Source organism: Bufo gargarizans, chromosome 1 (genome assembly GCF_014858855.1).
Source record: "Bufo gargarizans isolate SCDJY-AF-19 chromosome 1, ASM1485885v1, whole genome shotgun sequence".
Lineage (NCBI taxonomy): Eukaryota > Metazoa > Chordata > Amphibia > Anura > Bufonidae > Bufo > Bufo gargarizans.
In genome coordinates this window covers 756,920,587-756,981,807 of record NC_058080.1, presented here as the reverse complement: position 1 = coordinate 756,981,807, position 61,221 = coordinate 756,920,587, and the positions used below count along the sequence as shown (strand labels likewise).

The 61,221-nt window shown below is 48.7% G+C and overlaps 2 protein-coding genes across 2 annotated transcripts; both read right to left on the bottom strand.

Annotated features, from left to right (window-relative positions):
- Positions 1 to 19,186: 19,186 nt before the first annotated feature.
- On the bottom strand, positions 19,187 to 36,954 carry LOC122925191 (ribonuclease P protein subunit p25-like protein). The gene is made up of 2 exons (XM_044276707.1): positions 36,892 to 36,954; positions 19,187 to 20,529 (listed from the first exon to the last, which is right to left on the bottom strand). Exon 2 carries the CDS (start codon positions 20,510 to 20,512, stop codon positions 19,955 to 19,957), a length of 558 nt encoding a protein of 185 aa, XP_044132642.1. The 5' UTR covers positions 20,513 to 20,529; positions 36,892 to 36,954; the 3' UTR covers positions 19,187 to 19,954.
- A 1,494-nt stretch (positions 36,955 to 38,448) lies between these two features.
- On the bottom strand, positions 38,449 to 46,096 carry LOC122938247 (dynactin subunit 3-like). Its single transcript, XM_044293632.1, has 7 exons — positions 45,977 to 46,096; positions 45,209 to 45,293; positions 44,211 to 44,297; positions 43,983 to 44,066; positions 42,456 to 42,514; positions 40,445 to 40,504; positions 38,449 to 39,925 (listed from the first exon to the last, which is right to left on the bottom strand). The coding sequence occupies exons 1-7, from the start codon at positions 46,058 to 46,060 to the stop codon at positions 39,836 to 39,838; spliced, it is 549 nt and encodes a 182-aa protein (XP_044149567.1). The 5' UTR covers positions 46,061 to 46,096; the 3' UTR covers positions 38,449 to 39,835.
- Positions 46,097 to 61,221: the final 15,125 nt, after the last annotated feature.

Sequence of the window (61,221 nt, the reverse complement as noted above, 5' to 3'; positions counted from 1 at the left end):
TATCCCGTCATTCACCGACCCACCCACCGGAAAAGACAAGTGGTGAATGAGCCTGAACTTATTGGGCTCCTTCTTAGGGACCAAACCCAAAGGGGAAACCCACAAATCAGGCAAAGGAGACTCCGCAAAGGGGCCGACAACCCTACCAGCCGCAACCTCCTTCACAATCTTTTCCCTTACCACCTCAGGAAAACGCAAAGCCGAAGACAAATTCCGGGACGCAACCTGAGCCCCGACCAAACCACAAGGAATAACAAACCCCCTGGTAAACCCCTCCAACAACAACCGAGCCGCCTCCCTATTTGGGTACGTCCTTAAATACGGCTCCATCTCTCCCACTCTCACCGGCGTCACCCCTTTTCTGCATAGCCTCGGGTCCCTTACCCTTCCCACGCCGGAAGCATCGAGACAGGCTATGGGCCCCGCCGCAACCGGAGCACTCATGCTTATACCTGCAGTCGGACAAAAACCGGCAATGTCCCTCATTGTACTGCCAACAACAACCCCGTCTGACCCCCCCTTGAGGCTCCGCAGCCGAGGCACCCCCGGCCGCTCCACGAAAGGGCTGAGACCCCCCCCGGGGCGCAGCCATCAACCGCATCCAGAGACCAATATCCTTGAGGCCCCAACGAATGCTAGGCCTGACCGCCTTCCGCTGCCGGAACTGCTCGTCGTACCTGAGCCACGACACACTCCCATACGTCCGATGAGCCTCCCCTATAGCATCCATATAGCAAAAAAGAGCCGAGCAGTGCTCAGGCGCCTTTTCCCCCACCACGCTGGCCAAAATCGCAAAGGCCTGCAGCCAATTCTGAAAAGTCCGCGGAATCAACCTATACCGCCTCCGTTCCTCCTTCTCCTTCTTACTCTCATCCGGCTTACCCCTATCCAAATTACATTTTTCCAACAGAAGCAAAGAAAAAATCTCAACGCATTCATCTTTCCATATCTTCTCCCTGACCTCCTGCTTCAAATGAGCCCCCAACGGCCCCTCGAAACACACGTAAATCTCACCTTTAGCAGCATCCGCCAACCGAACACCGTCACCCACATCACCCCTAGGCCCAGCCGCCACTCCGGAACCCGAGGCCACCACACCAGCCCCCGCGCCCTCGTCACCCGCCCCTAACACACCCCGCGCCGCCCCTGGAACCAGCGCCACCTCCGGAGCAGGAGACCATACCGCCGCCAGGGACCCAGCAGAACCCGGACCCAACCGAGACAACAACGCGAGCATACCAGACAACACATCCCGCACCAACACCTCAGAACCCCAGCATGTACTACATCACCAGGGGCATAGCTAACGGTTCATGGGCCCTGGTGCAAGAGTTCAGCTTGGGCCCCCCTTCCCTCAGTGCATTGTGTGTCTTCTTATGTGGCACAAGGGTCTTTGGGCCCCCTCAGGCTCCTGGGCCCGGTAGCAACTGCTACCTCTGCACCCCCTATAGCTACGCCCATGTACATCACCCACAACCCCCCCAACAGGAACCTGACACGAAGATCTCTCACCTGGCCGTCCCCGGGCAGTTCCACCGGCAGCCGCAAGCCTTCCTTCAGGTATCACCGATGGGACGTCACTCCTGGATGGCTCAGCGTCGCCCCCAAAGGAGCAGGCCAGACCGCCAGCCGCAGATCCCTCTCCTGGGTCCACTTCACCGTCCTCCAGCTGCGACGACTCCTCTTCGGACTCAACTTGCTGAAACCGGACATCCCCAACACCCGTCGCAGCAGAGGCCACCACACCTGGCCGCGAACTCCTCTCCAATGCCATATCCGGAAATCCAGGCTCCACAGCAGGGACACTGTGAGCCGCAGTACCCCGGTCACCACCAGAGGGCGCAACCCCCTCAACAGTCCTGACGCCGGACCACCACTAGAGGTCGCGCCGCACTCCTCACACCAGCAGAAGGACTCCGATCCAAACTCTCGCCACGATGAAGCCGTCGGTCAGAGGACACCGACCGCGGCGCCTGCAACACATCCCCGCCGGCACCCACAAGGCCCAGGCCAGCACTCGACCCAGCCGCCCTGCCACCGCTCTCCGCAGGTAAGCCGCGACCCCGCGCCGCCCGCAACTCCTCTAGCGGCGAGGCAGCCGCACTCCTACTCTCTCTCCCCCTCGGAGACCGGGAGACGGGACCCGAACCGGACTGTCCCTCTCCCGCCAGCCGACCACATCTCGCCGCAGTCCTCCCGCTGCGCCTGGGGACCACCTCAGCCCTTGCAGACCGCAGCGGAGGGTGCCTGGAGGGACTCCTCACTCGCCGGCGCACACGCGGCGTAGCCTCAGGGCTCAGGCGTTCCGGCGGGACCGACCGCCTAGCCCGGCAAGGACGTGCAGACTCAGCAGACGCAGGAGGGGGGTTCAGGACCGCAAACATAGACTCCTGCAAACGTGCAGCACCGTGCACTTGCACCGCCACCCTAACCGCAGCCATTAAGAGACGACATCCTAAACGCACTTGTTCTATCCTATCACTGCCTTAAGCCCCTCCTATACATACATCTATATACTGCCCGCAAATCTGCTGACCCTCCTCTTCCTCCCTTAAACCAACCCCTAGCCATGCTTAACCTTAACCCTTCCCATCCTGCGGTCTTCCCCCTAAGTCAAGCCGCACTCCATTATGGCTGCGCCTCATTCCGTCGCTTTCATTTTGCCCAAAAACACAGCCATGAATAAAGAATGGAACCAAAACACCCTCCAACAGCAACTTCTTCCAACAATCCAACAACAGTTTGGTGAAGAACAATGCATTTTCCAGCACGATGGAGCACCGTGCCATAAGGCAAAAGTGATAACTAAGTGGCTCGGGGACCAAAACGTCGACATTTTGGGTCCATGGCCTGGAAACTCCCCAGATCTTAATCCCGTTGAGAACTTGTGGTCAATCCTCAAGAGGCGGGTGGACAAACAAAAACCCACTAATTCTGACAAACTCCAAGAAGTGATTATGAAAGAATGGGTTCCTATCCGTCAGGAATTGGCCCAGAAGTTGATTGAGAGCATGCCCAGTCGGATTGCAGAGGTCCTGAAAAAGAAGGGCCAACACTGCAAATACTGACTCTTTGCATAAATGTCAAGTAATTGTCGATAAAAGCCTTTGAAACGTATGAAGTGCGTGTAATTATATTTCACTACATCACAGAAACAACGGAAACAAAGATCTAAAAGCAGTTTAGCAGCAAACTTTGTGAAAACGAATATTTGTGTCATTCTCAAAACTTTTGGCCACGACTGTACATTCTCTTCCTGTGAGTACGAGCCGCAGTCAGTGGTCAAGATGGTCGGTCAGATGGTAACCCTATCCTCAATGCTTCCAGTCCCCTGGTGTATCCTCCCTGTGACTATAGTACCTCCAGCAGGGCCGTCTTTACCAAGGGGCAAAAGGGGCAGCTGCCCTGGGCCCAGTTGCTCCTGGGGGGCCCAAGGCAGCTGCCTCTTGAGCCCTGCTAGCTACTGCCCCGGGTGTCAGGCTGTCGGCTACACAGGCATCATGATCGTACTGTGTTAATGATCTTAATTCTAGGACCTTAATGAGTTTTGCTCTAGGACCTTAATGACATCATTACCATGTGACCAGTAACCTAGCAATTACTGGTCACATGGCTATGAGGTCATCACAGGTCCTACTGAGTGTTGCAAAAGTTAACTGTGGAGCTTTTTTGTGTAAAGATTACATCAGAAAAAGGTGACAGGGGCTGTTATGTTAATATACTGTATAGTGGGGTGCTGTATACTGTGTGGTGGGCTGTATATTGTGTAATGGGCTGTATATTGTGTGGTGGGCTGTATATTGTGTGGTGGGCTATATATTGTGTAATGGGCTGTATATTGTGTGGTGGGCTGTATACTGTGGGAGGCCTGTATAGTGTGGGGGGGGGGGGGGGGGCTGTATATTGGGGGGGAGTGCTATACTGCTGTACTGTATAGTGTGGGGGGCTGTATACTGTGGGTGCGGTATAGTGTGGAGTGCTATACTGCTGTGCTGTATAGTGTGGGGGGCTGTATATTGTGGAGTGCTATACTGCTGTATCGTGTATAGTTTGGGATGCTGTATACAGTGAGGTGTTGTATACCGTGAGGTGCTGTATACTGTGGGCTGCTATACTGCTCTACTATATACTGTGGGGTACTGTATAGTGTGGGGTGCTATTCTGCATACTGTGTGGTGCTGTATACTATAGGGTGCTATACTGCATACTGTGGGGTGCTGGGGTGCACTGTAACACTAGGGTGAGCCGAGCCCTGGTCTCCTTCCTGCAGAGCGGTGCCCACTTCCAGCCCAGAGCACTGATCCTGAGCCGCTGGAGTCTTCAGAACTGGAAGTATTTACATTCACTGGACTCTACCAGATGTGTGGATTTTGTGTGTGTGTGTTGTGGTGGAGGGCGTGATTGCCTGCTAAGGTGTGGGAAGGCGGGATCCAGGGGGCCCAAGTAAATTTTTGCCCAGGGTCCAATCAATATTAAAGACGGCCCTGACCTCCAGGCCCGGTGTATCCTCCCTGTGACTATAGTACCTCCAGGCCCGGTGTATCCTCCCTGTAACTATAGTACCTCCAGGCCCGGTGTATCCTCCCTGTGACTATAGTACCTCCAGGCCCGGTGTATCCATCCTGTGACTATAGTACCTCCAGGCCCGGTGTATCCTCCCTGTAACTATAGTACCTCCAGGCCCGGTGTATCCTCCCTGTGACTATAGTACCTCCGGGCCCGGTGTATCCTCCCTGTGACTATAGTACCTCCAGGCCCGGTGTATCCTCCCTGTGACTATAGTAGTGGCGTCGCTAGAGGGGGGCGAGGGGGGGGCAATTGCCCCCCCCTATGTTGTCCCTTGCCCCCCCGGGTGCCCCCCCGCTGATTCCCCAGAGTGAATACTAATGAGCGCTTCCATTATGGAAGCGCTTATTAGTACCGAAGGACCAGGAAGTGGTGAACGCTATGTACTCACCACTTCCTGGTCCTCGGCTGTCGGCTGTGCAGGGCTGCGCACAGCGTGAGGACGCTCTGTGACCTCACGCTGTGCGCGCCAGTTTAGAGCACAGTCGACTGAGGAGAAAATGGCAGGCGGCATCCGTCCAGGAGCAGGAGAGGTAAGTGTTTTTATTTTTTATTTTATAAAAAATGTGGCTGCTGGGGGCATTATGGGGGCTAATAGGAGGCATATGAGGGCTAATTGGAGCCATATGGGGCATTTGAAGGCATATTTGGGGGCTAATTGCAGGCATATTTGGGGCTAATAGGAGGCATATGGGGCTAATAGGAGGCATATGGGGGCTAATAGGAGGCATATGGGGGCTAATTGGAGGCATATGGGGGCTAATAGGAGGCATATGGGGCTAATAAGAGGCATAATGGGGCTAATAAGAGGCATAATGAGGGCTAATGAGAGGCATAATGTGTCAACCACAGATGCCCCCATAACAGTGTGTCTTCCACAGATCCACCATAACAGTGCGCCTGCGCACTGACGAGAGACAGAAAGAAGGGGAAAGAATCCGTGGAAGCAAGCAGAGGACGGCACAGCAGAGGACTGAGTAGCTTCTTTTGTAAGTAAATTGCTTTATTATAACTGTATCCCTGCATATCGCAATACTCTCGTATTTTGTAATCTTATTGATATATACTTATTTTGTTTGTGCCCCCCCATTTTTGACTGTGGTATCTTTGTGCCCCCCCTATATATTGTTCCTAGAGTCGCCACTGGACTATAGTACCTCCAGGCCCGGTGTATCCTCCGTGTGACTATAGTACCTCCAGGCCCGGTGTATCCTCCGTGTGACTATAGTACCTCCAGGCCCGGTGTATCCTCCGTGTGACTATAGTACCTCCAGGCCCGGTGTATCCTCCTGTAACTATAGTACCTCCAGGCCCGGTGTATCCATCCTGTAACTATAGTACCTCCAGGCCCGGTGTATCCTCCCTGTAACTATAGTACCTCCAGGCCCGGTGTATCCATCCTGTGACTATAGTACCTCCAGGCCCGGTGTATCCTCCCTGTGACTATAGTACCTCCAGGCCCGGTGTATCCTCGTGTGACTATAGTACCTCCAGGCCCGGTGTATCCATCCTGTAACTATAGTACCTCCAGGCCCGGTGTATCCTCCCTGTGACTATAGTACCTCCAGGCCCGGTGTATCCTCCCTGTGACTATAGTACCTCCAGGCCCGGTGTATCCTCGTGTGACTATAGTACCTCCAGGCCCGGTGTATCCATCCTGTAACTATAGTACCTCCAGGCCCGGTGTATCCTCCATGTAACTATAGTACCTCCAGGCCCGGTGTATCCTCTATGTAACTATAGTACCTCCAGGCCCGGTGTATCCTCCATGTAACTATAGTACCTCCAGGCCCGGTGTATCCTCCCTGTGACTATAGTACCTCCAGGCCCGGTGTATCCATCCTGTAACTATAGTACCTCCAGGCCGATGTATCCTTCCTGTAACTATAGTACCTCCAGGCCCGGTGTATCCTCCCTGTGACTATAGTACCTCCAGGCCCGGTGTATCCTCCCTGTGACTATAGTACCTCCAGGCCCGGTGTATCCTTCCTGTAACTATAGTACTTCCAGACCCCCGGTGTATCCTCCCTGTGACTATAGTACCTCCAGGCCCGGTGTATCCTCCCTGTGACTATAGTACCTCCAGGCCCGGTGTATCCTCCCTGTGACTATACTACCTCCAGGCCCGGTGTATCCTCCCTGTGACTATAGTACCTCCAGGCCCGGTGTATCCTTCCTGTAACTATAGTACTTCCAGACCCCCGGTGTATCCTCCCTGTGACTATAGTACCTCCAGGCCCGGTGTATCCTCCCTGTGACTATAGTACCTCCAGGCCCAGTGTATCCTCCCTGTAACTATAGTACTTCCAGACCCCCGGTGTATCCTCCCTGTGACTATAGTACCTCCAGGCCCGGTGTATCCTCCCTGTGACTATAGTACCTCCAGGCCCGGTGTATCCTCCCTGTAACTATAGTACCTCCAGGCCCGGTGTATCCTCCATGTGACTATAGTACCTCCAGGCCCAGTGTATCCTCCCTGTAACTATAGTACCTCCAGGTCTGGTGTATTCTCCGTGTGACTATAGTACCTCCAGGCCCGGTGTATCCTCCCTGTAACTATAGTACCTCCAGGCCCGGTGTATCCTCCCTGTGACTATAGTACTTCCAGACCCCCGGTGTATCCTCCCTGTGACTATAGTACCTCCAGGCCCGGTGTATCCTCCCAGTGACTATACTACCTCCAGGCCCAGTGTATCCTCCCTGTAACTATAGTACCTCCAGGCCCGGTGTATCCTCCCTGTAACTATAGTACCTCCAGGCCCGGTGTATCCTTCCTGTAACTATAGTACTTCCAGACCCCCGGTGTATCCTCCCTGTGACTATAGTACCTCCAGGCCCAGTGTATCCTCCCTGTAACTATAGTACCTCCAGGCCCGGTGTATCCTCCCTGTGACTATAGTACTTCCAGACCCCCGGTGTATCCTCCCTGTGACTATAGTACCTCCAGGCCCGGTGTATCCTCCCTGTGACTATAGTACCTCCAGGCCCGGTGTATCCTTCCTGTAACTATAGTACCTCCAGGCCCAGTGTATCCTCCCTGTGACTATAGTACCTCCAGGCCCGGTGTATCCTCCCTGTAACTATAGTACCTCCAGGCCCAGTGTATCCTCCCTGTAACTATAGTACCTCCAGGCCCGGTGTATCCTCCCTGTAACTATAGTACCTCCAGGCCCGGTGTATCCTCCCTGTGACTATAGTACCTCCAGGCCCGGTGTATCCTCCCTGTGACTATAGTACCTCCAGGCCCGGTGTATCCTCCCTGTGACTATAGTACCTCCAGGCCCGGTGTATCCTCCGTGTGACTATAGTACCTCCAGGCCCGGTGTATCCTCCCTGTGACTATAGTACTTCCAGACCCCCGGTGTATCCTCCCTGTGACTATAGTACCTCCAGGCCCGGTGTATCCTCCCTGTGACTATAGTACCTCCAGGCCCGGTGTATCCTTCCTGTAACTATAGTACCTCCAGGCCCGGTGTATCCTTCCTGTAACTATATTACCTTCAGGCCCGGTGTATCCTCCCTGTAACTATAGTACCTCCAGGCCCAGTGTATCCTCCCTGTAACTATAGTACCTCCAGGCCCGGTGTATCCATCCTGTAACTATAGTACCTCCAGGCCCAGTGTATCCTCCCTGTAACTATAGTACCTCCAGGTCTGGTGTATTCTCCGTGTGACTATAGTACCTCCAGGCCCGGTGTATCCTCCCTGTGACTATAGTACCTCCAGGCCCGGTGTATCCTCCCTGTGACTATAGTACCTCCAGGCCCGGTGTATCCTTCCTGTGACTATAGTACCTCCAGGCCCGGTGTATCCTCCCTGTGACTAAAGTACCTCCAGGCCCGGTGTATCCTCCCTGTGACTATAGTACCTCCAGGCCCGGTGTATCCTTCCTGTGACTATAGTACCTCCAGGCCCGGTGTATCCTCCCTGTGACTATAGTACCTCCAGGCCCGGTGTATCCTCCCTGTGACTATAGTACCTCCAGGCCCGGTGTATCCATCCTGTAACTATAGTACCTCTGTACTCTGAGATGACTATAGAGGAATGTTCTTTGTGATGTAAATCCCCCCCTCCCTGGGGTTTTGGAGCTGGCGCCGCACACAATGGATCTTTGTCGGTGTCCCAGGATTCTGGGCTCTGGTCCACAGTGGACTGTTAAATGAGCTGCGGGGGGGAAGATATATGGGTTGAGGGGGTCTCCGTCTCACGACCCCTTCATACCGCCCGCAGACCTCACATGATGCACATTGGAGATGTAATGAGGTCGGTGACAACCAGCAGGGGCCCAGTACCAACCATCCGGAGCACCAAAGCTGTAGGGGTATTACTGGGCAGAATGGGACCTACAGTACCCCATGATCTGAGCTTGAAATATTAGGAGGTAGGGGAACCTTTAAGATGTGCATGCTGCTTAACAAGTAGCACTAAAATGTGGTCCTTGAGACCCAACTACGTCTTTTTTTCATGTGCTGTTATGTTTAAAACTTCTCAAAAATAATCAACAAAAACTATAACCGACTACAACTCTCAGTGGCTTCAGGCTGCTCCGGAACAGCTAGAGCAGCACAGTGAGGAAAACTGAAGTAATAGAAGAGAAAATCCAAACTCATAGACAGATCCCATGGACCAGACAAATGGACCTAACTATGAATGTAAAGGGAGATGTGAGACTAAGTTGAAATTCATGCGCGCCAAGTAGATACAAACATCATTTTTGCTTCTAAGTTGGCGCGCATGCGCTGATTTCTCCAGCATACGGAGCTTGAGAAGCAAATATGTTTCTAAGTTGGACCTCTCCATAGCACCGAGCTCGGGAAGAAGATCCGCTTCTAAGTTGGGGCCCATGCGCGGACCTCTCCGGTTACTGAGAGAGAGATTGGGAGATCAACGTCAAGGTGAGCCGGAGACGAAGCAATGACGGGGGAAACTGATACACAATAGGCAACATGATAGGTCATCAGATACCGAACGTTTAAAGGATGGTCTCCGCCCCCCCCAACAGACATACCTGCACGATCCCCTGAAGACGCTGGGTGTATATGTGTGTTTTTAGATTCAGTGGCAGGGAGCTCCGCTATAGGAGTTAAATTATAGCAATATAGCAGGCATGGCCAACCTGTGGCTCTCCAGCTGTTGTAAAACTACAACTCCCACCATGCCCTGCTGTAGACTGATTGCTGTAGACCAGGCATGCTCAACCTGCGGCCCTCCAGCTGTTGTAAAACTACAACTCCCACAACGCCTTGCTGTAGGCTGATAGCTGTAGGCTGATCGGGCATGCTGGGAGTTATAGTTTTGCAACAGCTGGAGGGCCGAAGGTTGAGCATGCCTGCTGTAGACTGTCCGGGCATGATGGGAGCTGTAGTTTTGCAACAGCTGCAGAGCCTCAGGTTAGCCATCCCTGCAATATAGGAAGGTAGTACCAGTTGTCAGCCGGGGCGCTCTGAGGCTGAAGGCGCTGCAGACTATTAGAATTTAGTCTAAACAGCAGATTATGAGAGGGAGCAGCCTGAAGCCACTGAGAGTTGTAGTCGGTTACAGTTTTTGTTGATTATTTTTGAGAAGATTTTAAAGAGAACATATAAATAAAAGTGAAGTTTTAAACCAAACAGCACATGAAAAAAAAGACGTAGTTCGGTCTCAAGGAACACATTTTAGTGGCACTTTTTAAGTAAACGTCGTACATGTGCTGAGAGGTCCTATACATTTGTACAATGCCCCCCCACATACACCCTCTAAGGGCAGTGAAGGGGTTTATGTGTTCTAAGCCACCGGATGTGGGGGACTGGGTCAAAAACCCACAAGGGACAGGGATGCCAAGTCATTTACCCCAAGTCATCAAAACATCAGACCCCGAGATCTGACTAAACCCCATGTGGCAGGAGAAGAGGCACAATGGCGATGCTGAAGAGAGGCACTGTGTGAGGAGCACCTCGCTCTTGGCAGTAATCTGTCTCCTGACCCCTTTATAGATATCATTGCTGCCGTCACGGACCAGACACGAGGACAGTCATTCGGCCAATTTCACATCCTTGGCGCCACAGACACATTTACAGAGTCCGTGTCAGCGCCTGCACTCGGGGAGCAGTCCGTGTCATCGTCTGCACTGGGGGGGGAGCAGCCCGTGTCATCGTCTGCACTGGGGGGGGGGAGCAGCCCGTGTCATCGTCTGCACTGGGGGGGGAGCAGCCCGTGTCATCGTCTGCACTGGGGGGGGAGCAGCCCGTGTCATCGTCTGCACTGGGGGGGGGAGCAGCCCGTGTCATCGTCTGCACTGGGGGGGAGCAGCCCGTGTGAGCGTCTGCACTGGGGGGGAGCAGCCCGTGTGAGCGTCTGCACTGGGGGGGGAGCAGCCCGTGTGAGCGTCTGCACTGGGGGGGAGCAGCCCGTGTGAGCGTCTGCACTGGGGGGGGAGCAGCCCGTGTGAGCGTCTGCACTGGGGGGGAGCAGCCCGTGTGAGCGTCTGCACTCGGGGAGCAGTCCGTGTGAGCGTCTGCACTCGGGGAGCAGTCCGCGTGAGCGTCTGCACTCGGGGAGCAGTCCGCGTGAGCGTCTGCACTCGGGGAGCAGTCCGTGTGAGCGTCTGCACTCGGGGAGCAGTCCGTGTGAGGGTCTGCACTCGGGGAGCAGTCCGTGTGGGCGTCTGCACTCGGGGAGCAGTCCGTGTCGGCGTCTGCACTCGGGGAGCAGTCCGTGTCGGCGTCTGCACTGGGGAAGCAGTCCGTGTGAGCGTCTGCACTGGGGAAGCAGTCCGTGTGAGCGTCTGCACTCGGGGAGCAGTCCGTGACTTGCTGGTCGTGTGATATAAGATCTAAGCCGCTGATGAAATCTTCCACCCCAAACAAAAAGAGTATTGAAGACTGAAAAGTGAGCGCTCCAAGACGGAGTAGTGAGCGCCCCCTAGTGTCAGCCATCAAAACTGCAGGACACTACGAATATGCTGTAAAAACCCATGCGGTTTTAAAAAGCAACGTGTGAACCTGGCCTGACCGTGGGACAGAATGCAGTCCACTGCTTCCACTGCGCTCCTCTCCATCCAGATGTGTGAATGGGGTCAGTGTCTCCTCTTACAACACTTTTTGGGGGTTACTGGCCCTTTAAGCATTAGCAGCTGAACAAAGCTCGTGTTATGACACAGAGAATAGGGGTTCTTATCCCGGGTGCCGTCATAACACATCTTCTAAGTGAGATTTTACTGGAGGAAGACCGATGCCACAGGATGGGAGGTGGTACAGAAGCCAAGTGTGCAGCTTGTCAGCAGAAGGTGAATTTAAAGGGGCACTCCAGATGATTTTGCAAGATAATTAGTCAAGAGTAATGTACCTTTCCTGATTCTACTTTCCATCTGTCCCTCCCAGGGTGGAGCATAGTCGTCACATGACTGTACATGAGGGCGAATATAAAAAAAACACGGGGACCCTCCTGAATATTTCCCACTACTAGACTCCCGAGTGCAATTCCTTTAATCTGGAATCAGATAATCTAGAAATTCTAATAATTCAGCATCTTCACTCAACAGCAAAAAAAAAAAAAGCTGCCACGGCTGTGATCTCTTCTATGTCCAATAGTCCAGCACCGGGACACTGATGCCAGATTACAGAAATTCTGCTGCCCGGATTATCAGACATTACTTCTTCCCTAAACTTCTGAGGGGAAAACCAAAATTTACGCAAAATAGCGATTGGCCAACGACTGTTAAAAACTCATGGTCTATAGTTCAGATGGCGCGGTCTATTCGAGCACCATTTCTGCTATATGTGAATGTATGGTAAGAGACCACACGTTTTTTTTTCTTTTTTATCACCTCTTTCCGGAAGCTACGCCTTTTTATTTTCCTGTTGATGTAGTCATAGGAGTTGTCGTAGTCTCTCCCCCCCCCCCCCCCCCCGGAGATTGCTGTAGTTGTATTTTTCAGGAGTGCTTTTTAAAAATATTTTATAGATTTTTTAGTCTCAGTAGTGGCCTAGACCACGTAATAGTCTGACCACTGATATAATATGCTGCCTTACTTCTGTACTGCCGCATAGCACTGACAGGAGTCCTATTAGGCCTCGCCTGTGTCAGGACCAAATAGGTGCACAAAGATGGCAGAACAGGGGTTGAAAGGGGATACAACCAGGATCAGATTTCGCTCCAATCCCTACTGTTACAGCCGACATCACCTGGTCCCATGCAATCGCTGCAACATACATGTACAACGGTTTGCACAAACTACCTGCCCTTGATGTCACACATGTAAAGCACATTGTGGGAAGGGGGTTAAGGGAGCACTCCAGATAAAACGGATACATCACAGAATGCTTGGGGCAGAGCATGAGACTGGTTAAAAGGCCACCAGAAAGAAGTTTTGCTTCTGCAGAGCATGTGCAAGTCCTTCACCTAGCTGGTGGTGACATAAATCCGCCAGAGATCTACTCTGGCTTTTGTTGACTCCCCCTCTCACTTCTCCCAGTGTTAGTCCCCATTCAGATGGCCTTAACGTGGGCATGTTTTAGCATTTGTATTATTGTCATTCCCGCTCCTACCGCAGGTTTCATGACTCAAACTCACGGCATCATAGGTATTGTGACAGAGTGAGGGGAATTGTCTGGGAAAACAGGCATTTTCCTTCCAGCGTGTGCTGCTAGTCTGATTTGCAGCCAGGTAGGGTCAAATACCAGACCAGATTTTAATTGCCGGTCCGGGTTTTTGGCAGCACCTGGCTGTCCTTAAATAGGCAGCTGGGCTCAACAGCAGGATCTCTGTGTTGGGATATGAGGCTTGGTGCCAGGTTGGAGGGCTGAGACCCATGGGCCAAGGAAACAGGCCCCCTAAAGCCTGCCGTGGACTGCTGGAGACTTGTCTTATATGAACTTTGTAATTTGTGTGCTTTCCATTGTGTGTGTGAAGTAAACACCAAGACTGCAAAGTAACGCATTGCTTTGTGCATTTGCCTCAAGTGTGAATAAACACTGAAGTTTTGTGTTAAGAACGTGTCTTTTGCCTCTGTACTGCGTCCGATTACCCTATCAGAACGAAACCCCACAGTATATAAAACCTGCACTAAGGCCGGACACTAAAATACACCCACATTGTGGCCGTCTGAATGAAGCCTAGGAGACAGCAGCAGGGAGGGGGAGGAGGTTGTACACAGATGTGTGGAGAGGAGGACGGCTGGCACAGGGTGTAGAGCTCACACACAAGGCAGCCTGCAGGGGAAGGCAGCAGCATCCTAGGCACACAGATCCACATTTATTAGAGAGGGATACACACAAGACAAACACCTGAAATTAGGAGCAGCAGCTCAGTAAATGGATGAAGGAATGACGACTGCCGCCTGAAACTTGCGGCAACCTTTTTTTTTTTTTTCCATGTAAAAAAACAAAACCAAAACATTCTCCATGTATAAGGCATCCGTAGCCTTTACTGACAGAATCTCAAAAGGTAAAAATTCACAGAGTGCTGCCACTGAAACGAGACCCGCAGCAGTGGTGACCGCGGTTAACCGGGTAATTATGTTGGAGATCAGTCGCTTAGCGTGGAGCCCGCATTCGCAGAGCCTCCATCAGCTTTGATTTGAAGTGTAATGAAAAGGCGACCGGCTGTAATTGGCGCTTGGGAAACATCTGACAATACCGGAAACAAGATTAATGGGACATGTCCAGGATCTGAAGCGACGGCTAATGAAGCTGCTCAAAGAGAATGCGATATCAAAGGAGAAAGATGCACAAGAGCCGTCCCGTCACGTGAACGTAACGACCAAGCTCATCTGTACGGAGCCGAGGCCGGACACGGGGAATCACAGCATCAAACACGACTCTGCTCCAAGGATCCTGTGAGCAACTGAAAAATAGGAGTCTCTGATCCCTGCTGGAATCTGCATCTAATGCACAACCTGTGCTGATCCTCAGCTGCATCTAAAGATGGGAATCTCCGAGGAAAACCAGGACAGTACTGAGGACCATATTATGGAAATGTCCAAAGAAAACAGGGACAGTACAGAGTACGTTACTAAGGGAATAGGAATGGCTGAGGTAAACACGTACAGTACAGAAGATACAGGCACTGAACTAAGAAGACGGTAATCTCAGAGGAAAACCAGGACCATGCTGAGGACCTTACTACGGAAATGTCCGAAGAAAACGGACAGAAATAGGAATGTCTGAGGTAAGCAGGGACAGTACAGAGGACAGTCCACCCTTTATGCTGTAAATCCTGGAGAAATCTTCTGGCACTTGTGGTTAAAACCTCCAAATCTTTATTTCAAGCACATAAAAACATCATCACGCAATGCAAAAAAAAATAAAAATATGCCTTTCGGATGAAACACATCATCCTTCCTCATGGCTGTAAAAGGGTGAGCGAATACACGTCTATTAACTTTTTTGCTTTAACAGTACAGAGGACACAGGTAGTGAACTACGAAGACGGGAACCTCAGAGGAAAACAAGGACCGTGCTGAGGACAACCGAAATGTCTGAGGACAAACAGGCAGGGTACAGAGAACATCAAAATCTCAGAGAAAAGCAGCAACGGTACTGAAAACCCTACTATGGAATTGTTCAAAGAAAAAGGGAGAGCACAGAGGACACGGGTACTGAACTAAGATGGGAATCTCCTAGGAAGGACCATGCTGAGGACCTTACTCTGGAAATGTCCGAAGAAAACAGGAACGTTACAGAGGACATTGGAATCTCAGAGAAAAACAGGGACAGTACTGAGGACCTCATTTTGGAAGTGTCCGAAGAAAAAAAAAAAAAAAAAGGCACAGTACAGAGGACACCGGGACAGTACTAACGACAAGGGAGTCTCCACGGAAAACCAGGAAAGTACTGAGGACACATGGAAATCTCAGAGAAAAACAGGGACAATACTAAGGATATGGGAATCTTCAAGGAAAGTGCTGACACTTTACTATGGAAATAGGAACGTCCAAGGAAAACAGGGACAGTACAGAGAACACAGGGACTGTACTAAGAACATGGGAATCTCTGAGGAAAACGAGAGCAATACTGACCACATGCGGCCAGTACTGAGGACATGGAGGTTGTACTAAAGACGTAGTAAATCTACAAGGAACATGAGGACACTGGGACTAAACTAAGGACATGGGAATCTCCCAAGGAAAACAGGGATTGTGCATGAGGGCACAGGGATCATACTGAGGAAATCTACAAGCACGGAGGACACTGGGACCATACTAAGGACATGGAAATCTCAAAGAAAAAAAAGGGACTGTACTGAGACCAATGAATCTGTCGGAGGATGATGGAGACCAGCTTGAGATCTTGTGTACTCTACAAAGAATAACAGTAATAATGTACTGGAGTGAGATTGCCGAGAACGTCTGAAGAAACCATCATACGAATGAGGACACATTGGAGCAGATTCAGGCCTAATTTGTTCCAGAAAAAAATAAAAAATAAATAAAGGTACATGCTTTGTGCCAGAACGTCTTAGGCACTTTTTGTGTCTCACTCAACTGTGTATAAAAAGTGTGAAAGGGGAGGCTTCAAATGCAACAAGATGCACCAAAACTGCAGCATAAAGTCAACCAAGAGAAAAGCATCCAACACATTTATCCTCCGGAGGAAGCACTGCTGAATTTCACATCTTCTGCCTGGTCTAGACTGTAATGATAAATCTCACCCACTGAGCATGGAGCGCATCTTCCCGGGAGCCACTCACCGAGGTTACATTAAAGGGGCCCTCCACCCATGATCTATTGGGGGTAATTACCCTATGACTGAGCATCAGTCGCCCTCTTTGTTGTCGCAGGCCTCCTGGATTTGCGGTGAGGATTCTGGAGACCATCTATTTGAGGACTCCTCAGGTGCCGAGTGGGTGAGGTGTGATGTTCTGCCATGCTCCACCCCTGGCATCAGTTGTCTCACTGCTGCCCTCTTCTGCTGGTCCAGTGTATATACAGGCACTGAGGTCTTGGGGCGATCTGATGGGGCTGGGTGACATCTCTATATAGGTCTGACCCCTACCCTTAACCCTTTCAAGACCGGGTGATTTTGAGTTTCTCCGTTTTAATTTTTTTTTACTCCCAGCCCTCCCAAAGCCATAACTTTTTTATTTTTCCATTCACCTAGCCATATGGGAGCTTTTTTTTTTTTGCAGAACAAGTTGTACTTTCTAAGGGCATCATTTACGGTTGCATACAATGTGGTGGGAAGCAAGGGAAAAAAAATTCCAAATGGGGTGGATCAAAAAAACAAAAACAAACACCATTCTGACACTTTTTTTTATACACTGTTTCCTATGCGGTAAAACTGACCTGTTACTTTTATTCTCTGGGTCACAACGATACATACATTATATATGTATATATTATGCATCGTAATAGTTTTTTTGCGTTTTAATACTGAAAAAAATATATATTTCCTTTGCATTGCCATATTCTGACCCCCATAACTTTATTTTTTTTATTTTTAGGTGTACGGAGCTGTGAGAGGGCTCATTTTTTTGTGGGACAATCTGTACTATTCATTGATACCATTCTGGGGTGTATATGACTTTTTGATCACTTCTTATTCAATTTTCTGTGGGAGGTGAAGTGACCAAATAACAGGAGGATTGGTCATTTCTACTTTTTTCAGCTTCGACTTTTGCTGTATAGGATACATATTTTTATATTTTAACAGTACGGGAGTGTTCATACGGTGATGCCCATGATCAATTTTTTTAATTATTTATGTATTTTTATTTACATTTTGGGGAAGGGGTTGATTTGAATTTTTATATATAGTTATAGGAGACTATAGCAAGCAATCATTAGATTGCTTTTCTCACAGACTCCAATGCATTAGCATTGGAGTCTATTAGAATTACACTGTGTTCCTATGGAGCCACGGCAGGCTCTCCATAGGAACTAGTGGGTGTCAGCCCCGTACCACTCCTGAGCACAGAGGCTGCGCCCTCAGTCTTTAACTCCCCAGATGCTGTGGTCACATTTGACCACGGTATCTGAGGACTTAAATGCATGCATGCGATCGACGTCATCACCGATCGCCTACATTAGTGCTAGGTGTTGTTTAAAAAAAGCAGGCTCGCCAGCGGGCGCCATTTTTAAATGCCCGACCGCGGACATAAATTTGCACAGGGCAGTCGGGAAGGGGTTAAAGAGCCACACACACCCCCTACAAAGAAGTCACCATTGTGGGCAATTCTGACTATAACCTAAGAATTAAATCCAACCCCTGATCTATAGTCTCCGAACATGAGCTCATTACTGTGCATTTCATTTTCCTTTCAGACAGTCCCCTTTGTCATTTAGCATCCATATTTCCATCTTTTGGGTTGGCGCGGTGCAATCGCAGGGGAGCGCGTCACAGCCAGGGAGAAAAAAAAAAAACAGCTCACCTTCTCCATGGCTGTGACGTTCTCCGCTGCAACTGGTCCGCGCTACAGCCAGGGAGAAGGTGACGCCCGGCTGTTTCCTCCTCCCTGTACCGATACTCTTATGAGGCGCCAAAAACAGCGGGGAACAGCGCTGGAACGGTGGGGTATTTTAGAAAAAAAAAAAAAAAAAAAGTGCTGGCCCCTGGTAAGCATGCCACTTTGTAACCCATAATCCCATGAAAGGCCCCATACACATGGCCATATCTGTTTTTCAGTGGCAAATCACGGATCCCCAACATACGGAGGTGGTCGGTGGGCTGTACACATTTTATTTGGTCTGCATTTTGCGGACAGATTTATCAGTTATAAAAAAAAAAGCCACTTTTGTGGCGTGAAAAAGCAGCAAAATGCACGTTTGCAACTTTAAAACACCACTAGCACAAACACTTATCTGCTGGCATTGCCACTTTCCCCAAAACAGGGTGTGCAAAGCAGTGAAGGGCGGGGACTGCACCCCCCCCCCCCCCCCCCCACATTTATCATCTTTTACGTCTGTTTTTTTCCCCCCATAAAAGAACACTGCAATCTATGCCAGCCCATAACGTAGATATCAGTATAGACGCACGGACTGACGGATACGCCTCCTCAATCATCCGGCAGCGCGCCTGGTTATCATAGAGAGGCGTACTCCAGCGGTCTATGATAACTCAGGCCCATAACCGTTTTTGTGGAGCGGACATATGGATACAGAAAACTCACGGCTGATCTATGTGCTTTCCACGTCCGTGTGTCCGTTCTGCAAGACAGAACTCCCTATATTGGTCTTCAAAATGCAGAGCCAATGGAGTAGGTTTATAAAACTGGCATAAAGGAAAACTGGCTTAGTTGCCCATCGCAACCAGATTCCAACTTTTAAAGGAGCTCTGGAATCAGATTGCTATGGGCGACTAAGCCAATTTTCCTTTACGCACGTTTTGATAAATGCCCCCAAAAGGGTGCACAAAAAATGTGGATGCGACACGGACTTCATGACATGTGGGCTTCAGGCGCTGACTGACAGGTTTTTCGGTATGCACAGTAATAGTGAGAAGCCTGTCAATCAGCGGCTGGAGTCTGAGAAGGAGCAGCCATCTTTACTCTTCCCTGCAAGAAGGGACTCAACCAAGGAGTCTTGATGAGAACAGACATATCAGCAATGGCTGCTGCAAACGTACTCACATTTATTAGGGAAGGAGCCTCGGCTTCTAACGCCGATCACTCCTCGTCTTATCCCAACCAAGAACCACACAGAACAGAACATTGGCAACAACATTTTATAACCGGTCAGGAAATCTTCAGCTTCCATTGAAGGGGGTTTGCACCATTACACGTTATCTCCTTTTTCACAATTTAAAGGAGGTCTGACTGACGGTGGTCTGATTGCTGGGGCCCACCAGTCACAAGAATGGGGGCCTGTGGGCCCCACTTTGAATGAAGCGTCCTGCCGCTCCATTCAGCAACATAGAGCTGTGCGTCTACCACTCCATGCAAACAAGGAACACGGCCCCTGTTCTAGCGATCAATTATTGGGGACAACCCCTTTAAAATAATTTAGGATTGCAGGTCATCTTGACCACTGAACCTTTGGGCACAGATCATTGAAGCATATGTCCTTAAAGGGGTTGGCTCATCTCACACATTGGTGGCATATCACTAGGATATGCCACCTATCTCTAGAACAGGGCCCCCAAATCGAAGGCAAACGCACACTGAATGCTATCCACTTCTGTGAGAGCTTCAAAAAGAGGGGAGCAAGTTTGCCCGTCTATTTCCAGAACTCCCATAGGAGTGAAGGGAGAGCCACCTCTTGGCTATTTTCGTCACTTCCATATAAGTGAATGGCGGGTGGCCAGGTTTGTGCGGTGTGACCTCATTTACTTTGCGGGCCCCGTTCTAGAAATATTTGAGATTGGTGGCATATCCTAGCGATATGTCACCGGTGTGCGAGATGGGTCAACCCCTTTAATGATGACTGTAGACAGGAAGGTCCTGCACTGATCCTCCGTTGATAGCTCAGGTCAGTCTATGCCTTCTTGGGGGTCTCTCCACGTCCTCCAGGAGGTCTCGGCTGTTTTCTTCCAATTGATGCTCCTCGACCCAACCCTGGTTTCCTCCTCTTTGGCCCTTTAGACTCCACTTTAAGTTCCTGGATCCACATGGAGTCATAGTCGCCTGGAGCTTGGTACCCTGGCTCTGTAGTATCTAAAGGGTCCTTACTGAGAAGAACACAGATCGAGGGACTGTTCCTTTTCACAGTGAGGGGATCTAACCCCACCTCAGGCACGATTGGCTCCCAGATCTCTTCAGTTGGTCTATAAAGGATCTTTGTGATCTGGTGAAGATCCTTCACCCTTCGTTTCATGATCTCCACGCAGGTTATAGTCTTGCTGAGGGCTTTCCCAGTACCACTAAACAATATCTGCCGCACACTCTCACTCTCCATCTTGCCTATAGCAAAACTCATCAGGTTCCGGATCTTGCTGCCATCTTTTACCTTCATCTCGATAATATCTGGGGGAAGGGCAGCAAAAGGCATCTCCATGGGTTTGTCTTCCACCCTCACCTTCTTGTAGTTTTCCATAATCGAGTGTCGAGGCTCTAAGTGTAACAAATCAATGAGTTATTCAGGTGTCAAAATACACTGACCTCAGTAGGCACAGATAGACAGATCTCCACATGAAGCCCATCTAAACAAACCTAATGACTTCCCAAGAAATTACAGCAGAACCCCCCCTTCTCCCAAATTTAGCACTAACGTGGCTGTCGCACTGGACATGTCATCCCCAGTGAACAATTCCACCCAAAGACATCCTAAGTCAAGTCAACCAACGAGCCCCACCCAAAAGGAGGACACGAGAGGTCAACCAATGCACCACTAGAACACCCTGCTTATCACTGTGTATGGTATAAGGACAGGAGAGAACACAGGAGAGATGAGAACTGATTATCTATCACCACTAGAACACCCTGCTTATCACTGGTTATAGTATAAGGACAGGAGAGAACACAGGAGAGATGAGAACTGATTATCTATCACCACTAGAACACCCTGCTTATCACTGGTTATAGTATAAGGACAGGAGAGAACACAGGAGAGGTGAGAACTGATTATCTGTCACCACTAGAACACCCTACTTATTACTGTGTATCGTATAAGGACAGGAGAGATGAGAACTGATTTTATTTCAAGCCACGGAGGCTCCTATTGCTATATCTTCCTTTACTACAAAACCACAGCAGCAAAGAAAAAAACTTGAGATTAGCATATCTCCATGGTAACAAACCCCTCCCACATGGTCCCCTATATATAGTCTGTCACAGGAAACCCTCCTCTTTCTTTGCTGCTGCCACAGCTAAGTACTTCACTGTGTCATTTTTTCTAATGTTATGCATAGTAGATATATATATTTCTTTCCATTACAGGGCGCACTCTTCTTTATTCACTAACTTAATTTCTGTCAGTTTATTGTTTTTCTCTGGTTTATTTTGCCCAGGTAGTTTAAATTTTTTTAATCTACATTGCGCCCATTAGGTTTTTCTTCATACTGCTTCCCTATTGTCTTACTCTTCTATCGGCTCTCAGATATTACCCCGCAACCGCACTTCCACTTTCGCCGTACCTGACAGGGTTTCCGTCTTCCATTTGGTTCACTTCTCGGCGGCCATTTTATCAACTGTCACTTATCTTTCCTTTGAGCGCGCGTTTCCACTAAGCCACGCCCCCTCTTTTTTCTGAGGTGAATTTATTCCCTGCATCGCTTCAGATAGAACTGCTCTGCGTCTTGTGGGGTAACTCACCCCGTTTATTTGTGTGCCTTTTCTTTCAGCTACCCCATACTTTATAGTTTATAATAGTGACCATTAATTATTCATTTATACTGTATCCTACATAGGCTATTATGGCTCATACCCCATCTAAACAGTCTATGGCAGAGGATTCTGAGGTAGAATTTCACTCCCCTGCTACAGCTCCTACATTTAGTGGAGCCCCTTTAATGTTAGAACCTTCCCATGTGGATATCCTACAACGCTCTGTGTCAGAGGCTATTATGGCGGCAATGGGATCCATGTCCCATTCCCTATCCAGGTCAATTGCTGATGCACTCATAGTTCAACCTCCCCCACCCAGGGTTGACACCCAATCAGGTACTGCTTCCCATCCAACCTCCAGAACCGAATTGATTGGTGTGTCCAAAGCCACCCATGATAGCGCGCCAGAATCGCGCAAAAGAGCCTATTCCCGCCAGGCAGAAAAGGCGAGGAGCTGGAAATGTGCCAGAGCACAACTAGAGTCAGATTCAGGATCCGAAATTGGTTCCGACTACGAGGAGGTTAGGTTCGAGGATGAGGAATTCGCAGATGCAGACCTGTCTGACTCCCCATCTGCTCGGCCCATTAATAGTTCCGCTACAGCGGCAGGACCGTCTACTTCTCAAGCTGCATCAGGTTCATCGGGCCCTTTGACCGACCCCTCTGGGGAGCCATTATTTGACCCCGACTCACTACACCATCCAAGATCGGCTGAATGGCTACTGCTGAATCATGTAGCCCAATATCTGGAATCCAGAGTCCGCTGCCCTCTCAGTAAGGAGGCACGTAAAAAGCTCAAAGCCGAATGCCCGCGGCCTTTAATAGCAAACAAAGTTTGCGATACACCAGCAGTAGACCCTAAGATGGTCCAATTTCTTTCCAAAACTGGCTGGAATCCTAGGAGAGGCCTAGATTCTGCTCTTCGGGCGTGCCAGGACAAGCTCCTGGACGTCTTTGGGCCCCTAGCCAAGATTTTCGAATTGGCCGAGACCGCTAGAGCGGCTAATGAGTTTGTGGACCCTGAGGTCCTCCGTGGTTGGACACAACGTGCCATTTGTATAGCCGGGAATGTTAACACTTCCCTTTCAAATCGAGAGACGTAAGGCGATCTTATTTAAGATCAAGCCAAAATTATCTAATCAGGCCCTATCCGAAGCAGGTAGTGAGGCACAAGGTCTCCTTTTTGGCGACTCATTTATAAAAGATATGAGCAAATATGCTGGAGCATTTACGACCCTTGACAAGGCCCAATCCTCTATGAGGAGGGTTTTCCATCCTCGTTTTTCACACAGGGCCGGCAGTTCCAGGGGCCGTCTGTCCGGCCGCTCCTCATTCCAGACCCGGGGCTCGGGTCGAGGTTCCTACAACCACCGCTCCTTCTCTGAAAGATCCTCATTCCAGGATTCCAAACAACCATCGGGTTTCTTCCCATCATGAGGTGCTCCCAATCGTAGAGGCTTCCGTGGAGGCTCCAGCTCCCGTCGCCCTTTCGGTAAGTGTACCTCCACTTCTTTCTTCTCCAATTTGTGTAGGGGGCAGACTCCGGCATTTTTCTCGTCTTTGGTCCACCATCACCACGGACACTTGGGTGCTCTCCACAATTCTTGGTTTCCAAATAGAGTTGGTAAGTCTTCCAAGTCTCCCCACCCTATGATAACCCCATCAGACACCCTATTTCATATAGACAGGGAGCTGATGGACCTGCTCAGAAAGGAAGCGATCGAACGTGCACCAAATTTCCCTGGGGGTGTCCTGAGCACTATCTTTCTGGTGCACAAGAAGGGCGGCCAAATGCGTCCAGTCATTAACCTGCGCCCCCTAAACAGTTTTGTACGGTATCGACACTTCAAGATGGAGGGCATCCATTTTCTCAGGGATCTTCTACTAAAAGGGGATTGGATGGTAAAACTCGACCTAAAGGACGCATACCTCACTGTCCCAGTAGAAGAATCCTCCAGAGACCTACTTCGGTTTCTGTGGAAGGGAGAAACTTGGCGCTTCACTTGCCTCCCCTTCGGCCTCTCGTCGGCTCCATGGTGTTTCACCAAACTCATGCGGCCGGTAGTAGCATGGCTTCGCAGTCGAGGAATTCGACTAATTATCTACCTGGACGACATCCTTTTGTTGGCCCAGGACAGACATACCCTTCTATCACATCTGGAACTCACTTCGAACCTGTTAACCGGGTTAGGATTCCTCATCAATTACGACAAGTCCGTTTTGACCCCAGCACGGACAATGGAATTCCTAGGGTTTTCTGTGAATTCAGTAGCAGAAACCCTCAGTCTTCCGACAACAAAGATCAAGGAGATTCGCAAGGAATTACGCAGAACACTGGAAATACCACAAATTTCCCTTCGACATCTGGCTCGGATCATCGGCCTCCTATCCTCCTCCATCCAGGCCGTTTTTCCAGCCCCATTACATTACAGGGCCCTTCAACGCCTGAAGACGGCCCATTTACACAGGGGAGCCACCTACGCGGATCTTATTTGTCTAGACGACGAAACTCGGGACGAAATCCGTTGGTGGATCTGCAATCTCCAAGCCTGGAATGGGAAGGCGATTTGCGGTCCTCGTCCGGATTTTACAGTAAATTCCGATGCCAGCCTCCTCGGCTGGGGGGCCCACTGCGAAGGCATTTCTACCGGAGGTCCTTGGTCGATGGAGGAATCTCCTCTGCACATCAATGCTTTGGAGCTCCTGGCGGGCTCATTCGCCATTCGCAGTTTTGCGAAAGACATGATCAGAACTTGCATTCGACTACGCATGGACAACGTCTCCGCTGTCCGTTATGTCAATGCCATGGGCGGTACACATTCTCCCATGCCTTCTCATTTGGCCAGGGAATTCTGGTCTTTCTGTCTGAGCCGGGAACTTACAGTGGTGGCGGAATATATTCCAGGATTACACAACGTTCAGGCGGACTGGAGCTCACGCTATCTCAGGGATGCCAGCGATTGGAGATTAAACTCGCAGGTGTTCTCTGCCATCTCCTCAGTCTGGGGTCCTGTTTACATCAACCTCTTTGCTTCCCGTTTGAACAAACTACCGAGATTCTTCAGTTGGTGCCCGGACCCGGAAGCTGTGGACGCATTCCTTCAGGACTGGTCCGAAGACCTCCACTACGCGTTTCCGCCGTTCTCAATGATCCCGAGAACCCTGAGTCAAGTTCGTTTCCAATCAGCAGAGATCATCTTGATTGTTCCGTTCTGGACCACTCAGTCGTGGTTTCCCAACCTTTTGGAGCTTCTCATCCTTCCTCCTTTTCTCTTGCCAGATTGTCCAGATCTTCTCTTAGGTCCGGGAGACGTTCAACACCCTCTTCTTCTGGAGGGTTCTCTTCGACTACTAGCTTGCAGAGTATCAGGCGTTCCCACGAAGGCCGCGACCTTTCGGAAGCAACTTGGAGATTACTGGAGGAGTCTTGGGCTCCCAGCACTAGACGGGTTTATAAAGCAGCCTGGAGATCTTGGTCTAGTTGGTGCGTGGACCGGAGTCTGGATCCCGTTTCGGCCCCTGTAGTGGACATCTTGAGTTTTCTTACTTCCCTATTCGAGGATGGCAAGGCCTATCGGACTATAAATCTTTTCAGATCCGCCATTTCCTTTTTTCACCAGGGTTTCGAAGGCCGTCCAGCTGGACAACACCCATTGGTCTGTCGCTTACTCAAGGGTTCCAGGATGTCCCGTCCTCCCAGACCATGTTTTTCTGCCACATGGGACGTTTCTTTGGTTTTAAATTTCTTCTCTTCCTGGCCTTCCAACTCCGAACTTTCATTACGTCAATTGTCGGCTAAGCTAGTCACTTTGTTCTGTCTTATCTCTTGCAAGAGAGTTTGACGTGAGAGCTTTAGATTATGACGCCAGATTTTTCTCTCCTGAAGGAGTCACTTTTGACATTTCTCGTCGAACTAAGACCCAGATTCGCTCCGTTTCTATTCCTTGTTTTCCGGCGGTTCCCGCTCTCTTGTTTACGGGAATATGAGTCTCGAACCTTATCTCATCGTTCCAACGAGGTCCCTCAATTGTTCCTTTGTTATCGCCATCCGTTCGCCCCGGTCTCCACCACGACTTTGGCCAGGTGGGTGAAATGGCTCATGTCTTTGGCAGGCGTTGACACTTCCGTATTCACTGCTCATTCTACTCGGAGCGCGTCTTCCACTTCTATGATGGCAGCAGGTGCTCGTCTGGAAGACGTTATGAAAATTGCAGACTGGTCCAGGGTATCAACTTTCAGAGAATTTTACTTTCGTCCTACTCAACATGTATTTTCTTCTGTTATTGGACAGCTTTAAACTCGCAATAGGAGCCTCCGTGGCTTGAAATAAAATTGGATGATTTTACAAATTTATGACGTAAAGTCATGATTTTATTAAAGACACGGAGGCGAGTATTGCGCCCCCCCCCCCTCATTTTCTTATTTCCCTCCCTTGTCACATTAATATATTTATCTTACTATTTTGCTTTTGTATTGATTACTTTATGCTTACTATTTATCATGTTGTTTACTGCTTTGCATACATATTTTATTTTAAAGGAGACTAGTATCCCCTCTATGCGATTTCCTGTTTCTGTTCTTTCTTCCAGTGTGACTTAATCATCTTTATTGGCTGGATTACATATGATCTACGTTCCTAGTTTCCAGTTACAGCATCGCAGTTCCAGTTCCTCCGGTTTCTCGAATTCTGTTTTCCAAGGTTCCTGAAGAGTTGGAGTGGCATCCGCCAAGAAAGAGGAGGGTTTCCTGTGACAGAGACTATATATAGAGGACCATGTGGGAGGGGTTTGTTACCATAGAGATATGCTAATCTCTTAAGTTTTTTCTTTGCTGCTGTAGTTTTGTAGTAAAGGAAGATATAGCAATACTCGCCTCCGTGTCTTTAATAAAATCATGACTTTACGTCATAAATTAGTAAAATCATCCAATTATCTATCACCGCTAGAACACCCTGCTCATCACTGGATATAGTATAAGGACAGGAGAGGTGAGAACTGATTATCTATCACCACTAGAACAACCTGCACAAAGAAATCCCAACAGCATCTAATTATCTTGTGTATGACCAAATGCAAAATTAGGAGTAACTAAAAAACACAAAGGGGCAGATTAACTGATCCTGTCTAAAATGTAGATGTCATAGTTACACTGTGTAAAAGATGCACCAAATTCATCACAGTACGGGGTAGATGACAAATTTTGTCAATGGCCAGACACCTGTCTAACTTTACACCAGCTATTAGTTGGCTTACTTTGCATCAGAATCTTGTCACAACACAAAGCATCTGAAGCCATACCCCTTAAGGGAACTTTCACACTTGCGGCAGAGGATTCTGGCAGGCAGTTTCGTCGCCGATACTGCCTGCCGGATGCAGCAATCGGGAAGCAAACGGATGCATTTGTGAGATGGATCCAGATCCGTCTCACAAATGCATTGCGAAGCCGGATCAGTCTTTCCGGTTGTCATCTGGAAAAACGGATCAGGTATTCGTTTTTTTTCTCATTTTGTAAAAGGTCTGCGCGTGCATAGACGGCAAAACCGCATCCGTTTTGCCGGAACACTTGGAGCCAGATCCGGCATTATTGCATTTCAATGGAAATGAATGCTGGATTCAGCATTCCGGCAAGTGTTCAGGATTTTTGGCCGGAGAGAAAACTGCAGCATGCTGCGGTATTTTCTCCGGCCCAAAAAACTTAAGAGGGACTGAACTGATGCATCCTAAACGGATTGCTCTCCATTCATTCTGAGGGGTGGCATGCAAATGGTGCAAAGCCACAGGCTTTATGTAACTATGCCCATATACATTGTATTTTTCTTGCATGCCTTCAATACACTGTATTACACACTAGCTTCAATATTTCAACAGACGACAACTCGCAAGGTTTTTTTAAATGATTTTGCAGTAAAGTAAAAAAATTGCCCTTTAAACCGACCCCAACCCACCCAGCATAGTAACCAGTGTACTATTCACACAATTATAAAAGACCAAGAAGAACACAACTTGTAAAGTTTTAACATAATATATAATTAAAGGGCTTGTCTAGATTATTAATATTTTTTTTATTGTATCCTAGCCAACTGTACCTGTGGGAAAAGCCCTACTCATCTGCTACTCGCTGATCATTTCAGGCTCCCTGGCTTTCTTCCAGTCCCGGTCAGTTAACTTTTGCACAGGTGGGGGTCATCTGCACCACTGCAGCCAATGACTGGCCTCAGTGCCGAGATGTCCCCAGTTGTCAGGTTGCTGCTAGGGTACGTTGAGTCACTGACGGAGGCGCACGTGAACCCTGTTCCTGCGGAAGTTGACAGAAAGGGACCAGAAGATCACTGAACAAAGCAGCTGGGACCTCCCCACAGGTACACCTGGATGGGGGGAAAATTTTCAGAAGAAAAGCTAGACAATGACTAAGGAAAACAGTAATGTCTCCGAACATCAAAGTCAATGAATATCACATGGTAATAACATAGTCCTATCTGCAGGCAGCAGGTTATAGAGCATGAGGAGCTGAGGCCTATATAGTTTTATAGGAAGAGATTCAGTAAAAACTTTTATTTTAGCCATTTAAAGCACTTTCAGTGCTTAGCAGTCCAGTGGTCGGCAGCCTTCCCTCAGTGGTCGGCAGCCTTCGCTCTGACTGTACACACAGAGAACTGTCGATCCCTGATAGGAGTCCAGTGGGCGCTCCTCAGTGGTCGGCAGCCTTCGCTCTGACTGTACACACAGAGAACTGTCGATCCCTGATAGGAGTCCAGTGGGCGCTCCTCAGTGGTCGGCAGCCTTCCCACTGACTGTACACACAGAACTGCCGATCCCAGATAGAAGTCCAGTGGGCGCTCCTCAGTGGTCGGCAGCCTTCGCTCAGACTGTACACACAGAACTGTCGATCCCTGATAGGAGTCCAGTGGGCGGTGCTAAGTATAGAAAAAGCAGAGATTTCAATAAAACTCAAGTTATATTGAATAGTTTCCCATAAATCTATACAGCAGTCAGCTCAGCTCCTCCAGCACTATCACATGCTGCCTGCAGATAGGACCGCATGCACAACATGAGGGGCTCCCTTCACTCTTATTGTGCAGAAGGAGGAACAGGAAAAGTTAAGATTTTCTTGACTGCTCCGCCTGATGAAAAAAGTGGCGCTTCAACATGTACCAGTCTCTTCCTCAGGACGTGTCTGTTCCGGCAAACGCTTATATTCCCTTTAATAGAACAATTCTGGAGCATCTGCTCTTCTACCCCTCTGGTGCGCCATTTCTCGTATTACTCCGACATGAATACATCAACTACAAGGGGGGGAGTGGGTGCCTCTGCACAGTTTGATCGTGTCCTATCAGACCAGCCAGTAAATGGCAGTTTATTTGTAATTTCTAGCAGGAATAATAGAACACCAGCACAACACAAGAGTGGAGAAAAGAGGCTTCAGAACTGTTAATTCATGGTGAATACAATAATAAAACAGACGTGTCAGGGGAGGGGGGTGGGTACTCTTTAAAAGGATGTAAATAAATTAAAGTCCAGAAGATGTAAAAAATAAGAATCACTACTCCAATCCACCGATCCCCAGCTGCTGCTCTGCACTTCCTGTCCCAGTTTAACACACCAGAAAGCCCAGCTCAGCCAATCGCAGACTGAAGCAGGTCACCACTAAGGGCCGAGAGTGGCCAAATGGCATGTTGAGCTGGGACAAGTCGTGCAGAGCGGAAGAGACCGGAGCAGCAGATCGGTGGAGATAAGTAACCACACGGTTTTTCATGTAATTAGGTTTCAGGTTTAATTGCGGTTCTATTTCGGGTACAGTTCGTTGTGTAGCTGTGTACTTTTTAAGGCTACGTTCGCCATAATCACATCTGGCTCTATTCGTTGTAGAACGTCTTTTTCAGCAGCCATGAGAAGAAACGCTTCCACGTGCTCCACAACCTGCTCTTGCTCATTTGGAGTACTGAAGTACTTTCTTCACATGCCATGTTGTCGGCAGAGTCAGCAGGTACCTGTAGGCTATACCCATGTTCTGGTACGCCTCCGTGAACAAGTTGTAGCGTTCCAGCGACAGATAAAACGCACACTGCAGTTCCGACATAGTCTGCGCACAGACTTCTTCTCATTGTGCTCCAGCTCCTCCTCGTTCTCCTGTAGGTATTCCTCGGGCAGAGATCTCTTCAGCCTGTCCCAGTTATTAGCCAAGCTCACAAGCTCTGATCGGAGCTGTTCATTCGTTACGTTCCCCTCAAACGTGGCGAGTAATTCACCCAGCTTTTGAAGTGCATCACGAGGCAACGAAGTCTTTATCTCTCTAAAGCGTGCAGGAGACATCCAAGCCAGATTACAATACAACATCTCATTCTTCTCAAACCTTGCATTTAGACTCTCTACGGCTGTGTCCAATACCCTGTTATGCACACCGACTGCAAAGTCTTTAAATGCGTCGGCGGTCGCTTCTTCGGAAGAAGCTTCTCTGGGAATCCTTTTCCTCACTACTTTCACTGGAAAGACGTCTTCGATGACGATATCACGTGTGAGGCTTCGCTTATCAAATTCCTCCGTCGCCCATTCAACAAAATTATCAACCTCCTCAACGCCCCTTTTTATTTTCTCCAACTGCTCCAATGTACTCATGGCCATCTGATGCGCTTTTAGCAGATCGATCCCTACTGTTTGCAGATATTTCGACAAGGCTGCCGTCAACATGAAGATGCGCAGATAGATATTGTAGAAGTCCTTCCTTGTAGCTTCTAGCCTTGGCTCTTAAGTCAGAAGAGTCTTTTTCAGATACTTCAATGGTGTCGAGGGACAGAACCACATCAACATATAAAGAACTGCTCGGGTCGTCGAATGAACCGAATACTTTAGTCAGTATTACGTCTTCTGACCACCAATGTGTTTCACAAATGGTTTGCAGCCTGTGGTGTTGATAGTCATTGCACTCTCCTTCATAAAAGATTCCCTTAAAAAAACTGCAACCATCTTTAAGAGAGATAGAAGAGTGAGGCTGCAGCAATAGGTGATCGAGTCACGTCCAAAATCCAAAAGGTTTATTGCATGGTCATAACACCACACGTGAACACGTTCTGGGGACTTGTCGCTGAGCCAAGCCGAGAACCTATTGTAGATGCCTTGCATGACCGATGTCCAAGTCGTTAGTCCTCAGTGTTTGCTTCAGAAGTTCAAGGGACCCTCTACTCGTTAAATCCGCACCACTGACAACAGCGAGTAGTCGCTCCTGGGCGCCTTTCAATTTGTCCACGTACCGAATTATGACAGAACATTGGTCCTTCGCTGAAATATCTTGCGTCGCGTCCAGCTGCACAGAGAACATGCCAGCCTCTCCTACTTCATCAGCAATGGACTTAATTAAGAATGCAATCACTTGGAGGACATTGGTTATAGTGGTTTTTGAGAAGAATGTCAACGGACTTTCATGACCAGTACTTCCCGATTCATGCGCCTGTTGACATTTTCCAAATGACTCTTCAACCCTGTATCGTAGTTGCTGAGAAGTATAAGAAATTCTAAAAAGTTCTCCTGGTCCAGCAGTGAATCGCACAAAGTGTATGCAGCATCAGATGCCCCGTAGCGCAGTCCTCGTCTGCCAACCAGTCTGATAACAGAGCAGTCATGGAAATGGTGGTTGAGGTTATGTTCAATTTCCTCTTTTCTTCTCCTGTTGCTCTGAAAAACCAATGCCTTCCTGCTTTAAGGCTTGCATATGAATCTCTGCACAAGCATTATTGTGTTTGCTGGTCTCGTGCTCGTTGATGCGTTGGGCGGTGTGCGTCCAGTCTTTCATTACGTCAAAGAAAAAAGCTTGCTCGTTTTTCTTTGGCCTAACAAAAATATCAATGGCTTTGCTTGTCCGCCATTTAGCTGATCTTACTTCAGATAATTCTGGTTGTGCCCTACCACTTGTGGTGGTGTCTACACTGGAGCTCTCAGTGTCTTCTGGTCTTTCTTCTCTGCATGTGTAGGTTATAATAGGTCGTTCTACACTCAAGCGCTCATTCTCTTCTAGTTCTTCTCTGCATGTATAGGTTATACTGCAGCGCTCATTCTCTTCTAGTTCTTCTCTGCATGTATAGGTTATACTGCAGCGCTCATTCTCTTCTAGTTCTTCTCTGCATGTATAGGTTATACTGCAGCGCTCATTCTCTTCTAGTTCTTCTCTGCATGTATAGGTTATACTGCAGCGCTCATTCTCTTCTAGTTCTTCTCTGCATGTATAGGTTATACTGCAGCGCTCATTCTCTTCTAGTTCTTCTCTGCATGTATAGGTTATACTGCAGCGCTCATTCTCTTCTAGTTCTTCTCTGCATGTATAGGTTATACTGCAGCGCTCATTCTCTTCTAGTTCTTCTCTGCATGTATAGGTTATACTGCAGCGCTCATTCTCTTCTAGTTCTTCTCTGCATGTATAGGTTATACTGGAGAGCTCAGTCTCTTCTTGACTCTTATTGTCCGTGCCATTGCTTGAGGTGCGGATAAACTTCAGATCTCATTCTCTTTTTGGATATGCTTGTCTTTTATTGGCGGCCGCTGAGCTGGGGAAGGTCCACTACCTTTAAACAGGTCGCTCAGCTCGGTTCAGGTTTCCGCGTCTGAGGCCAGCAGCAGTTTTTTCCTTTCACGCAGTCTTTCTGCTCCACCTTTGAGTTTTCTTTTTCTCTCCATCTGAAAAATGTAACATACAGTTATAAATGTAACGGACCCATTAGCAGTCTGTTCTCCTGATCAAGGACATGGCTCAGTCACACTGGGTACAAGTCACACACACTGGGGAACATTAACTAATAAAATCTCATTTTTTGACATTGTAAACTTTAAAATTTTGCACAAGATTTATCAAATTGTCTGAGGCTGGATGATAATGATGCAAACGCTGTATAAAAATTGCACTTTATCAGTAAATCTGCCCACTGTGTGTTTATACCACCTATTAGTTGGCTAAACTTTATGCCACAATTGTGAGTGAAAACGTCGGCGCATTTCCACGTCAAGAGGATCCATACTGTGACTTAATCGTCTACATTTGTCCTGGGCCGACACTTTCTGCATTTTGCCCGTTTTGTGGATTATCCTTTTATGACATAAGTGGAATAATCATCATTATCATCACGTACTATGACATAAGCAGGGAAATGTCGGCACTCAACAACAACTCCCAGCATGCACTCCTGCTGGCTGTTCTGGTCACTCCCATAAAAGTGACAGAAGGATTCTGGGAGTTGTAGTTTCAGAACACATGGAGTAATGGAGGTTGCTCTCAGCGCCGCGACATCGCAGAGAGCATCATCCGCGCCCCCCCCCCGCGACATCGCAGAGAGCATCATCCGCGCCCCCCCCCCGCGACATCGCAGAGAGCATCATCCGCGCCCCCCCCGCGACATCGCAGAGAGCATCATCCGCGCCCCCCCCGCGACATCGCAGAGAGCATCATCCGCGCCCCCCCCCCGCGACATCGCAGAGAGCATCATCCGCGCCCCCCCCGCGACATCGCAGAGAGCATCATCCGCGCCCCCCCCGCGACATCGCAGAGAGCATCATCCGCGCCCCCCCCGCGACATCGCAGAGAGCATCATCCGCGCCCCCCCCGCGACATCGCAGAGAGCATCATCCGCGCCCCCCCCGCGACATCGCAGAGAGCATCATCCGCGCCCCCCCGCGACATCGCAGAGAGCATCATCCGCGCCCCCCCCGCGACATCGCAGAGAGCATCATCCGCGCCCCCCCCCGCGACATCGCAGAGAGCATCATCCGCGCCCCCCCCCGCGACATCACAGAGAGCATCATCCGCGCCCCCCCCGCGACATCACAGAGAGCATCATCCGCGCCCCCCCCCCCGCGACATCACACAGAGCATGATTCGCAGGTTTACAGTGGGCCTATGTACAGGTCATTGCTTTATTGCTTAGCACGGGTGGGATGAGCTGCAGATATTCTATAGTGGAATAGCATGCTGAAAATCCATAGACTTTAACAGCAAAGTAAAAGTGCAAGTGTCATGGCGGCTGATACGGCTTGCGATGCTGCGGATGGCGTTTGTGATTAGGGATGAGAGAATCGACTTCGGATAAAAAAAAACGAAGTCGATTCGCAAAAAACTTTGTAGCTTCGAGCTCCGTACAGTATTAGAATGTATTGGCTCCGATGAGCCGAAGTTATTGCTTCGTGAGACTTCGGGTAATAACTTCATAAATTAATTTGTACTATAGAAAGCCATTTCCCGAACTCTGGTTCGGTTCCAAGTGATGTTTCGCACGCAAGATGAGGATTTTCAGCGGACCAGTACCTCGTATTCTGGGAATTTACTTGACCTGATAGATGAAACCGTCATGAAGTCCAGCAAAGGGTCCAAACGTCTGTTAGCAACCAAAGTCAGCGACCAAGTCCAGTAATTTCCGTGGCTCTTTCAGTTCCTGCAGACACGTTACTCGGTGCGGTTTCCGGTTCGGAGATTTCAGCTCTCGCTGATACGTCGTTCCTGATACACCGACTTGCTGAGACAGTCTTCGAGATGATTTTTTGGGGGGGGGGGGACACTTGCTCCGCTGCTGGATTTCATGCACAACTTCAGCCGTCCTGATGGATGGAGGCCTCGGTTGCTTCACGTTTGACGCCATTTGTGAACCAGACTCCGAATACGACGTTTCGCTGGTGGTTCCGTTCCTGGGGACTTGTCGGCAAAGGTCTCTCGTGTTTCCTTAAATCGATCTGCTTCGCACAGCGCCTTCCACAATCACTATTCACCACCTTTCTGACACAATAGGCCACTTTTATCACACTGAATAATAAATCAGTCTTAGTTGCCCATAGCAACCAATCAGAGCTCAGCTTTCAGGTCCTACAGGGCTCGGAAAGAATGAAAGCCGAGCTCTGATTGGTGGCTACGGACAAGATTTACTATTAGGCCGTTTGATTTGGAGATATTGGAGGCGGCTGGTTTTTCGTGGGCCACCCTGTAGACTAGAGCAGTGGGGGGAGGGGAGCATGACTTATTCTACAGGTACGACACTCTGCAGGGGTCCAAGGAACTGGACAAATCCTTTAAAACGGAAGAAATGAGGGCGAATTGGGACAACTGAGAAGACGATCTATCGAGCAAAACAAATTGTTAAAAGAAAACGTGAAGTGTTGTGCGGAGTGTGAACGGCGTTCGGACAGACCTGTGCATCTAACGGCCAGCAATAGCATATCTTCTATGTGACCCGCAGCTACAATAACTAGGGCGCATTTACATTTTACCCACAACTGTACTTGCTTATAAATTTAAGAGGAATATAAAGAGTTAAATTAGTGGCTGCTGAGATCCCCCACTGTCCAGCTTAGAGAGATTGGTGGCCTCCAGCTGGAAGAGACACAGGACTGTCAGCCAATCAGCACGGCTGGGAGAGTAGACCCTAACTGTCCTTTTCAGCTGGATGCCAGGCGTGGGATTCTGCAGATTAAACACTTGACTTACTTTTATATCTTTAATCCTCTGTTTTTCACAACTGCCGACTCCGGCCGGAGAATTATTCTGGCCGCAACAATGTCCGCGCTCGGCGGTTCTGGGGCTCCACCCTTAACACAGACATAGAGTTACTCCCAATGACGGCGCTCGGATCAGACGCAATTAGGAGATGTCCGTTTATTGGAGTAATGCCAAACAAGGTATCCACATTTGGGAGTAACCACGATGTTTCGGGCAGACCTGGGAGGACGCCCTTCATCAAGCTCAGGTTCCTGAAATGTATGGCACAGAGATGGTGGCGGTACCTCGGAACCAAACCCAAGTTCTGCAAATGTTTTTTTTTTTTTTTACAGTAGAAACCAATTTATGAAGTTATTACCCAAAGTACCGCGAGACTTCGCAAAGTAATAACCGGCTCATCGGAGCCAATACATTCTAATATTGTACAGAGCTCGAGATTATGGGGCAGCCATAACTGAGGGTATTTTCTGCAGGACAAGTAGTGGTTTTCGTTGGTGCCCTTCTGGGTTTCAGTGTCCAAATTTCTATAGTTTCTGCACTTTAACCCCTTAAGGACAGCTACGTCACGGGTCCGATCCCTAAAAACGGCACCCGCATCTGAAAGGTAAGATGTATGCGATCAGCCTTATGGCTGATCGCATACATGTGCCGCGGGTCTCTTTAAAATAGCAGAAACCCTGTCTCTGCTATTTTAAAGAGACCCGCGGCACATGTATGCGATCAGCCATAAGGCTGATCGCATACATCTTACCTTTCAGATGCCGTGGTCAAATGTGACCACGGCATCTGCGCAGACTGGTACTGAAAGTGACGCGCTTCCGGTCTGGTAACAGCGTTCCCCGGCTGAGATCGGGGGACCCGTTACCTCGATCTAATTGACCGACGCCTCAAGTCGGCTTCAGAGTCAATTAGATGTATATATCAATCCAGGCCACTAGGTGGCAGCCTTGTATTGATATAGTGCAAATGAAGCCTTCAATGATGGTTATTTAGGCATCACTGAATACTATGGGCAATCAAATGACTGACAGTTATTGTCACCCGAGGGGACTTTAAAAAAAGTAAGAAAAAGTTTTTATAAATATAAAAATAAAATAAAAACAAACCTAAAAGTTCAAATCACCCCCTTTCCTTAAAATAAAAATACTAAGGCTACGTGCACACGACCATTGTGCGTTCTGCGGTCCGCATTGACAGCCATTGATATAACTGCCTATTCAAGATGGGTGCGCATCCGAGCCGCCAAAACTGCGGCTCGGATACAGACCAAAACAATGGTCGTGTGCATGAGGCCTTAACCAATAAAAAAGAAACGTCATGGGCATCGCAGCGTGCGAATCTGCCCATACTATTAAAATATTACTATATTAATGGCATACGGAAAATGGCGTAGCGAGGAAAAAAAAAAAGGAAAAAAGCCAATTTGCCATTTTTTTGTCACTTCACCTACCCAATAATTTTTTTATAAAGTGATCAAAAAGTCGCACTCACTTAAAATTGGTATCAGTGAAATAACAGATCGTCCCTCACAGCCCCCACATATGCGCCCAGATCCATGTGTCTCCCTCACGTCACACACAGGAAGCGAGGCCGCCCCCCGCCACCAGAGGGCGCCCGGGAGTCAGCTCCAGCGGACACCCGCCAGTAATACAGACGGACACGGTGCCCTGTATCTCGACGGTCACTCACCTCAAATTCCAAGCTGCAGACCAACACATGTCCGCTCTTCACTGTGCAGCCGCCATACTGCTCTGAGCACTTCCGGTGGGTGAGGCTAAGCAACCTGCCATTTCTACTGGTAGATCCGCTCTACACCTCCGGATATGCGTTCCAGTGTGGCACGCACGCGTCATGGAACTGAAAGCTCTGCAACCCGCTGCCCCCTGCCGGACACGAGCGTTAACACAGCTCCCAGTAATGTAAGTACAGAATCCTGCACCACTACGCCGTCCACTGGTGGACATCATTCAGCATCTTCTTGTTAACCCCTCCACTGATGTACATAATAAGCAACCACTTATTAACCCCTTCTCTGCTATACATCAAGAAGCACCCTATTAACTCCTCTCTTGCTGTCTGTCACCCAGCATCCTCTTATTAACCCCTCCGCTGCTGTACAAAATTCAGCATCTTCTTGTTAACCCCTTCCCTGCTGCACATCTTCATCCAGCATCCCCATATTAACCCCTTCACTGCTGTACATCACTCAACATCCTCATATTAACCCCTCCCCTGCTGTACATCACCCAAAATCCTATTAACCCCTTCCCTGCTGTACATAACCCAACATCCTATTAACCCCTCCCCTGCTGTACATCATTCAGCAGTCTCTTATTAACCCCTTCCCTGCTGCACCTCTTCACCCAGCATCCTATTAACCCCTCCCCTGCTGTACATTACCCAGCATCCTCATATTAACCCCTCCCCTGCTGTACATCACCCAGCATCCTCATATTAACCCCTTCCCTGCTGTACATCACCAAGCATCCTCATATAACACCTCCCCTGCTGCACATCACCAAGCATCCTCATATTAACCCCTCCCCTGCTGTACATCACCCAGCATCATATTAACCCCTCCCCTGCTGTACATCACCCAGCATCTTCATATTAACCCCTCCCCTGCTGTACATCACCCAGCATCATATTAACCCCTTCCCTGCTGTACATCACCCAGCATCTTCATATTAACCCCTCCCCTGCTGTACATCACCCAGCATCCTATTAACCCCTCCCCTGCTGTACATCACCCAGCATCATATTAACCCCTCCCCTGCTGTACATCACCCAGCATCATATTAACCACTTCCCTGCTGCACATCACCCAACATGCTCTTATTAACCCCTCCACTGCTGCAGATCACCCAGCACCCTCATATTAACCCCTCCTCTGCCGTACACCATCCTCTCACCACCGCTCCTGAATATAATCTGGTGTTCAGCGCTTTTCTTACAGTGATACCTCTGCTCCTCGGACATGGATGACGCCCTCCTGGTCATACATGGATTTTTCACGTGACCCTCATTACGGTCTATTCACCTACATGTACTGGACAGTCCCAGAAACCTGCTGCGTGTGAACAGAGCTGGAACCAGCCAACACCACTGGGGGGACGACTCCTGCCCATGGGACAATCCAGCAAATGATGAAGGGGTTAATGGCCTTTACTGACACAGGAAATCATTTGGTAAGTGAACCTGTGTGCTGCGGTCCTGTTGTCAGAGAAGACGCGGATCGGGAGCCGCACTCGTCCGGGTTATACATTTTATTGGGATTAGAAACGAGAAACCAGTAAAACGATGACATCACGGATCCTCCACAGGTGACGGGACATCGGCGGGGTCACCCCATATATAAACATGGAAGGGGTCTATACTGCGGGGGGAGGGAAAGCTCTAGTTTTATTAGGGCAGTGAGATCCTGACTCCAAAAACAGACACTAAACACAGCCAAACCTGCAGCGGGGGGGGGGGGGTCAATCTGTACATACAGTGCCGTCACTCTGTAAACCCTTCACTTTTCATGTGTATTAGGCCTCATGCACACAACAGTATTTTTTTGCGGTCCGCAAAAAGGGGTTCCGTTGTTCCGTGTCCGTTTTTGTTTCCGTGTGTCTTCCGTTATTTTTGGAGGATCTCCAGACATGAAGGAAAGTAAAAAAAAAAAAAAGTTTAGTTTGCCATGCAAATGATAGGAAAAAAACGGACGCGGGCGACAATCTTGTGTGCATCCGTGTTTTTTCACGGACCCATTGACTTAATTGGGTCCGCGAACCCTCCGTGGGACTGGAGACACGGATCACGGACGACAAACGGTGCATTTTCAGAATTTTCCACGGACCCATTGAAAGTCAATGGGTCTGCAGAAAATCACGGAAAACGGACACAACAACGGTCGTGTGCATGAGGCCTTACTCCAATTACATCCAGAGCTGCATTCACACACCTGCTGTCTTCCGGGTTAGATCTGAAGACCGCCGCTGCCTGTAGTGCATTGTGGGAGATATGGCCACTGTCACTGGGACTGTAGAGGCGGCTCGAACCGGCCCTATGGAGAGTGCAGGCACCCAGGGGCCCCTGTGACTCCCGCAACACATCATGGCAATATCTGTCTGCACATTCTGCGCTTAGAGAGCTGCAGCTCTGGCTGTAACGAGTGCAGGACCTAATGTTACTGCAGAATTAGGAATGCTGCTCTGGTTGTAACTAGAGTATAACACAAGACCAGTACAGAAGGTGCACAGAGTGACCCAGGTTTGTATAGAGAGGCACCATGAGCTGTTGTCAGACTCCACAGCCCCATCCCCCGCCGGCACAGACAGATTACGGGTATAAATAAGACGCTCCTTGCTGACGGTCTCCTCCTGTAAGTGCTCCTTATAATGACGCTTTATTAAACATTGGGCTCCTGTCATGGTGCCCATCGCTCGTCCGGCAGCAAAAAGCACAGTCCTCGTGTGTACGGAGACAGGAAGTGGATCTGCCAATCCTGAGAGACGATAGGAGGGAAATGCGGCATGGCAGCAGAGATCAGCGGCGCCCGTCCATCAGCAGCACAGGATAAGAAGAGCCGCTGCTGGAGTGTGGAGGACGGTACATGCAAAGTACATGATGGCGGCTCCGGTCACCGGGGTCACTCCGGGCGAGGCTTCACCTGTTTTGCGGCTTCCAGCTGAGAAAGAACCTCGTCCCACATCACAAACTGCTTAGAAAGGAGAAGGGTCTGATAGAGCGGGTCAAGTCAAATAGCAGGGGTGTTACATAGGACTGCAGGTGACATCTACTACATCATCTGTACTCTGAGAGTTGTAACTGTGTTATCTGAGGTGTTACATAGGACTGCAGGTGTCATCTATGGTGTTACATAGGACTGCAGGTGTCATCTACTACATTATCTGTACTCCGAGAGTTATCACTGTGTTATCTGTGGTGTTACATAGGACTGCAGGTGACATCTACTACATCATCTGTACTCAGAGAGTTATCACTGTGTTATCTGTGGTGTTACATAGGACTGCAGGTGACATCTACTACATCATCTGTACTCAGAGAGTTATCACTGTGTTATCTGTGGTGTTACATAGGACTGCAGGTGACATCTACTACATCATCTGTACTCAGAGAGTTATCACTGTGTTATCTGTGGTGTTACATAGGACTGCAGGTAATGCAGTATTAGCACACTCGCTGCCTGCACACACAGAATGTTGGCGGTAGGGCAGTGTCCGTATATGAAGGATACCATGCTGTTGTAGTCCTCGAGGAGTTTCTTGGTCTCAGCCGTTATCTCCTCGCTCTGGTCCTGTGGAGGAGACACATACGGCAGGTGACAACCTTCTGTAAATGGGGGTCCCCCCCCACCCCGTAGTCTATCTGCAGTCCCTGATGTACGGTGAGCTGCGCTTCTGCCGCCGGTCACATGACGCTGACACATTTTACCTTCTGCAGACGTCGCATACACGGGGGGAGGGGGATGTAAGGAGCAAAACGTGGGGCGTCAGATCGTGTCACTGTGAGGAAGGTGCAGTGAGGGGGAGGGGAGGGGGGGGGGGGAGATGGCGCAACAGGCGGAGCTTATCCAAAAACATTTTCCAATATACGCGCACCAATGTGCTGTCATAGAGTTCCAGGAGTCATAAGAAAACAAATACATAAAAGTCTACAGAGATGATGGGAGTGATGCTTTGTGTGTTATGGAGTGATGAAATCATAGGAATAGGAGGATAGGGATGATGGTAGTGGTACATTGTGTGAGATTAGAGTGTAAGCTCCTGTGGAGAGGGATGATGAGAGTGATACATGATGTGTTATATGATTATTATATTGTGAGCTTCTGTGGAGAGGGATGATGAGAGTGATACATTATGCATTATATGGTGATTAGATTGTGAGCTCCTGGGGACAGCGATGGTGGGAGTCATACACTGTGTGGTATATGGTGATTAGATTGTGAGCTCCTGGGGACAGCGATGGTGGGAGTCATACACTGTGTGGTATATGGTGATTAGATTGTGAGCTCCTGGGGACAGCGATGGTGGGAGTCATACACTGTGTGGTATAAGGTGATTAGATTGTGAGCTCCTGGGGACAGCGATGGTGGGAGTCATACACTGTGTGGTATAAGGTGATTAGATTGTGAGCTCCTGGGGACAGCGATGGTGGGATTCATACACTGTGTGGTATATGGTGATTAGATTGTGAGCTCCTGGGGTGGGAGTATACATTGTGTATTACAGAGCAATCAGATAATAGCTGAAGAGGACAAGGATGATGGGAGTGGTTATACTTGGTGTCAGCACTATGGCATACATTGGTGCTGTGTCATTAGGTGTTAATCTCCTGTTGGTGACACATTATAGCCCCCGGCCGGGGCCGCCCCCATTACTCACACCCTTCCTGTCTCTAATGCTTCCGTTTTTCAGTCAGCAGAAAAAAAAGCCATAAAATTGTCCTGTAAACCGGATTATCTCTGAACGGCCGCAGTCAGCATCGCACCGATCAATGAGAAACTGCAGCCACCGCCAGGGAGCAACCCTTGCGCTGCCAAAGACAGGAGGCGTAGGAATGCAGCTTGGGATGTGAATGGAGTATAAAGTTGGTCATCTACAGTACATTAAAGGGCATCTGTCAGCAGTTTTGTACCTATGGCAGCTGAAGACATCTGTGTTGGTCCTGTGTTCATATGTGCCCGGCATTGCTGAGAAAAACGATGTTTTCTTATATGGAAATGAGCCTCTAGGAGCAACGGGGGCGTTGCCATTGCTCCTAAAGGCTCCGTTTTTTTCTGCAACTGCTGCTCCCTGTCTACTTTGATTGACAGGGCCAGGCATGATGAGGTTTTCACTGCCTGGCCCTGTCAATGTGTAGAGAACACAGCAGTTGCAGAGAGCGCAGAGCCTCTAGGTGTAATGGTAACGCCCCCGTTGCTCCTAGAGGCTCATTTGCATATATTAAAACACAATTTTTCTCAGCAATGCGGACACATATGAACACGGGACCAACACAGATGCCTTCAGCTGCCGAGTGCACATGTAACAGGTCAGCCAGTGTCATAGGTAAAAAAAACTGCTGACAGATGCCCTCCTGACTCTGACAGACTATGGATTGGGCATGTGTAATTCCCTTTCGTTCCCCGTAGACATAACCCTGGGGGGGGGTACAGAGGTGGCAGAAGCTTCCTCCCCACTCAGAACACATGCATGCTCAGCCGAACAAGTGTACATGTGTGTGGGTCACAGCCGGCGGACACCTACCTGATGCTTTATGTGGATCTGGGACAGAGTCTGTAGCTTGGAGGCCTGCGCCGGCACCGCTGCCAACAGAGAGAGACGGGTCAGAAAACAGCCAATAACCACCGACAGTAGCAGGGCTCTGCATTTATGTAAATGAGGCTTAAAGGGGCTTTCCACTCCATTATTTTATCTCCTCCTCCGCCATAACTTTTTTAAATTCTCTGTTCCCACAGCCATATGAGGGGGGGTATATTTATCAAAACTGGTTTAAAAGAAAACTGGCTTAGTCGCCCATAGCAACCAATCAGATTCCACCTTTCGTTTCTCAGAGCTCCTTTGGAAAATAATGGGTGGAATCTGATTGGTTGCTATGCCTAGAACTAGGCCAGTTCTACTTTACACCAGTTTTTGTATTAAATTTGTATTGTTTTTTATTTAGTTTTACTGCTTAAAAAAAATAAATAATAATCTTTGCATTGCCATTTTCTGACATCCATAACTTTTTGATATTTCTGTCTATGGAGCTGTGTGAGGCTTGTTTTGCTGGGCGAACTGTGTTTTTTATTGGTACCATTTTGGGGGTACATTTGACTTTTTGATCACTTTTACAAAAAAAAATTTTTTGGGGGGGTATGTTAGGTTTACTTTTTATATGTAAAATTGGGAAAGGGAGTGATTTGAATTTTTTATTAATATTTTATTTTTTTACTTTTTACCGAATAATATTTAGTCTCCTTAGGGGACTTGAACATGCGATCTTCTGTTCGCTTGTCCCATAGACTGCAATAGAATACTATTGCAGTCTATGGGATTCTGACAGGGTGTCTGTGAAGCTGGGCCTCGGGCAGTCAGCCATGACATCCTTGGGAACCTCCACAGGGCCCCAAGCTGTCTGCCTAACCCCGCAGATACCACAGTCACTACTGACAGCAGCATCTGAGGGGTTAAATGACCTAGAACACCCTAATTGAGGCTGGGTGTATGGGGAGCCCAGCACGTGAGCCCGTTCCATACATCCCCTTACTGCTGATCACATACATGTACTTGATTTTCGTTAAGGGGTTAATGAACGGTTCTGAAACTTTTGATTGTCATTCTTTCCCAATTCTTCGTCATTTTGAAAGGTCTTAACTTGCTGTCAGTAATTGGGAGCTTTCCTGTTTACATCCAGGGGCTGAAAACCTGAACATTGCACTTTTTCACAGCTGAGGGTTCATTTTACCTGCACTGACACATTGTAACAAACTCTCTGGACAGGAGAGAGATTTGTGCTGCCTTTACCTCACAGAGGGTTGTCAAGACAGGGTGCAACTGTAGCAAACCCTCCGCTGTGAGAAGTATCAAGCTGGTACCGGTTTCCAGTCTCTGCGTATAAACTTGTCTAGTCACTGACAGCAGGCACAGATGTTGAAAAAGGGCGAGAAATTGAAATTGTCAGAAAGTTGGCGAACTGGATGAAACTTAATTTACATAAACCGGGAAAACTTTACACAACTTCTGTGGGGTTAGTATTTGGGTCGCTTTGAGTCCTCCAGAGCTGATCTTCACCTTTGATGTGCTCACTGTCCAGCAGGGGCTGCAGGGAATGGAGCTGCTCCAGCAGTGCGGCCTGGGACAGGATGTACTGCTCCTCTGCGGGAGAGAGAGGCAAGAATCACAGTCCTGACAGGGATCCCCCTCCTCCCCCAACCTGAGCCCCCCGGTCATGGTGAAGACCTCAGGGGCTCACTTACAGCTGTGTGGAGGGAAACAATCAGGGAGAGCGTCAGCAATCACCTGCCAAAATGACCTCCAGCTTTATGGCGTCGGGGACAGCGATTCTGTCGATGTACTGAGGGTCCAGATACTTTATCAGGTCGTCGACTGAAAGACAAAGGGCAGGGGAGGCTCAGATATCAGACACAGCTGTACCAAACCCTCAGCTCTGTGAAGTCTTGGGTCAACACTGTTTTTGTTGGCTACTGGACGTGAACAAGAATGTTGTTATTCACTGGCAGCAAGCAGAGAAAATGAGAGATTTGAGACAAGGTAGATAAGACTGATGCAGAACAGTTATGATGTCAGATCTACATACATAGCGTTAGGGCTCATTCAGACGGCCGTATGCTGTCCGCAAAAATACTGAATGCTAACCCATTTTTTTGCGGATCCGCCAAAAAATGGATAGCATTCAGTATTTTTGCGGACCTATAGACTTCAATGGGGCCATTTCCTGATTTTCACGGACAAGTATAGGACATGTTTAATTTGTTTTGCGGAGCCGTGGAATAGAAAAGGGCCCCATAGAAGTGAATGGGTCAGCATCTAATCTGCAAAAAAAACGGATCCGCATTTTTGCGGATAGCATACGGCCGTCTGAATGAGCCCTTAGAGCAGGCATCCTCAAACTGCGGCCCTCCAGGATGATTCCTGTGTTCTGGCAGGGCCACTTCATCCCTCTAAGGCAGGCATCCTCAAACTGCGGCCCTTCAGCTGTTGCAAAACTACAACTCCCACAATGCCCTGCTGTAGCCTGATACCTGTAGGCTGTTCGGGCATGCTGGGAGTTGTAGTTTTGCAACAGCTGAAGGGCCGCAGTTTGAGGATGCCTGCCTTAGAGGGATGAAGTGGCCCTGCCAGAACACAGGAATCCTCCTGCGGGGGCCAGTAGAGCCTCACTGAGGGGGCAGGACAGGCAGATCCTCTCACCGGGTCCACCTGAGGAGTTCTCCTGCCGGTGTCACAGGGAACGTCACGGCTACAGTTATATATCTGCCCCCCCCCCCCCCTCTTACTTTTCTTGTACAGGGTCTTCACTCGCTCCCTCTTGCTGGCGATGTTCCCCAGAGCAACCTGCACTTTCATCAACCCGTCTGTGACCTGCAACACAAACACTGGTCTGAGTGGAACTGGGAGAGGGGGGGGGGGGGGGGGGCAAAAGAGGAGGGTGGGGATGTGATACAGTGACGGGTGGGTGCGGGAGATGATGTGATACGGTGACGGGTGGGTGCGGGAGATGATGTGATACGGTGACGGGTGGGTGCGGGAGATGATGTCATACGGTGACGGGTGGGTGCGGGAGATGATGTCATACGGTGACGGGTGGGTGCGGGAGATGATGTGATACGGTGACGGGTGGGTGCGGGAGATGATGTCATACGGTGACGGGTGGGTGCGGGAGATGATGTCATACGGTGACGGGTGGGTGCGGGAGATGATGTCATACGGTGACGGGTGGGTGCGGGAGATGATGTCATACGGTGACGGGTGGGTGCGGGAGATGATGTCATACGGTGACGGGTGGGTGCGGGAGATGATGTCATACGGTGACGGGTGGGTGCGGGAGATGATGTCATACGGTGACGGGTGGGTGCGGGAGATGATGTCATACGGTGACGGGTGGGTGCGGGAGATGATGTCATACGGTGACGGGTGGGTGCGGGAGATGATGTCATACGGTGACGGGTGGGTGCGGGAGATGATGTCATACAGTGACGGGGTTCAGGTGATGACAGGGTATCCGGGGGGACTACAAGTCTCAGCATGCTGTGGTTAGCACGTACCTTCCTTGTCTGAGCCCCGCTCTCCCCGTACAGACGCTGCTCCAGCTCCTGCACCCGACTCTGCAACTCCCGGAGCTCCGCCATCGTTCTCACACCACCACTTCCGGGATACACAGGAAGTGCGTCATCACTATACGCCGCTGGTGAAGCGGCTATGCCCGGAACCAACATGGCGCCCGTCACAGGTCCTCCATGGCCAGTACCCCAAAATATTTTACCCGAGTATCATAATCCCATATCATGAGTGTATCCCAGTAATAGGAGCCTCATCAGTGCTCTTCCCAAATAATATCACAATGCATCATTAGTGTACTCCAGTAATACTCAGGGCAACGTAACACATCCCGGCTGCTGCAGAACCTCATAGTACACACCTCAGCTGCTTCAGAACCTCATAATACATACCTCAGCTGCTGCAGAACCTCATAGTGCACACCTCAGCTGCTGCAGAACCGCATAATACATACCTCAGCTGCTGCAGAACTTCATGATACATACCTCAGCTGCTGCAGAACATAATACACACCTCAGCTGCTGCAGAACCTCATAATACATACCTCAGCTGCTGCAGAACCTCATAATACATACCTCAGCTGCTGCAGAACCTCATAGTACACACTTCAGCTGCTGCAGAGCCTCATAATGCACACCTCAGCTGCTGCAGAACCTCATAATACATACCTCAGCTGCTGCAGAACCTTATAGTGCACACCTCAGCTGCTGCAGAGCCTCATAATGCACACCTCAGCTGCTGCAGAACCTCATAATACATACCTCAGCTGCTGCAGAACCTTATAGTGCACACCTCAGCTGCTGCAGAACCGCATAATACATACCTCAGCTGCTGCAGAACTTCATGATACATACCTCAGCTGCTGCAGAACATAATACACACCTCAGCTGCTGCAGAACCTCATAGTACACACCTCAGCTGCTGCAGAACCTCATAATACATACCTCAGCTGCTGCAGAACCTCATAGTACACACTTCAGCTGCTGCAGAGCCTCATAATGCACACCTCAGCTGCTGCAGAACCTCATAATACATACCTCAGCTGCTGCAAAACCTCATAGTACACACCTCAGCTGCTGTAGAACCTCATAATACATACCTCAGCTGCTGCAGAACCTCATAGTACACACCTCAGCTGATGCAGAACCTCATCATACACACCTCAGCTGCTGCAGAACCTCATAATGCACACCTCAGCTGCTGCAGGATCTTATAATACACACCTCAGCTGCTGCAGGATCTTATAATACACACCTCAGCTCCTGCAGAACCTCATAATACACACCTCAGCTGATGCAGAACCTCATAATACACACCTCAGCTGATGCAGAACCTCATAATACACAACTCAGCTGCTGCAGAACCTCATAATGCACACCTCAGCTGCTGCAGAACCTCATAATGCACACCTCAGCTGCTGCAGGATCTTATAATACATACCTCAGCTCCTGCAGAACATCATAATACACACCTCAGCTGCTGCAGAACCTCATAATGCACACCTCAGCTGCTGCAGAACCTCATAATACACACCTCAGCTGCTGCAGGATCTTATAATACACACCTCAGCTCCTGCAGAACATCATAATACACACCTCAGCTGATGCAGAACCTCATAATACACAACTCAGCTCCTGCAGAACCTCATAATACACACCTCAGCTGGTACAGAACCTCATAATACACAACTCAGCTGCTGCAGAACCTCATAATACATACCTCAGCTGCTGCAGAACCTTATAGTGCACACCTCAGCTGCTGCAGAACCGCATAATACATACCTCAGCTGCTGCAGAACTTCATGATACATACCTCAGCTGCTGCAGAACATAATACACACCTCAGCTGCTGCAGAACCTCATAGTACACACCTCAGCTGCTGCAGAACCTCATAATACATACCTCAGCTGCTGCAGAACCTCATAGTACACACTTCAGCTGCTGCAGAGCCTCATAATGCACACCTCAGCTGCTGCAGAACCTCATAATACATACCTCAGCTGCTGCAAAACCTCATAGTACACACCTCAGCTGCTGTAGAACCTCATAATACATACCTCAGCTGCTGCAGAACCTCATAGTACACACCTCAGCTGATGCAGAACCTCATCATACACACCTCAGCTGCTGCAGAACCTCATAATGCACACCTCAGCTGCTGCAGGATCTTATAATACACACCTCAGCTGCTGCAGGATCTTATAATACACACCTCAGCTCCTGCAGAACCTCATAATACACACCTCAGCTGATGCAGAACCTCATAATACACACCTCAGCTGATGCAGAACCTCATAATACACAACTCAGCTGCTGCAGAACCTCATAATGCACACCTCAGCTGCTGCAGAACCTCATAATGCACACCTCAGCTGCTGCAGGATCTTATAATACATACCTCAGCTCCTGCAGAACATCATAATACACACCTCAGCTGCTGCAGAACCTCATAATGCACACCTCAGCTGCTGCAGAACCTCATAATACACACCTCAGCTGCTGCAGGATCTTATAATACACACCTCAGCTCCTGCAGAACATCATAATACACACCTCAGCTGATGCAGAACCTCATAATACACAACTCAGCTCCTGCAGAACCTCATAATACACACCTCAGCTGGTACAGAACCTCATAATACACAACTCAGCTGCTGCAGAACCTCATAATACACACCTCAGCTGGTACAGAACCTCATAATACACAACTCAGCTGCTGCAGAACATAATACACACCTCAGCTCCTGCCGAACATCATAATACACACCTCAGCTGATGCAGAACCTCATAATACACACCTCAGCTGCTGCAGAACCTCATAATGCACGCCTCAGCTGCTGCAGAACCTCATAATACACACCTCAGCTGATGTAGAACCTTATAATGCACGCCTCAGCTGCTGCAGAACCTCATAATGCACGCCTCAGCTGCTGCAGAACATCACAATACACACCTCCACTGCTGCAGAACATCATAATACACACCTCAGCTGCTGCAGAACCTCATAATACATGCCCCAGCTGCTGCAGAACCTCCTGATACACACCTAAGCTGCTGCAGAACCTAATAATACACAACTCAGCTGCTGCAGAACCTCATAATACACACCTCAGCTGCTGCAGAACCTCATAATACATGCCCCAGCTCCTGCAGAACCTCCTAATACACACCTAAGCTGCTGCAGAACCTCAAAATACACAACTCAGCTGCTGCAGAACCTCATAATGCACACCTCAGCTGCTGCAGAACCTCATCATACACACCTAAGCTGCTGCAGGATCTTATAATACACACCTCAGCTGATGCAGAACCTCATAATGCACACCTCAGCTGCTGCAGAACCTCATAATGCACGCCTCAGCTGCTGCAGAACATAATACACACCTCAGCTGCTGCAGAACATCATAATACACACCTCAGCTGCTGCAGAACCTCATAATACATGCCCCAGCTGCTGCAGAACCTCCTAATACACACCTTAGCTGCTGCAGAACCTCATAATACACACCTAAGCTGCTGCAGAACATCATAATGCACAGCTTAGCTGGTACAGAACCTCAGAGTACACCCCTTAGCTGCTGCAGAACCTCCTAATACACACCTCGGCTTCTGCAGAACGTCATATAATACACACCTCAGCTGCTGCAGAGCCTCATATTGCACACCTCAGCTCCCGCAGGAGCTCATAATACACACCTAAGCTGCTGCAGAGCCTCATTATTAGAGATGAGCAAAGTTCATATTTTGAAATTCGTTCACGCTTTGTTTACTGGTAAAAGGTGAATTGCATCATGGTCCGTGGTAACATGTATTATGAGGTTCTGCAGCAGCTGAGGTGTATACTCTGAAGTTCTGTAGTTCTATGACAGAATGCATAACGTAATGCCTTTAGAGGCATTCTGTTATTCATTCCGTCATTATAGAAGTCTATGGGCTGCAAAACGGATCCGTCCCGTTTCCGTTAGGCGGGGGAGTCCCGTATTGATATTAGCGTATCGATATGACCTCTAGTGGTTCTTTATCAGTATGACAGGTTTATATTCACTAAGACTGGTCTATTTAGTATGCACATGAAAATGTAACGCAAGTGAGCTGAAATTAGGCGCATGTCTCCATATTTTTGAGTCAAAATATGGCACAACTCACAACAGACGTAGAGGGAGTACACCAGACCTGGAGTGAAGTACAAATTACACTGTTTTTATGACCAAATTAAGTGCAAAATAAGGCGCACCTACATAAAGGTCAGAAAATAGGCGCAAAAGTTAGAAAATAGGAGAACAAGTCACAAATGTCTTCAAAACAGGTGCTATAGGCTCAGACGCTATAGTAAATGTGCCCCTAAAGCTGTATCGGAGGCAGCAGGAGGCGCTGTATTGGAGGGGGCAGGAGGCGCTGTATTGGAGGCAGCAGGAGGCGCTGTATTGGAGGCAGCAGGAGGCGCTGTATTGGAGGCAGCAGGAGGCACTGTATTGGAGGCAACAGGAGGTACTGTATTGGAGGCAGCAGGAGGCACTGTATTGGAGGCAGCAGGAGGCGCTGTATTGGAGGCAGCAGGAGGCACTGTATTGGAGGCAGCAGGAGACGCTGTATCGGATGCAGCAGGAGGCGCTGTATCTGATGTAGCAGTAGGCCCTGTATTGGAGGCAGCAGGAGGCGCTGTATCTGATGTAGCAGTAGGCCCTGTATTGGAGGCAGCAGGAGGTGCTGTATCGGAGGCAGCAGGAGGCACTGTATTGGAGGCAGCAGGAGGCGCTGTATCGGAGGCAGCAGGAGGCACTGTATTGGAGGCAGCAGGAGGCGCTGTATCGGAGGCAGCAGGAGGCGCTGTATCGGAGGCAGCAGGAGGCACTGTATTGGAGGCAGCAGGAGACGCTGTATCGGATGCAGCAGGAGGCGCTGTATTGGAGGCAGCAGGAGGCACTGTATTGGAGGCAGCAGGAGGCTCTGTATCGGAGGCAGCAGGAGGCATTGTATTGGACACTGGCTCGGCTATTTTCGTCTTCCCCATAGAAATTAATGGAACCAGGGGCTTTGCATGCTTGGTGTGCTCCCATTCACTTCTATGGGAGCAGCGGGGAGCAGCGCTTGGTGGTGGAGGGACCCCCGTAAATCCAGGGTCCTCCAGCCACAGCTATCCCCGCTCTGTTCTCGTTGTAGGTGCGGGTCCCAGAGGTGGGACCCACACCTATCAGACAATGGGGGCATATCCTAGCGATATGCCCCCCTTGTCTGTGATGGGAATACCCCTTTAACGTAATATTTTGAGGCAATCACTGTACGCGATTTCTGTGACTCGCAGTGAGACTTCTGCCCCTGTCCACATGTATTTTGGCCCACTCCTTGTGAGCAAACTGCTCACTGGTTTGAAGGTGCCTTCTCCAGACTTCAGGTCCACAGATGGTCAGTAGGATTTAGATCAGGGCTCATAGAAGGCCATAGAATAGTCCAATGCTTTGCTCTTAGCCATTCTTGGATGTTTTAATTTGTTTTGGGTCAATATCCTGTTGGAGGACCCGTGACCTGCGACTAAGACCAAGCTTTCTGACACTGGGCAGCACATTTCAAACCAGAATGTCTCGATAGTCTTGAGATTTCATTTTACCTTGCACAGAAACACAAACATAACCGAGCCTCCTCTATGTTTCACAGTAGGTACTGGTATAAAGTAGAACTGGCTTAGTTGCCCATAGCAACCAATCAGATTCCACCTTTCATTTTCCAAAGGAGCTGTAAAAAATGAAAGGTGGAATCTGATTGGTTGCTATGGGTAACTAAACCAGTTTGAGAAATCTCCCCCAATGTTCTTTTCTTTCTACGCTTCATTTTTGTGTCTGTGAACCTAGAGCTGACCTGACCTGCCAAAAAGCTCTAGTTTTGTCTCATCTATCCAAAGGACATTCTCCCCGAAGCTTTGTGACTTGTCAGTATACATTTTGGCCAATTCCAGTCTCGCGTTTTTATGATTTTCTTTCAACAGTGGTTTCCTGTTCGGACGTCTTCCACTTTGGCTAAGACGGATAGTGTGATCAGACACTGATGTATCTTGACCTTGGAGTTCACCTCCATTTTCTTTGGAAGTTGTTCTGGGCACTTTGGTTACCATTGGTATTATCTTTCTCCTCAATTTGTCATCAATTTTCCTCTTGCGGCCACGTCCAGGGAGGTTGGCTACAGTCCTCTAGACCTTAAAGTCCTGAATAATATGTCCAACTGTAGTAACAAGAAGATCAAGATGTTTGGATATGGTCTTATAGCCATTATCTTTAACATGTTTGTCTATAATGTTCTTTCTAATCTCCTGAGACAACTCTCTCCTTAGTTTTCTTTGGTCCATGTTCAGTGTGGTATCCACATGATACAAAACAGCGCAGTGACTACTTGTCACCCTTTAAAGGGAGTCTGTCACCACAATTTGCCCTTATAGACCGTATACATTGCACTGTAGCATAACTATAGATCAGTCGAATGGTACCTTTGTCTTTTTGTTTGGATGTTCACCAGGGGCAAAAACGCAGTTTTATTTGTATGTAAATGAGGGCTCACAAGTGCCCTGTCACGAACGTTCCCGTGGTAGGTACCAGGAGATCGGAGAGATTGGCAACTTGTGGGTTAAATTGACAAGTTCACTGGATCTTATTGTGTCTGTGTTTTGGTGAATGCCAGACCCCTTGCGTCAGGTGTTGCTTGTTGGTAATTTACCTTCCCCATAAGTAGCCGCTTCTCACTCTTGTAGGTGCGGTTTATAGATTTTCTTCCAGTCTTCTTACTAGCTGGTCGGTTTTACTCTCTGGTGCTTCTGGAGTTGCCAGTTTTCTACTTTCAGATAAGTCTTGTCTTTTTTTATTGTATTGTGTTTATTTTCCCTGTTGTTTGTATCTGGGCCTAAGACAGAGACTTCCATTTGTCCATCTGGGGAGGAATGGGTTGTCTCTGATCCTAACCTCATTCCAGGGTCTTATAGGGATATAAGGGCCTAGGTATACAGCATATGAATATTCCTACCTTCAAGGTCTATTCATATTGATAGGTAGTAAGGGCCAGATTAGGGTTGTGTAGGAGGTCACCTGTTCCTTCCCTAGTTTTCAGGCCCAGTTACTGTTCCCCTTCCCTCCTGTGTTTAGTGTGGAGTTTTTCCCCCACACAGATCATGACATGCCCAGGGACAGCATTCATGCTGTAAGTGCCCAGGCCACCCATCCTTCTTCTCACATAACCCCTCCCCAGCCTGTTGCTTGGCCCGCCCTGTAAGCCTCTTACGCCATCCAGTGCACTGGCCGAGATCCCGCCGGTGCATGCGCACTGTGATGACCATTGTGGGCAGCAGCATCGTTCCATGCAGTGAGCATGCGCCGGCGGGATCTCAGCCAGTACACTGGATGGCGTAAGAGGCTTACAGGGCGGGCCAAGCAACAGGCTGGGGAGGGGTTATGTGAGAAGAAGGAAGAGCGGCCTGGGCACTTACAGCATAAACGCCGATCCTGGTCACATGCTATGTAAGCGGTCTGTAAGGGCAACTTGTGGTGACAGACTGACCGATTACACGTTACAGGACCCCAGTGATGCTAAAAACAGGACACACCTTAGTTAACATGTCCCGATTGTCAAATTATTTCCCATTTTTTCTATGGGTACCATCATTCGTGTCCAGGCCAGTTTCATCAGTTTTTTAAAATAAATTATTCTGTTCAAAAGCAATGTCTGATTTTCATTCGCTGATTTTTAGCAATTTGTTTTTTTTATTATTACTTTTGTCAGTTTCACGTTTTTTCAGTGACCATTGTGGGTTTTTCCTTCTCTGACAGAAGGGTACCAAAATTTTTTCCACGTGTGTAGCAACAAGAGGCAGTAGATGCTGCACCACAGCAATAAAAACAGGCAAGGTGACGAACATTACCACCCCTCTCGTTGCCACTCCCTGATGAGGTTTTAAGAGGATTGAGGAGATACTTCTAGAGGAAGTTCCTGATGAGAAGGAGCTCCTCTCCTTAGGACCATATCCCTTCCATTAAATAAAGTTAAGGAAGTTTTTCCTGGACTTTTGGGAAGTGTTCGAATGGTAAGGTGAGTATTACTTCTTTTATTATTTTATGATGTGAGTGCTCAGACAACCCTTTGTAAGACAAAATGTAACTTGCTTGATTAGCTTGAATGGTGACTTACAGGAGACGTGGTTTTTACGGCTAAAAACTGTCCAAGGTAGCAGTTTGGACCAGTGATCTTGGTGGAAATTTAAGGTAGTGCCCTCCAGAACTTGGTGACAAACTGCACCCCATGATCTCTATCAATGTGGACAGAAGGGCAACGTAGACCAAAAAATCTCCTGAAGAAGGTTTTGAGCCAACCGGGAAGCAGAGGGTAACTCAGGTAATGGGACAGTATGACCCATCTTGGAAAAATAATCTACTACCAGCCCAATACTTGTGAATCTCAGGGCTGGAAGCAGATCAGCAATGAAGTCCATTGATATTTCAGTCCAGGCCTCAGTTGGAATAGGCAGAGGCTGAGAAGACCTGATGGGGCAGTCTGGATGGTAGGAACTGAGAAGAAATAGTGCACATGAAACAAGCTCCCTGACATCTTCCTTCCAGCCTGGCCACCAGAGAAGCGGGCCGTGGGTATAACTCCAGGTTGATTAGACAGCAAAACAAATGTGTCCAGGGCAGTGAATTGCTGAGGAGGTCATGAGAAATTAAGGATTTTCCTCTCAGTGGTCTTCCAGAAAAGATACTGGGAAATATATATACTAGGGTTGATATGTGCCAAGTTCTGAGTACAGAGCCAGACTGATTAAACAAACTAAAAAAGATTTTGTCCCCTCAATTATAATCTGCCAGACAATAGATAAGGATTGAGTGAAAACCTGAGAATAAAGCCTGTATTAGACAGGCAGATTTTCTGCCAGATGACCACTATCAAGCCTTTATAGTAATGCTCATTAGCGATCATCTGGCAGTGTAATACTGCCGCCAATTACCCAATGGACGAGCATATGCTCATTAATCGGACAATCGTGATCGGTTTGCCAGTGCCAGATCGTTCTGTCTAATCACAATCTGCTGCCGGCAAATACCTAGACAACATGGGGACGAGCGATGGCATATCGATCACTCCGGCCTATGCTGTGGAGAAGAACGCTGCATGTAATAGCAGTGGTCTCCTCCATTAGAGATCAGGCAATTGCCGAGAAGGAACGATTTCTCACCGACAATCGCCTGCAGAAGAGGGTCCATCGTGCCTGTCATGGGTGCCATGATTTCCGAGTAATTATGAATAAACTGACAGAATAGAAGAACTGAGAACTTAAACAGCATGGAGAGCCATGATGTGGCGAAACCAACCTCGCCACGGTGTTTTGGAGGGGGCTGTTTGCCAGCCTCCTGCCCTGGGATTATGGTCCCTTAAGTTATTGGGTCTTAAGGCACTTGGGACGGAGCCCTCTGTCCCTGGATTGCATCATTTGCCTTACTTGCTTGGATTTTACTATTCCCATGGTGAGAACAATGGATGAAGCACATGGTGAGAACAATAGATAGCGGCCATTTTAACTCACAGACACTGTTCTGACTTTTCCACACGGTGCTATCTTGCCTGTATTTGGTGCACAGAGACATCATTCAGTAGTTTGAAACTACCAAACAAGAGACACATTTATTAGTGACTATTTTCTATATAACTTGTATATTTTCAGTGTAACTGTATCTTCCAAACTACTGAACGGATGTGGGTGAATTTTGGATATGTAGTTCACCCAGATCCCCCGGTTCCGAGGATATATTGGTTATGGGGTTATTGTATGTTTTGGGGTTCTTGTAATATGTTTTATAAAACTGTATTTCTCTGCCTTTGATAATTATATTCACCCTTGTGTTCAATAATCATCACCGGCAGAGGGGAGGATTTTGTGTGGGTGTGTTTCTATTGTCCCATTGTGTGTTTAAATGGTGATGTCTGTCCTGTTGTCTCCACATGTGTATTGGCGATCTCCCTTTGTTCTGAGAGATAATTGGATTGCCCTCGGTTGTCTCCGGGACAGAGAGGAGGAAACCATGATGCATTGTGGGGATGTGTTGTATCTGTTCTGTATTTGCAACAACTGTAATAAAAACCAGGCTGGGTGTGCCAGCACGTCAGACCACTGCTTGACCCTCAACACGGAGCCTTGTCTCGTTATTGGGGGGATTCCCTGTATGCTGTTAGAGACTGATTGCCAGGAGTGTAAGCTGATTGTATGCTTTTCCTGTTTGTCTGCTAGCAGCTATTCGCGAGGTTCCAGTTTGGAGTGCTATTTTGTATCCAGTTCGGGAGTTTGGTGTTCTGCAGTAGCTGTGCCTGTCTCTCAGAAAGGGGCATATCGCCTAAACGGATTTTAACCCCTTGTCTGCTGAAACGGTCCATTACACATGAGTTCTGACTATTTCACAACTGCACATCCATAAAAAGTCCCTCAGAGGAGATGTAGTTCAGAAAAAGACGCTGGTTCTAGAAAAAGGATTCTCATAGCTAGCGTTTAGAGTTCTCACAACTACAGGTGGACAGAATAAACAGGGTGACGATGGGTCCATAGATTCTGAGAACTTCAGAACGTTGTCTAAATACACATCAGTCACATCATTATGACCACCAGCTGATATCCAGAGTAACCGCTGTATGTGGCACGGACAGCAGCTAGGCGGCCTGGGAGGGACTCAGTAGGGTCCTGGTAGGTTGTCACAGGTATCTGGAGCCATGCTAACTGCAGTGCATCCCACAGCTGCTGGAGGGGGCGCGGGGAGGATCCATACAGTGAACACAGCCATCTAGGTGGTCAATTGGGCTCAAGTCTAGGAAATAAGGGGGCCAGGGAAGTACTTGGACACACTAACGTTCATCCATTCAATGAACCATAAAACGTGACTCATCGGAGAAGACAACCCTTTGCCAATCAGCGGAGGTCCAATTCTGATACTGCAGAGAAAATTGAATCCTTTTCTGCTGATGCAACTTCATTAGCAGAGGTGCAGTGACCGTCCATATGGTTTGGCGCTCCAGACGCAGTAGTGTTCAATGAACTGTTGTTTTAGACACACGTCTGGTGCCCCTAGCTTATTTTGGCAGTGAACTGCTACACTGTAACGTGTCGGTCCATCCTCGCGCACCTTCATAGCCGATATTCACCTCTCACATCAATGAAATGTGGTGCTCTGCAGTTTTCATGTGATTTTCATAAGATGTGTGATAGGCTGTCTGCACACATATCCTTCGGTGGGTATATAAGGTGTGTGATAGGCTGTCTGCAGACATATCCCTCGGTGGGTATATAAGGTGTGTTATAGGCTGTCTGCACACATATCCTTCGGTGGGTATATAAGGTGTGTGATAGGCTGTCTGCAGACATATCCCTCGGTGGGTATATAAGGTGTGTGATAGGCTGTCTGCACAGGCTGTCTGCACACATGTCCCTTGGTGGGTATATAAGGTGTGTGGTAGGCTGTCTGCACACATGTCCCTTGGTGGGTATATAAGGTGTGTGATAGGCTGTCTGCACACATGTCCCTTGGTGGGTATATAAGGTGTGTGATAGGCTGTCTGCAGACATATCCCTCGGTGGGTATATAAGATGTGTGATAGGCTGTATGCACACATATCCCTCGGTGGGTATATAAGGTGTGTGATAGGCTGTCTGCACACATACCCCTCGGTGGGTATATAAGGTGTGTGATAGGCTGTCTGCACACATATCCCTTGGTGGGTATATAAGGTGTGTGATAGGCTGTCTGCACACATGTCCCTTGGTGGGTATATAAGGTGTGTGATAGGCTGTCTGCACACATGTTCCTCGGTGGGTATATAAGGTGTGTGATAGGCTGTCTGCACACATGTTCCTCGGTGGGTATATAAGGTGTGTGATAGGCTGTCTGCACACATGTTCCTCGGTGGGTATATAAGGTGTGTGATAGGCTGTCTGCACACATGTTCCTCGGTGGGTATATAAGGTGTGTGATAGGCTGTCTGCACACATGTTCCTCGGTGGGTATATAAGGTGTGTGATAGGCTGTCTGCACACATGTTCCTCGGTGGGTATATAAGGTGTGTGATAGGCTGTCTGCACACATGTTCCTCGGTGGGTATATAAGGTGTGTGATAGGCTGTCTGCACACATGTTCCTTGGTGGGTATATAAGGTGTGTGATAGGCTGTCTGCACACATGTTCCTCGGTGGGTATATAAGGTGTGTGATAGGCTGTCTGCACACATATCCCTCGGTGGGTATATAAAATGTGTGATAGGCTGCAGGGCCGGACTGGGGATAAAAACCAGCCCTGGAAAAAGTTGCACACCAGCCCCACAGCATTGCGTCATTATTTACTTGTTTAGATGGGAGCAAGCATTCATTTTAAAACACGTGTGTAAACACGAATATGAACTTTGCCCCACGATAGCTCTTTTGTAGAACCCCCATTGTTCATATTATCACAGTGTTTTCCCAACCAGGATGCCTCCAACTGTTGCAAAACTACAACTCTCAGCATGCTCAGACAGTGTTTTACCACGCCCTTTGACGCGCCCCTTTTTTGTTGGCCACCTATTTAATGATTGTTGCATGCAACATTTACTTGACCAGCTATTTTAGATATTCTACGGCAGTCCTGTTACAATCCCCCCCAATGAGCCTTTCGACCAAATAATAAAAATATTTATAAAATCTCACCCATATGCTGCAAAAAAAAATCTGCAGTGTAAAAGCGATAATAAAGATTAACTACAAACATAAACATATTTCATATGAACACTTACAGTTACTTGGCTTGGCCCTTGGGGATCTCGGACGCCACTTCCACACTTTGGTCGGGGGCTCGGCGGAGCTGATGTGTTTTATCCTAATGAGAAAGATTTCATAATAAGGATTTGGAGAAGGGGCAGAGGGATAGCAGAGCAGGGAGAGGCCGGTGCTGCTACTAGGGGGTCATACCATAGGGGAGTAATAAAGCCCACCATAATGCCCCCCAGTAGTAATAATTCTCCTTATAATGTGCAAAACATACCCCTTTGTAATGCCCCCAGTTGAGCTAATGTTCCCATAATGTGCCAATATAAAATACCCCTTCTCAGTGCCCCCGTAGATGACCCCATAGTGCTCCTCCCCCCCTTCCCCATAGTACCCACCATAATGTGTCCCAGTATAAAATGCCCCTATACAGAGCCCCCCATATAAAATACCCCTTATTTTTAGCCTCAGTAGAAGCCCCTATAGTGCCACCCAATAATGTACCAGTAATAAGTGCCCCAACAGATGCCCCCAATCATGTGCCAGTAAGATGTGCCGCCATAGATGCCCCCATCACGTGCCAGTAGCCCCTCTTATTATGTGCCAGTAACCCCCCTTATGTGCCAGTAGCCGCCCCTTATCATGTGCCAGTAGCCGCCCCTTATCATGTGCCAGTAGCTGCCCCTTATCATTTGCCAGTAGCCGCCCCGTATGTGCCAGTAGCCCCCCTTTCATGTGCCAGTAGCCCCCCTTATCATGTGCCAGTAGCCCCCCTTATCATTTGCCAGTAGCCGCCCCGTATGTGCCAGTAGCCCCCCTTATGTGCCAGTAGCCCCCCTTATCATGTGCCAGTAGCCCCCCTTATCATGTGCCAGTAGCCCCCCTTATCATGTGCCAGTAGTCGTCCTTATGTGCCAGTAGCCCCTCCTTACCATGTGCCAGTAGTCCCCCTTATGTGCCAGTAGTCCCCCTTATGTTCCAGTAGTCCCCCTTATGTGCCAGTAGCCCCCCTTATGTGCCAGTAGCCCCCCTTATCATGTGCCAGCCCAGTAGTCCCCCTTATCATATGCCAGCCCAGTAGCCCCCCTTATCATGTGCCAGTATTGTACCTATATTAAAAAATAAATAAAACACTTATACTTACCTCCAGCGATGCGATGCAGGCCTCTTCCAGCCTGTGTCCCTTGCTATACGGCTCAGGAGGCACGATGATGTCATCGCTCCGCCAGCACCGGCCTCTGATAGGCTGCCAGCACTAGGCCGGCAGCCTATCAGAAGAACAGGAGGGGACACACCTCTCCCTCCCCTGCCGCAGCATAAACTTCTGTATCGCTGTCCTGAGGACGGCGATACAGATGACTATGGAGATGAGCGCTTCCACAATGGAAGCGCTCATCTCCTGCTGCTGTGCCCTGCCGCCGGCCGCCCCACTTGTCACCAGGGCCGCGGCCTTGCGGCACTCAGGCCTGCCGGCCTAGCGGGAAATTTCCCGGTATCCCGGCAGGCCAGTCCGGCCCTGATAGGCTGTCTGCAGACATATCCCTCGGTGGGTATATAAGGGGTGTGATAGGTTGTCTGCACACATATCCCTCGGTGGGTATATAAGGGGTGTGATAGGCTGTCTGCACACATATCCCTCGGTGGGTATATAAGGGGTGTGATAGTATGTCTGCACACATATCCCTTGGTGGGTATATAAGGTGTGATAGGCTGTCTACACCATGGGATATGTGTGCAGACAGCCTATCACACCTTATATACCCACGAGGGATATGTCTGCAGACAGCCTATCACACACCTTATATACCCACCAAGCTAGCTCAGCACACATCTTCCTTCATAAGCTACATGCTGCTGACACCGAAAGTAGGAAATGGTGGTAATAATGGAAAAGTAGGAAATTAAGATGTCTCTCTGTCAAACTCATCATGGTGGTCTGGTCTGAATGGAGAAGATAAACATCTACATCAGAGAAGGCGTCACTGGATGTAAGAGGTGCATATGTGGGGCTGTGTTACCCTGTATGCTTTCTAGCTCTGTTTTCCAAGTATGTCTTTAACAGTAGGGCTGAAGGGAAGGGGTTAGGTTAAGAATTTGGGGGGGGGCGCGTTTCAGTTTTCGCCTCAGGCAGCAGAAAGGCTAGGTGCACACCTGCCAATAACTGGTAGTGACCGTCCTGGAAATTAAAAGCAGTCTTTACTAGTCTCAGCTCTTTAATTCGGATTAGGTTCTAGGCCGAACACAGAGCCAGTCCTCTATAACTGGATAAAATAGTAGTCAGATAAGAAGTGGACACCTGTTTTTTTTTTTTTGTCATGATAATATTCAGTTCCTGGCATTCAGTGCAGGGTCTTAATGATCCATCCTACTTGTGGATGAAGAAGAATTGGGCAACTGAAAAAAGATTCATAGGTAAAATTTATCTTAAAGAAATTCCTTTATGTAGGCCAACATCGCCTCGGTCTCTGGTACAGAAAGATGATAC

Coding starts and splice junctions, on each gene's coding strand:
- LOC122925191 (XM_044276707.1), bottom strand. CDS start 20,512: ATGGAAAACTACAAGAAGGTGAGGGTGGAAGACAAACCCATGGAGATG.
- LOC122938247 (XM_044293632.1), bottom strand. CDS start 46,060: ATGGCGGAGCTCCGGGAGTTGCAGAGTCGGGTGCAGGAGCTGGAGCAG. Junction 40,505..42,455: donor AGATCCACATAAAGCATCAG/GTAGGTGTCCGC, acceptor TCTCCTCCACAG/GACCAGAGCGAGGAGATAAC. Junction 39,926..40,444: donor TCGAGGACTACAACAGCATG/GTATCCTTCATA, acceptor CCGCTCTATCAG/ACCCTTCTCCTTTCTAAGCA.